At 46.5% G+C, this 72,089-nt stretch overlaps 1 protein-coding gene and 1 pseudogene across 1 annotated transcript; one reads left to right on the top strand and one right to left on the bottom strand.

Annotated features, from left to right (window-relative positions):
- Nucleotides 1–52,991: 52,991 nt before the first annotated feature.
- On the top strand, nucleotides 52,992–53,977 carry LOC139238068 (histone-lysine N-methyltransferase PRDM9-like; the record flags this gene model as incomplete). The annotated part of the gene is made up of 1 exon (XM_070867427.1): nucleotides 52,992–53,977. A coding segment is annotated over one exon (942 nt), but the record flags the coding sequence as incomplete, so codon positions are not given.
- A 9,875-nt stretch (nucleotides 53,978–63,852) lies between these two features.
- Nucleotides 63,853–67,083, bottom strand: LOC139238060 (zinc finger protein 211-like; annotated as a pseudogene).
- Between the last annotated feature and the right edge of the window lie 5,006 nt (nucleotides 67,084–72,089).

The raw sequence follows: 72,089 nt of genomic DNA, 5'->3' as shown, positions 1-72,089 counted from the left end.
TATAAACCCCAGGGAATGTACTGACCCGGGACATAATACTGGCAGTGGTCCAGGATATAAACATCAAGAATGTACTGAACCAGGAAATAATACAGGGGGTGGTCCGGGATATAAACTCCAGGGAATGTACTGAACATGGACATAATACAGGGGGTGGTCCGGGTTATAAACCCCAGGGAATGTACTGAACCGGGACATAATACAGGGGTTTGTCCGGGATATAAACCCCAGGGAATGTACTGAACCAGGACATAATACAGCGGAATGTCCAGGATTAATCCCCGGGGAATGTACTGAACCGGGACATAATACAGGTGTTGGTCCGGGATATAAACCCCAGGGAATGTACTGAACCAGGACATAATACATGGGATGGTCCGAGATGTAAACCCCAGGGAATGTACTGAACCAGGACATAATACAGGGGATGGTCCGGATATAATCCCCAGGGAATATACTGAAACGGGACATAATACAGACGATGGTCCGTGATATAAACCCCATGTAAAGTACTGAACCAGGATACAATACAGGGTGTGGTCCGGGATATAATCCCCAGGGAATGTACTGAACCGGGATTAATACAGTGGATGGTGCGGGGTATAAACCGCAGGGAATGTACTGAATGAAGACATAATACAGGTGTTGGTCTGGGATATAATCCTCAGGGAATATACTGAACCGAGACATTATACAGGGAGTGGTCCGAGAAATAAACCCCAGGGAATGTAATGAATGAAAACATAATACAGGGGGTGGTCCGCGATATAAACCCCAGGGAATGTACTGAAGTGGCACATAATACAGGGGTTGGTCCGTGATATAAACCCCAGGGAATGTACTGAACCGGGACATAATACAGGGGGTCGTCCGGGATATAAACCCCAGGGAATGTACTGAACCAGGACAGAATACAACGGATTGTCCGGTGTATGAACCCCAGAGAATGTTCTGAAACGGGACATAATACAGGGAATGGTCCGGGATATAAGCCCCAGGGAATGTTCTTAAACGGGATATAATAGAGGGAATGGTCCGGGATATAAACCCCAGGGAATGTACTGAACCGGGATATAATACAGGGATTGTCCGGGATATAAACACGAGGGAATGACTGAACTGGGACACAATACAGGAAATGGTCCGAGATATAAACCCCAGGGAATGTACTGAACCGGGACATAATACAGGAAGTGGTCCGGCATATAAACCCCAGGGAATGCACTGAACCTGGATATAATACAGGGATGGTCCGAGATATAAACCCCAGGTAATGTAATGAACCGGGATATAATACAGGGAATGGTCCGGGATATAAACACCAGGGAATGTACTGAACCGGGATATAATACAGGGAATGGTCCGGGATTTAAACCACATGGAAAGTACTGAACCGCGATATAATACAGGGAATGGTCCGGAATATAAACCCCAGGGAATGTGCTGAACCAGGACATAATACAGGGGGTGGTCCGGGATATAAACCCCAGGGAATGCACTGAACTGGGACATAATACAAGGAATGGTCCGTGATATAAACCCCAGGGAATGTACTGAACCTGGACATAATAGAGGGGGTGGCCCGGGATATAAACCCCAGAGTATTAACTGAACCAGGACATAATGCAGCGGAATGTCTGGGATTATTCCCCAGGGAATGTACTGAACCGGGGCATAATACAGGGGTTGGTCCGGGATATAAACCCCAGTGAATGTACTGAACCGGGATATAATACAGGGAATGGTCCGGGATATAAACCCCACGGCAAGTACTGTACCGGGATATAATACAGGAAAGGGTCCGGGATATAAACCCCAGGGAATGAACTGAACCAGGACATAATACAGGGGGTGCTCCGGGATAAAAACCCCAGTGAATGTACTGAACCCGGATATAATACAGGGAATGGTCCGGGATATAAACCCCAGGGAATGTACTGAACCTGGACATAATACAGGGGGTCGTCCGGGATATAAACCCTGGGAATGTACTGAACCAGGATATAATACACGCGGTCGTCCGGGATATAAACCCCAGGGAATGCACTGAACTGGGATATAATACAGGGGGTGTACCGGGATATAAACTCCAGGGAATGTACTGGACCAGGATATAATACAGGGGGTGGTCCGGGATATACACCCCAGGGAATGTACTGGACTAGGATATAATACAGGGGGTGGTCCGGGATATAAACCCCAGGGAATGTATTGAACCAGGACATAATACAGGTGGTGGTCCTGAATATAATCCCCAGGGAATGTACTGAACCACAACATAATACAGGGTGTGATCCTGGATATAGACCCCAGGGAATGTACTGAACCAGGACATAATACAGAGGGTGGTCCAGGATATAAACCCCAGGTAATGTACTGAACCAGGACATAATACAGGGGGATTTCCGGGATTTAAACCCCAGGGAATGTACTGAACTGGGATATAATACAGGGGATGATCCGGCATATAAACCCCAGGGAATGTACTGAACCGGGACATAATACAGGGGGTGTTCCGGGATATAAACATCAAGAATGTACTGAACCAGGAAATAATACAGGGGGTGGTCCGGGATATAAACTCCAGGGAATGTACTGAACATGGACATAATACAGGGGGTGGTCCGGGTTATAAACCCCAGGGAATGTACTGAACCGGGACATAATACAGGGGTTTGTCCGGGGTATAAACCCCAGGGAATGTACTGAACCAGGACATAATACAGCGGAATGTCCAGGATTAATCCCCGGGGAATGTACTGAACCGGGACATAATACAGGTGTTGGTCCGGGATATAAGCCCCAGGGAATGTACTGAACCAGGACATAATACATGGGATGGTCCGAGATGTAAACCCCAGGGAATGTACTGAACCAGGACATAATACAGGCGATGGTCCGGATATAATCCCCAGGGAATATACTGAAACGGGACATAATACAGACGATGGTCCGTGATATAAACCCCATGTAAAGTACTGAACCAGGATACAATACAGGGTGTGGTCCGGGATATAATCCCCAGGGAATGTACTGAACCGGGATTAATACAGTGGATGGTGCGGGGTATAAACCGCAGGGAATGTACTGAATGAAGACATAATACAGGTGTTGGTCTGGGATATAATCCTCAGGGAATATACTGAACCGAGACATTATACAGGGAGTGGTCCGAGAAATAAACCCCAGGGAATGTAATGAATGAAAACATAATACAGGGGGTGGTCCGCGATATAAACCCCAGGGAATATACTGAAGTGGCACATAATACAGGGGTTGGTCCGTGATATAAACCCCAGGGAATGTACTGAACCGGGACATAATACAGGGGGTCGTCCGGGATATAAACCCCAGGGAATGTACTGAACCAGGACAGAATACAACGGATTGTCCGGTGTATGAACCCCAGAGAATGTTCTGAAACGGGACATAATACAGGGAATGGTCCGGGATATAAGCCCCAGGGAATGTTCTTAAACGGGATATAATAGAGGGAATGGTCCGGGATATAAACCCCAGGGAATGTACTGAACCGGGATATAATACAGGGATTGTCCGGGATATAAACACGAGGGAATGACTGAACTGGGACACAATACAGGAAATGGTCCGAGATATAAACCCCAGGGAATGTACTGAACCGGGACATAATACAGGATGTGGTCCGGCATATAAACCCCAGGGAATGCACTGAACCTGGATATAATACAGGGATGGTCCGAGATATAAACCCCAGGTAATGTAATGAACCGGGATATAATACAGGGAATGGTCCGGGATATAAACACCAGGGAATGTACTGAACCGGGATATAATACAGGGAATGGTCCGGGATTTAAACCACATGGAAAGTACTGAACCGCGATATAATACAGGGAATGGTCCGGGATATTAACCCCAGGGAATGTACTGAACCGGACATAATACAGGGGCTGGTCCGGGATATAAACCCGAGGGAATGTACTGAACCAGGACAAAATACAGGGGGTGGTCCGGGATATAAACCCGAGGGAATGTACTGAACCAGGACATAATACTGGGGGTGGTCCGGGTAATAAACCCCAGGGAATGTACTGAACCAGGACATAATACAGGGGGTGGCCCGGGATATAATCCCCAGGGAATGTACTGAACCAGGATATAATCCAGGAGATGGTAGGGGATATAATCCCCAGGGAATGTATTGAACCAGGACATAATACAGGGGGTGGTCCGGGATATAAACCCCAGGGAATGTACTGAACCAGGATATAATGCGGGCGAAGGTCCGGGATACAATCACGAGGGAATGTACAGAACTTCTAAATAATACAGGGTTTGGTCCGGCTTATAAACCCCAGGGAATGTACTGAACCATGACATAATACAGGCGATGGTCCGGGATATAAACCATAGGGAATGTACTGAACCAGGATATAATACAGGTGATGGTCCGGGATATAAGACCCAGGGAATGTACTGAACCAGGACATAATACAAGCGGTGGTCCAGGATATAAACCCCAGGGAATGTACTGAAACAGGAAATAACACATGGGATGGTCCGAGATATAAACCCCAGGGAATGCAATGAACTGCTCCATAATAAAGGGGGTGGTCCGGGATATAATATCCAGGGAATGTACTGAACCGGGACATAATACAAGGGGTGGTCCGGGATATATTCCCCAGGGAATGAACTGAACTGGGACAAAATACAGGGAATGGTCCATGATATAAACCCCAGGGAATGTACTGACCCGGGACATAATACTGGCAGTGGTCCAGGATATAAACATCAAGAATGTACTGAACCAGGAAATAATACAGGGGGTGGTCCGGGATATAAACTCCAGGGAATGTACTGAACATGGACATAATACAGGGGGTGGTCCGGGTTATAAACCCCAGGGAATGTACTGAACCGGGACATAATACAGGGGTTTGTCCGGGATATAAACCCCAGGGAATGTACTGAACCAGGACATAATACAGCGGAATGTCCAGGATTAATCCCCGGGGAATGTACTGAACCGGGACATAATACAGGTGTTGGTCCGGGATATAAACCCCAGGGAATGTACTGAACCAGGACATAATACATGGGATGGTCCGAGATGTAAACCCCAGGGAATGTACTGAACCAGGACATAATACAGGGGATGGTCCGGATATAATCCCCAGGGAATATACTGAAACGGGACATAATACAGACGATGGTCCGTGATATAAACCCCATGTAAAGTACTGAACCAGGATACAATACAGGGTGTGGTCCGGGATATAATCCCCAGGGAATGTACTGAACCGGGATTAATACAGTGGATGGTGCGGGGTATAAACCGCAGGGAATGTACTGAATGAAGACATAATACAGGTGTTGGTCTGGGATATAATCCTCAGGGAATATACTGAACCGAGACATTATACAGGGAGTGGTCCGAGAAATAAACCCCAGGGAATGTAATGAATGAAAACATAATACAGGGGGTGGTCCGCGATATAAACCCCAGGGAATGTACTGAAGTGGCACATAATACAGGGGTTGGTCCGTGATATAAACCCCAGGGAATGTACTGAACCGGGACATAATACAGGGGGTCGTCCGGGATATAAACCCCAGGGAATGTACTGAACCAGGACAGAATACAACGGATTGTCCGGTGTATGAACCCCAGAGAATGTTCTGAAACGGGACATAATACAGGGAATGGTCCGGGATATAAGCCCCAGGGAATGTTCTTAAACGGGATATAATAGAGGGAATGGTCCGGGATATAAACCCCAGGGAATGTACTGAACCGGGATATAATACAGGGATTGTCCGGGATATAAACACGAGGGAATGACTGAACTGGGACACAATACAGGAAATGGTCCGAGATATAAACCCCAGGGAATGTACTGAACCGGGACATAATACAGGAAGTGGTCCGGCATATAAACCCCAGGGAATGCACTGAAGCTGGATATAATACAGGGATGGTCCGAGATATAAACCCCAGGTAATGTAATGAACCGGGATATAATACAGGGAATGGTCCGGGATATAAACACCAGGGAATGTACTGAACCGGGATATAATACAGGGAATGGTCCGGGATTTAAACCACATGGAAAGTACTGAACCGCGATATAATACAGGGAATGGTCCGGAATATAAACCCCAGGGAATGTGCTGAACCAGGACATAATACAGGGGGTGGTCCGGGATATAAACCCGAGGGAATGCACTGAACTGGGACATAATACAAGGAATGGTCCGTGATATAAACCCCAGGGAATGTACTGAACCTGGACATAATAGAGGGGGTGGCCCGGGATATAAACCCCAGAGTATTAACTGAACCAGGACATAATGCAGCGGAATGTCTGGGATTATTCCCCAGGGAATGTACTGAACCGGGGCATAATACAGGGGTTGGTCCGGGATATAAACCCCAGTGAATGTACTGAACCGGGATATAATACAGGGAATGGTCCGGGATATAAACCCCACGGCAAGTACTGTACCGGGATATAATACAGGAAAGGGTCCGGGATATAAACCCCAGGGAATGAACTGAACCAGGACATAATACAGGGGGTGCTCCGGGATAAAAACCCCAGTGAATGTACTGAACCCGGATATAATACAGGGAATGGTCCGGGATATAAACCCCAGGGAATGTACTGAACCTGGACATAATACAGGGGGTGGTCCGGGATATAAACCCTGGGAATGTACTGAACCAGGATATAATACACGCGGTCGTCCGGGATATAAACCCCAGGGAATGCACTGAACTGGGATATAATACAGGGGGTGTACCGGGATATAAACTCCAGGGAATGTACTGGACCAGGATATAATACAGGGGGTGGTCCGGGATATACACCCCAGGGAATGTACTGGACTAGGATATAATACAGGGGGTGGTCCGGGATATAAACCCCAGGGAATGTATTGAACCAGGACATAATACAGGTGGTGGTCCTGAATATAATCCCCAGGGAATGTACTGAACCACAACATAATACAGGGTGTGATCCTGGATATAGACCCCAGGGAATGTACTGAACCAGGACATAATACAGAGGGTGGTCCAGGATATAAACCCCAGGTAATGTACTGAACCAGGACATAATACAGGGGGATTTCCGGGATTTAAACCCCAGGGAATGTACTGAACTGGGATATAATACAGGGGATGATCCGGCATATAAACCCCAGGGAATGTACTGAACCGGGACATAATACAGGGGGTGTTCCGGGATATAAACATCAAGAATGTACTGAACCAGGAAATAATACAGGGGGTGGTCCGGGATATAAACTCCAGGGAATGTACTGAACATGGACATAATACAGGGGGTGGTCCGGGTTATAAACCCCAGGGAATGTACTGAACCGGGACATAATACAGGGGTTTGTCCGGGGTATAAACCCCAGGGAATGTACTGAACCAGGACATAATACAGCGGAATGTCCAGGATTAATCCCCGGGGAATGTACTGAACCGGGACATAATACAGGTGTTGGTCCGGGATATAAGCCCCAGGGAATGTACTGAACCAGGACATAATACATGGGATGGTCCGAGATGTAAACCCCAGGGAATGTACTGAACCAGGACATAATACAGGCGATGGTCCGGATATAATCCCCAGGGAATATACTGAAACGGGACATAATACAGACGATGGTCCGTGATATAAACCCCATGTAAAGTACTGAACCAGGATACAATACAGGGTGTGGTCCGGGATATAATCCCCAGGGAATGTACTGAACCGGGATTAATACAGTGGATGGTGCGGGGTATAAACCGCAGGGAATGTACTGAATGAAGACATAATACAGGTGTTGGTCTGGGATATAATCCTCAGGGAATATACTGAACCGAGACATTATACAGGGAGTGGTCCGAGAAATAAACCCCAGGGAATGTAATGAATGAAAACATAATACAGGGGGTGGTCCGCGATATAAACCCCAGGGAATGTACTGAAGTGGCACATAATACAGGGGTTGGTCCGTGATATAAACCCCAGGGAATGTACTGAACCGGGACATAATACAGGGGGTCGTCCGGGATATAAACCCCAGGGAATGTACTGAACCAGGACAGAATACAACGGATTGTCCGGTGTATGAACCCCAGAGAATGTTCTGAAACGGGACATAATACAGGGAATGGTCCGGGATATAAGCCCCAGGGAATGTTCTTAAACGGGATATAATAGAGGGAATGGTCCGGGATATAAACCCCAGGGAATGTACTGAACCGGGATATAATACAGGGATTGTCCGGGATATAAACACGAGGGAATGACTGAACTGGGACACAATACAGGAAATGGTCCGAGATATAAACCCCAGGGAATGTACTGAACCGGGACATAATACAGGATGTGGTCCGGCATATAAACCCCAGGGAATGCACTGAACCTGGATATAATACAGGGATGGTCCGAGATATAAACCCCAGGTAATGTAATGAACCGGGATATAATACAGGGAATGGTCCGGGATATAAACACCAGGGAATGTACTGAACCGGGATATAATACAGGGAATGGTCCGGGATTTAAACCACATGGAAAGTACTGAACCGCGATATAATACAGGGAATGGTCCGGAATATAAACCCCAGGGAATGTGCTGAACCAGGACATAATACAGGGGGTGGTCCGGGATATAAACCCCAGGGAATGCATTGAACTGGGACATAATACAAGGAATGGTCCGTGATATAAACCCCAGGGAATGTACTGAACCTGGACATAATAGAGGGGGTGGCCCGGGATATAAACCCCAGAATATTAACTGAACCAGGACATAATGCAGCGGAATGTCTGCTATTATTCCCCAGGGAATGTACTGAACCGGGGCATAATACAGGGGTTGGTCCGGGATATAAACCCCAGTGAATGTACTGAACCGGGATATAATACAGGGAATGGTCCGGGATATAAACCCCACGGAAAGTACTGTACCGGGATATAATACAGGAAAGGGTCCGGGATATAAACCCCAGGGAATGAACTGAACCAGGACATAATACAGGGGGTGCTCCGGGATAAAAACCCCAGTGAATGTACTGAACCCGGATATAATACAGGGAATGGTCCGGGATATAAACCCCAGGGAATGTACTGAACCTGGACATAATACAGGGGGTGGTCCGGGATATAAACCCTGGGAATGTACTGAACCAGGTTATAATACACGCGGTCGTCCGGGATATAAACCCCAGGGAATGCACTGAACTGGGATAAAATACAGGGGGTGTTCCGGGATATAAACTCCAGGGAATGTACTGGACCAGGATATAATACAGGGGGTGGTCCGGGATATACACCCCAGGGAATGTACTGGACTAGGATATAATACAGGGGGTGGTCCGGGATATAAACCCCAGGGAATGTATTGAACCAGGACATAATACAGGTGGTGGTCCTGGATATAATCCCCAGGGAATGTACTGAACCACAACATAATACAGGGTGTGATCCTGGATATAGACCCCAGGGAATGGACTGAACCAGGACATAATACAGAGGGTGGTCCAGGATATAAACCCCAGGTAATGTACTGAACCAGGACATAATACAGGGGGATTTCCGGGATATAAACCCCAGGGAATGTACTGAACTGGGATATAATACAGGGGATGATCCGGCATATAAACCCCAGGGAATTTACTGAACCGGGACATAATACAGGGGGTGTTCCGGGATATATACTCCAGGGAATGTACTGCACCGGGACATAATGTATGTAACAGAGCCTCCAAGGGAGCAAGCCATTTTGGATCTGGTCCTGTGTAACGAGACAGGAGAAATAAACGATCTCCTCGTACAATATCCTCTCAGAATGAGTGATCACAATATGGTTGAATTTTTAATACAGATTGAGGATGAGGAAGATGTATCAGAAACGAGCGTACTATGCTTAAACAAAGGGGACTACAGCGGGATGAGGGCAGAGTAGGCTAAAGCAGACTGGAAACAAGGACTAAACGCTAGCACAATTGAGGAACAGTGGAGGACTTTTCAGGAGCTCTTTCATAATGCACAACAAAAATATATTCCAGTGAAAAAGAAGGGCGGCAAGAGAAGAGATAACCATCCGTGGATAAACAAGGAAATAAAGGAAAGTATCAAATCACAGACCAATGCATATAAGGTGGCCAACGTTAGTGGGAAACTAGAGGATTGATACATTTTTAAGCAACAGCAAAGAATGACTGAAAAAGCAATAAAGAAATGGAAGATAGATTACGAAGGTAAACTTGTGCAAAACATAAAAACAGATAGTAAAAGCTTCCACACATATATAAAAAGGAAAAGATTGACTAAAGTAAATGTTGGTCCTTTAGAAGATGAAAAGGGGGATTTAATAATGGGAAATGTGGAAATGGCTGAGACCTTAAACAATTATTTTGCTTCCGTCTTCACAGTGGAAGACACAAAAACAATGCCAAAAATTGCTGGTCATTGGAATCTGGAAAGGGTGGACCTTGAGATGATCACTATCACTCGGGAGGGAGCGCTGGACAGAATAATGGGACTGAAGGTAGAAAAGTCCCCTGGTCCAGATGAAATGCATCCCAGGGTTGTAAAGAGATGGCGGAAGTTATCGCAGATGCATTTGTTATAATTAACCAAAATGCTCTTGACTCTGCGGAGGTACCAGCGGATTGGAGAGCAGCTAATGTAATGCCTCTGTTTAAAAAAGGGGTCAGGCAAAAGGCAGGTAACTATAAGCCGGTTAGTTTAACATCTGTCGTGAAGAAAATGCTTGAAACTATCATTAAGGAAGAAATAGCGGGACATCTGGATAGGAATAGTGCAATCAAGCAGACGCAGCATGGATTCATGAAAGGGAAATCATGTTTAACAAATTTCCTGGAATTCTTTGAGGATATAACGAGCATGGTGGATAGAGGTGTACCGATGGATGTGATGTATTATGATTTCCAAAAGGCATTCGATAAGGTGCCACACAAAAGGTTACTGCAGAAGATAAAGGTACGCAAAGTCAGAGGAAATGTATTAGCATGGACAGAGAATTGGCTGGCGAACAGAAAGCAGAAAGTCGTGATAAATGGCTCCTTTTCCGGTTGGAAATCAGTGGTTAGTGGTGTGCCACAGGGATCAGTACTGAGACCACAACTGTTTACAATATACATAGATGACCTAGAAGAGGGGACAGAGTGTAGTGCAACAACATTTGCAGATGACACTAAGATTAGTGGCACAGCGGGTTGCAGAGAAGCTGCAAGGAGGTTTGGATAGGTTAAGCGAATGGGCTATGGTTTGGCAAATGGAATACAATGTCGGAAAGTGTGAGGTCATCCACCTTGGGAAAAAAAAACAGTAAAAGGGAATATTATTTGAATGGGGAGAAATTACAACATGCTATGGTGCAGAGGGACCTGGGGGTCCTTGTGCATGAATCACAAAAGGTTAGTTTGCAGGTGCAGCAGCTAATCAGGAAGGCAAATGGAATGTTGGCCTTCATTGTGAAAGGGATGGAGTACAAAAGCAGGGAGATGTTGCTGCAACTGTATAAGGTATTGGAAATGCCGCACCTGGAGTCCTGCGTGCAGTTTTGGTCACCTTACTTAAGGAAGGATATACTAGCTTTGGAAGTGGTACAGAGACGTTTCACTAGGCTGATTCGAGAAATGAGGGGGTTACCTTATGATGATAGATTGAATCGACTGGGTCTTTACTCCTTCGAGTTCAGAAGGATGAGGGGTGATATTATAGAAACATTTAAAATCATGAAAGGGATAGACAAGATAGAGGCAGAGAGGTTGTTTCCACTGGTCGGGGAGACGAAAACTAGGGGGGCACAGCCTCAAAAAGCGGAGTAGCCAATTTAAAACCGAGTTGAGAAAGAATTTCTTCTCCCAGAGGGTTGTGAATCTGTGGAATTCTCTGCCCAAGGAAGCAGTTGAGGCTAGCTCATTGAATGTATTCCAGTCAAAGATAGATAGATTTTTAAGCAATAAGGGAATTAAGGGTTATGGGGAGCGGGCGGGTAAGTGGAGCTGAGTCCACGGCCAGATCAGCCATGATCTTATTGAATGGCGGAGCAGGATCGAGGGGCGAGATGGCCTACTCCTGTTCCTAATTCTTATGTTCTTATGTTCTTATGTTCTTATTTACCTCCTTCACCCCTACTCTCCAATTCCTCACTCCAACTCCGCTTTCACCTCTACGATTTCATTTATATCATCACTTACACTAATCATCCACAGTGGAGGTAAATATCAGGATCTTGTGTGTGATAGTGAGGTGATCACTGGACAATAAAGCTCAGAGACTGCTGGAGGGCTGCTCATTATCCTCGGTGTGATTTAATCCCGATTCCCACTGAATACTGCGGATAGACATGGTTATCAATAAATGGAAAAGGTATTAAACAGTCTGCAATGTAATTGCAAAGAAAATGGAAATAAAATGCTGGAAAATAATTGGTGAAGATAGTAATTTGTCTCTGTGGAATTGACTTAAATATTAAGAATGATGTGCTTTACACATACACACACATATATATAGAGCAAAGAGCTTGTGTGCTCTTTTCAGTTGTTCTGCGTAACCTGATGCGATACACATTCTATGTTCTTTAGCCGATCCGGCGGTGCTTGCTGGGTCAGAATATAAAGATACCGTGCGCTGTTCCTCCTCCCACTGCCTGGGGGAATGGGGCAGATATTTACAGGGACAGGGACTCCCCTTTCTCTGCCTCTTTATAGTTAAAGGGACAGTCCAGTTTATCTTGGGGCGTTGGAGGACTTCACCAACAGAGCTCCCATTAACAGTTGCTCCCTTCTGTACTGTGCAGTGAGTAGAAAGCTGTCTATTTCAGTGACTTGAGCCTTTGTAAAATGTCTCACTGTTTTTGATGATCCAGTTGTATAATTTGGAAAGATTTCAGAATTGTGCAGTGTGACGATCGTTTTGTTTAAAGGTGGAGTCAAATTTGTTTCAAAATATTCTGTTCTAACCCTCCCACAAATTTTGCAATACTGCAATACTGACTGGGAAGTTCCCAAGTTCGATCCGTGATGTGGGCTGTGAGCTGATCTCAGCCAAGGCAGCAGTTCAGGGATTATAATTGTCCTCAGTACCACTGGGCTAAATATGAGTAAAAATCAGCCAGTGCCCCTGCTCTTCATACCGATCCAGTGACCACAACTGGGAAGTGTCTGGATGTCATTTTTGGACAGGATTTAAAGCTGTGATGCCTACCACAGTGGAAATCCTGCTGGGTTGACTGACAGTGAGGCAGTAGAGGCTAACTAATGTCTGTGGAATTGCACCCAGCCAGATTCATCCCTTTCTGGAGATAATAAAGCTCGGACAATGACAGGAATGTTGAATTAAACAGTGAGGTTTGAGGGTGAGAGTCTAGAATAAGGAATGTACAGCTTAGGAGGGACAGGAGTGGACAGAATTTCTGTAGAATCTTTAATTGTCTGTTCTGAATTTCTATCCTGTACTTGAAGTAACAATGTTTGTAACCACCATTGTTTTGCAGGCTATTAGAAGGGGAGGATCTGCAGCTGGGAAACTCAATCCAAACATCGCCTCAAGATTTGCCAGATTCCCGGATTGATCAGGATCAGCTTCTCATCAGCCTTTTTAAAAACACCAATCACAGCAGGGAGAAACAGGACAAGTGTTGTGTGTGTGGATACACCTTCAACCAATCGTTCAGCCTGTGAGACTCGTGTAGCCACCTGACTCAACACTGTAAATGTGCGGACAGTGGGAATGGATGCTGTTGTTCATGGAAAGTGATTCAGTCGCTCATCTCACCAACGGACATTTGAGGAGTTAGATAATAGACTTTCTCCTGAGAATATGGTTTATTGAGCTGTGATGTGTTTACTTATTCATCTTGTTGTCTTTAAACCTTTGCCAATTATTTGATGTGATCGCTTTAAATTTACATATTTTTAAAAGTACGTTTGCAAAGTGGATTCAAATTAAAATTGAAGCCAGGTTTGCAGGCGTGATACTCCATTCACACATCGAAGCTGATGGAAATGGTGTGGGGTACACACTTAGCCCACTATCTGTAAGTGATTAACAGACTGAGTTTTGTGTTTAGTGATCCTGGGCGTGTTACCGATACCTTCCCTGGATACCACGCTCAGAGAGACATTCTGGAGGTATGGGGAACTGGGACTTGTCCGAGAGTAATTGAAGGTATGAGAACTGAGATAGTCGAGAGGTAGAAATGTGCAAAATGGTGCAGTTGGTAACAAGACATCAATTGGTCTCATTTTATTTTGGAGACATCAAATATCGACACGCGGTGTTATTTGAAATATCAACATATTAAATTCCAGCCCAGTTATAGGGGTTATTAACATCAGCGGAAACCATCCCCAACTGACAGAATGAACACGATTCAGTTAGGATGTGATTAACAGCAGCAATAAGAGCAGAATCCAACCCCTGCAGTCACTTGTAAACTCACTGGTGTCTCAGCAGGTCGGATGAATGAGTGAATCCCTTCCCACACTCAAAGCAGATGAACAGCCTAGCACCAGTGTGACTGTGACGATGCATTTCCAGTTTACAAAGTTGGGTTCAGTTCAACAACCGCTGTGTGCAGAATGAGAATAAACTCAATGAGCTGCTGATTTTCTCCACTGGGTCTTCTGTGCTGGCCCAATAGGTTGAGCCCAAGCTGGCCCAATAGGCTGATCCCGGGCTGGCCCAATAGGGTGAGCTGGGCCTGGAACCGGGGGGCAAACCCGGGGCCTGTGGGCCGTGATTCAGGGACTGGGGCCGAGCCCGGGTGTGCGTGAAGCGAATGGTGCGGAGTGTTGTCTCTCAGACCTGGGCTCGCACTCGGGCTGTGTGAAGCCCGCATCCCCCTGGGGTTTATTAAACCATGGAACTATTTGTTCTGCACTTTTCTGACCGACAGGCGACAAGTCCCACGCCCGCACCCCCTCCCGGCCCGAATCATTCCATGCAGGTGGTGCCGAGAAACAGGACTGGGGGAGTATGCACTGGGACTGGTGTAAAGCACGTCGCCTGGGGGAGGCATACACTGGGACTGGGGTAAGGCACTTCGGATGGGGGAGGCATGCACTGGGACTGAGGTAAGGCACTTCGGATGGGGGAGGCATACACTGGGACTGTGGTAAGGCACTTCAGCTGGGGGAGGCATGCACTGGGACTGGGGTAAGGCACTTCAGCTGGAGGTTTGAGGATGTAACGAGCACAGTGGATAAAGGAGAACCAGTTGATGTCATATATTTGGATTTCCAGAAAGCATTCTATAAAATGCCACACAAAAGGTTACTGCACAAGCTAAGAGCTCACGAAGTTGGGGGTAATATATCAGCATGAATAGGGGTTTGGCTAACTAACAGAAAACAGAGTCAGGATAAATGGGTCATTTTCAGGATGGCAAACTGTAACTAGTGGGGTGCTGCAGGGATCAGTGGTGGGGCCTCAACTATTTAAAATTTAAATGAATAATTGGATGAAGGGAGCGACAGTATTATCAGCAAATTTGGCTGCATTACAAAGATAGGTGGGAAAACAAGTTGTGAGGAGGATGCAAAGAATCTACAAAGGAATATGGATAGGCTCAATGTGTGGCCAAAAATCTGGCAGATGGACTACAATGTGGTAAAATGTCAGATAATCTCCTTTATAGGAAAAATAAAACAGCAAATTATTTAAATGAGGACAATTACAAAATGCTGTAGTACAGAGGGATCTGGAGGTTCTTGTGCATGAAACTCAAAAAGATAGCATGCAGGGACAGCAAGTAATCAGGAAGGCAAATGGAATGTTGGCCTTTATTGAAGGAAGATGGAGTATAAAAGTAGGGAAGTCCTGCTACAACTGTACAGGGTATTGGTAAGACTACACCTGGAGTACTGCGCACAGTTTTTCTCTGGACTTGTCTCCATTCCCGTGCCAAGGGGATTGCTACACCAGACTCGAGGGGCAACATTTGGGGACACTGATTCCTCACCAATTACCATTCCCCTTTTTTCTGGTGGATAATGGAGGGGCCACTGTGTGTAATGTGCAAGTCAGTAAGAATTGTCAGCAAGCTCTTTCTAATCGGAGATTTTATTCAGTGAAAACTTTTACACACTATTGTAGTTTTTGTATCAAAGATTAGTTTTGGATTGAAGAAAGTTCACAATTTCATTGCAAACTAAATTTCTGTTGTGAGTCGCTGAAATAATGGGAAACGTAACACACAGCAATTCTTAAATGGACACTCTGTTCTCGGAGCTGCAATCAGCAATATATCCAGAATATTAAAGTCCAGCGCAGTAATAGGGGTATTAAAATTAGCAGAAACAAACCCCAACTGTCAGAATGAACATGGTTCAGTCGGGATGTGATTAACAGCAACAACAACAGCAAATTCCAACCCCTGCAGTCACTTGTGAACTCGCTGGTGCGTCAGCAGGTGGCATGAGTGAGTGAATCGCTTCCCACACTCAGAGCAGGTGAATGGCCTCTACCCAGTGTGAACTTGCTGGTGTCTCAGGAGAGTGGATGACCGAGTGAATCCCTTCCCACACACAGTGCAGGTGAACGGTCTCTCCCCAGTGTGACTGCGTCGATGAATTTCCAGCTCAGATGGTGATCTGAATACCTTCCCACAGTCACCACATTTCCACGGTTTCTCCATGGTGCGGGTATCCTTGTGACTCTCCATGGTTGGCCGATCAGCTGAAGCCTCGCCCACGCACACATCACGTTCACAGTTTCTTTGCGCTGTGAATGGTGCGATGTTTTTTCAGGCTGTATAACTAGCTAAAGCTCCTTCCACAGGCAGTGCACTGGAACACTGTCACTCGGGTGTGTGTGTCTCGGTGCTTTTCCAGTCACACTGATGTTTGAAATCTTTTTCCACAGACAGAACAGACAAACATTTCTCCTTCCACTTTCAAAGGCCGATGATATTCAGGTCCTGATGAATCGATTGACTCCGTCAGATCTTGATGTGATGTTTGGTTTGTGTTTCCTGTCTGAAAATCTCCCCTTCTAATATTCTGCAAAAGGAGACAATAAAACTCATCACTGTCAGTACAAGACAGAAATTCAGAATGCACACATCTAGTTTCCATGGAAAATTATTTCCTTTCTTGTTCTTCCAAAGCTGTAAATCCCTATCCCACACATTGTCCCTCCTGTTGTGCTGAAATCCAAACTCATTGCACATTTGCAGACTGTTTCTCCTCCACTCCCAGTTTTCACCACCAATTCTGGCTGCCTTCAGATTACACTCACTGGTTCCCCTCCCTCTCCACCCCTGAAGGTGCTGACTCTGGCTGGGTTCAGTTCTACACTCACTGGTTCCCCTCCCTCTCCTCCCCTGAAGGTGCTAACTCTGGCTGGGTTCAGTTCTACACTGACTGGTTCCCCTCCCTCTCCACCCCTGAAGTTGCTGACTCTGGCTGGGTTCAGTTCTACACTCTCTGGTTCGCCTCCCTCTCCACCCCTGAAGGTGCTGAGTCTGGCTGGGCCCCGTTCCACATTTACTGGTTTCCCTCCCTCTGTTCCCCGAAAAGTGCTGACTCTGGTTTTGAGGAACAGGGTGAATGAAGGGGACCCAGTGGATGTGTTGTATTTGGACTTCCAGAAGGTATTTGACAAGGTGCCATATAAAAGTTTACTGCACAAGATAAAAGTTCATGAGGTTGGGGGTAATATATTAGCATGGATAGAGGATTGGCTAACAAACAGAAAACAGAGAGTCGGGATAAATTCTCGGTTTGGCAATCAGTAACTAGTTGGGTGCTGCAGGAATCAGTGTTGGGACCTCAACTATTTACAATCTATATCAACAACTTGGATGAAGGGACCGAGTGTAATGTAGCCAAGATGGGAGGAAAGGCAAAGTGCGAGGAGGACACAAAAAACCTGCAAAAAGATTGACATGCTAAGTGAGTGGGCGAAAATTTGGCAGATGGAGTATAATGTTGGAAAGTGTGAGGTTATGCAATTTGGCAGAAAGAAATTCAAAGAGCAAGTTATTATTTAAATGGAGAAAAATTTGCAGTTTAGCGGGACCTAGGAGGTCCTGCTGCATGAAACTCAAAAAGTATGTATGCAGGTACAGCAAGTGAACAGGAAGGACATTGGAATCTTGGCCTTTATTTCAAAAGGGATGGAATATAAAAGCAGGGATGTCTTGCTACAGTTATACGGGGTATTGGTGAGGCCACACCTGGAATACTGCGTGCAGTTTTGCTTTCCATATCTGAGAAAGGATATATTGCTTTGGAGGCAGTTCAGAGAAGGTTCACTCGGTTGATTCCGCAGATGAGGGGGTTGACTTTTGAGGAATGATTGAGAAGTTTGTGCCTCTATTCATTGGAATTCAGACGAATGAGAGGTGATTTTATCGAAACATATAAGATTAGGAGGGAACTTGACAAGGTGGATGCAGAGAGGATGTTTCCACTGATAGGGGAGACTAGAACTAGAGGGGATAATTTAGAATAAGGGGCCGTCCATTTAAAACTCTGCTCAGGATAAATGTCTTCTCTCAAAGGGTTTGTAAATCTGTGCAATTTTCTGCCTCAGAGAGCAGTGGAAGCTGGCTCAATGAAAAACTTTAAGACAGAGATAGACAGTTTCTTAACCGATAAGGGACTAAGGGGTTATGGGGAGCAGGCAGAGAAGTGGACCTGAGTCCATGATCGGATCAGCCATGATCATATTAAATGGTGGAGCAGACTTCAGGGGCCGTGTGGCCTACTCCTGCTCCTATTTCTTATGTTCTTATGCTGACTCTGTCTGTCTGGGTTCAGTTCTACACTCACTGGTTCCCCACCCTCTGCTCCCCTGAAGGTGCTGACTCTGGCTGGGTTCAGTTCTACAATCACTGGTTTCCTCTCCGTCTCCTCCTCTGAAGTGCTGGTTATCTTAGCTCTTGTCCTCTGTAATGATACAGGATTACTCAACAATCTCCGAGTAAAGGACCCACTTGGAATGAGTGATCAGAGCATGGTTGTATTTCAAATTCAGATGGAGGGTGAGAAAGTTGGATCTCAAACCAGCGTTCTAAGCTTAAATGATGGAGACTACAAAGGTATGAGGTCAGATTTGGCTAAAGTGGACTGGGAAAATAGATTAAAGTGCAGGACATAAGAACATAGGAACATAAGAATTAGGAACAGGAGTAGGCCAGATAGCCCCTCGAGCCTGCTCCACCATTCAACAAGATTATGGCTGATCTGGCCGTGGACTCAGCTCCACTTACCCACCTGCTCCCCATAATCCTTAATTCCCTTATTGGTTAAAAATCTATCGATCTGTGATTTGAATACATTCAATGAGCTAGCCTCAACTGCTTCCTTGGGCAGAGAATTCCACAGATTCACAACCCTCTGGGAGAAGAAATTCCCTCTCAACTCGGTTTTAAATTGGCTCCCACGTATATTGAGCCTGTGCCCCCTAGTTCTAGTGTCCCCGACCAGTGGAAACAACCTATCTGCCTCTATCTTGTCTATCCCTTTCATTATCTTAAATGTTTCTACAAGATCACCCCTCATCCTTCTGAACTCCAACGATTAAAGACCCAGTCTACTCAATCTATCTTCATAAGGTAACCCCCTCATCTCCGGAATCAGCCTCGTGAATCGTCCCTGTACCCCCTGCAAACTAGTATACCCTTCCTTATGTAAGGTGACCAAAACTGCACGCAGTACTCCAGGTGCGACCTCACCATTACCCTATACAGTTGCAGCAGGACCTCCCTGCTTTTGTACTCCATCCCTCTCGCAATGAAGGCCAACATTCCATTCGCCTTCCTGATTACCTGCTGCACCTGCAAACTAACTTTTTGGGATTCATGCACAAGGACCCCCAGGTCCCTCTGCACCTCAGCATGTTGTAATTTCTCCCCATTCAAATAATATTCCCTTTTACTGTTTTTTTTCCAAAGTGGATGACCTCACACTTTCCGACATTGTATTCCATCTGTCAAACCTTAGCCCATTCGCTTAACCTATCTAAATCTCTTTGCAGCCTCTCTGTGTCCTCTACACAACCCGCTTTTCCACTAATCTTTGCGTCATCTGCAAATTTTGTTACACTACACTCTGTTCCCTTTTCCAGGTCATCTATGTATATTGTAAACAGTTGTGGTACCAGCACCGATCCCTGTGGCACACCACTAACCAATGAATTTCCAACCCGAAAAGGAGCCATTTATCCCGACTCTCTGCTTTCTGTTATCCAGCCAATTTTCTATCCATGCTAATACATTTCCTCTGACTCCGCGTACCTTTATCTCCTGCAGTAACCTTTTGTGTGTCACCTTATCGAATGCCTTTTGGAAATCTAAATACACCACATCATTTGGTACACCTCTATCCACCATGCTCGTTATATCCTCAAATAATTCCAGTAAATTAGTTGAACATGATTTCCCCTTCATGAATCCATGCTGCTTCTGCTTGATTGCACTATTCCTATCTAGATGTCCCGCTATTTCTTCCGTTGATGAACAGTGGCATAAATTGAAGGAAATATTTCACAACTCTCAAGGAAAATATATTCCATTGAGGAGGAAAGGATGTAAACGAAAAGATAGCCATCCAGGTTTAACTAACAAAATAAAGGATGGTATCCAATTAAAAACAAGGGCATACAAAGTGGCCCAAACTGCTGGGAGGACAGAAGATTGGGCAGATTTTAAAAGACAGCAAAGAGTGACTAAAAAATGATTAAGAAAGGGAAGATAGACTATGCAAGTAAACTAGCACGAAATATAAAAACAAATCGCAAGAGTTTCTACAGGTATATAAAAAAGAAAAGAGTGGCTAAAGTAAATGTTGGTCCCTTAGAGGACGAAACCAGGGAATCAGTGATGGGGAACATGGTGGTGGCAGAAAATCAGAACATATATTTTGTATCAGTCTTTATGGTTGAGGACACTAAAAATATCCCAACAGTGGATAGCCAAAGGGCTATAGGCGTGGAAGGATCTTACCACAATCACAAAGGAGGTGGTTTTCAGTAAGATAATGGGACTAAAGGCTCCTGGACCTGATGCGTTCCATCCTAGGATCTTAAGAGAAGTGGCTGCAGAGATAGTGGATGCATTGGTTGTAATCTACCAAAGTTCCCAGGATTCTGGGGCGGTCCCAGCAGATTGGAATACTGCAAATGTAACGCTCCTGTTTAAAAAAGGAGGGAAGACAAAAAGCAGGAATCTATCGACCAGTTAGCCTAACATCTGTGGTTGGGAAAATGCTGGAGTCCATTATTAAGGAAGCAGTAGCGGATTTGGAAAAGCATGATTGGATCAAGCAGATTCAGCATGGTTTTATGGAAGGGAAATCTTGTTTGAGAAATTTGCTGGAGTTCTTTGAGGATGTAATGAGCAGGGTAGATAAGGGGGAACCAGTGAATGTGGTATATTTGGATTTCTAGAAGGCATCCCTTAAGGGGCGACTTAAGAGGTTACTGCACAAGCTAAAAGCTCACAGGGTTGGGGGTAATATATTAGCATGGATAGAAGTTTGGCTAACTAACAGAAAACAGAGTCGGGATAAATGGGTCATTTTCCGGTTGGCAAACAGTGACTAGTGGAATGTTGCAGGGATTGGTGCTGGATTCCCAACTATTTACAATCTATACTAATGACTTGGATGAAGGGACCGAGTGCAATGTAGCCAAGTTTGCTGACTACACAAAGATGGATGGGAAATGAAATTGTGAGGAGGATACAAAAAATCTGCAAAGGGATAGACAGGCTAAGTGAGTGGGCAAAAATTGGCACATGGAGTATAATGTGGGAAAATGTGAGGCTATTCACTTTGGCAGAAATAATAGAAAAGCAAATTATAATTTAAATGGAGAAAAATTGCAAATGCTGCAGTACAGAGGGACATGGGGGTCTGGTGCATGAAACACAAAAAGTTAATGTGCAGGTACAGCACGTAGTCAAGAAGGCAAATGGAATGTTGGCCTTTATTGCAAAAGGGGATACAGTATAAAAGCAGAGAATTCTTGCTACACCTGTAAGGGGTATTGGTGAGGCCACACCACGAGTACTGCGCACAGTTTTGGGCTCCGTATTTAAGGAAGGATATACTTGCATTGGAGGCTGTTCAGAGAAGGTTCACTAGGTTGATTCCGGAGATGAGGGAGTTGACTTATGAGGATAGGTTGGGCCTATACACATTGGAGTCCAGAAGAATGATGGGTGATCTTGTTGGACCAAATAAGATAATGAGGGTGTTCGACAAGGTGGATGTAGAGAGGATATTTCCACTCATCAGGGAAACTAAAACTCTTGACACAGTCTCAAATAAGGGGCCACCCATTTAAAACTGAGATGAGGTTGTAAATCCATAGAATTCTCTGCCCCAAAGAGCTGTGGAATCTGGGTGCCATTGAATATATTTAAGGTGGATTTAGACACATTTTTGAGTGATAAGGAAGTAAAGAGTTATGGGGAGCGGATAAGGAAGTTGAGCCTAGTCCATAGAAACATAGAGAATAGGTGCAGGAGTAGGTCATGCGACCCTTCGAGCCTTCACTGCCATTCAATAAGATCATGGCTGATCATTCCTTCAGTCCCCCTTTCCTGCTTTCTCTCCATAACCCTTGATCCCATTAACCGTAAGAGCCATATCTAACTCCCTCTTGAATATATCCAGTGAACTGGCATCAACAACTCTCTGAGTGAAGAAGTTTCTCTTCATCGCAGTCCTAAATGGCCAACCCCTTATCCTAAGACTATGTCCCCTGCTTCTGGACTTCCCCAACATCGGGAACATTCCACTCGCATCGAACCTGCCCAGTCCCGTCAGAATCTTATAATCTTATATGTTTCTATGAGATCCCCTCTCATCTTTCTAAACTCCAGTGAATAAAGGCCCAGTTGATCCAGTCTCTCCTCATATGAAAGCCCAGTCATCCCTGGAATAAGTCTAGTGAACCTTCGCTGCACTCCCTCAATGTCAAGAATGTCATTCCTCAGACGAGGAGACCAAAACTGAACACACTATTCCAGGTGAGGCCTCACAAAGGCCCTGTACAACTGCAGTAAGACCTCCCTGCTTCTATATTCAAATCGCCTAGCTATGAAGGCCAACACCCAATTTGTCTTCTTTATCGCCTGTGTAGCTGCGTGCCCACTTTCAGTGACTGATGAACCATGACACCCAGGTCTCGTTGCATCTCCCCTTTTCCTAGTCTGCCGCCATTCGGATAATATTCTGCCTTCGTGTTTTTGCCCCCAAAATGGATAACCTCACATTTATCCACATTATACTGCATCTGCCATGCATTTGCCCACTCATCTAATCTGTCCAAGTCACCCTGCAGCCTCTTAGCGTCCTCCTCACAGCGCACATCGCCACCCAGTTTAGTGTCATCTGCAAAATTGGAGATATTACACTCTATTCCTTCATCCAAATCGTTAATTTATATTGTAAAGAACTGGGCGCCCAGCACTGAGCCCTGCAGCACTCCACTAGTCACTGCCTGCCATTCTGAAAACGACCCGTTTATCCCGACTCTCTGCTTCCTGCCTGCCAACCAGTTCGCTCTCCACATCAATACATTATCCCAATACCATGTGCTTTAATTTTGCACACAATCTCTTGTGCGGGACCTTGTCAAAAGCCTTTTGAAAGTCCAAATACAGCACATCCACTGGTTCTCCCTTGTCCACTCTACTAGTTACATCTGAAAAAATTCGAGAAGATTTGTCAAGCATGATTTTCCTTTCATAAATCCATGCTGACGTGGACCGATCCTGTCACTGCTTTCCAAATGCGCTGCTATTTCATCTTCAATAATTGATTCCAACATTTTCCCCACTTTCGATGTCAGGCTATCCAGTCTATAATTCCCCGTTTTCTCTCCCTCTTTTTAAAAAAAATGGTGTCACATTAGCTACCCTCCGGTCCATAGGAACTGATTCAGAGTCGATAGACTGTTGAAAAATCACCAATGAATCCACTATTTCTCGGGCCACTTCTTTAAGTCCCTGGGATTTATCGGCCTTCAATCCCAGCAATTCCCTAACACAATTTCCTGACTAATAAGGAATTCCTTCAGTTCCTCCTTCTCGATAGACCCTCAGTGCCCTAGAATTTCCGGAAGGTTATTTGTGTCTTCCTTCGTGAAGACAGAACCAAAGACTTTGTTCAATTGGTCTGCCATTTCTTTCACCTGATTCTGACTGCAAGGGACCTACGTTTGTCTTCACTAATCTTCACATATCTATGGAAGCTTTTCCAGTCAGTTTTTTATGTTCCCAGCAAGCTTCCTCTCACACTCTATTACCCCCTCCTAATTAAACGCTTTGTCCTCCTCTGCTGAATTCTAAATTTCTCCCAGTCCTCAGGTTTGCTGCTTTTTCTGGCAAATTTATATGCCTCTTCCTTGGATTTAACACTGTCCCTAATTTCCTTTGTTAGCCACGGTTGAGCCACCTTCCCCGTTTTATTTTTTTTCCGACAAGGATGTACAATTTTTGAAGTTCATCCATGTGCTCTTTAAATGTCTGCCATTGCCTATCCACCATCAACTCTTTAAGTGTCATTTGCCAGTCTGTTCTTGCCAATTCACATCTCATACCATCGAATTAAGTGTGTCACTCTCCATTTCATGAAGAGTTCTACCATATTATGGTCACTCTTCCCCCAGGATTCTCGCACAAGATTGCTAATTAGTCCTTTCTCATTACACATCACCCAGTCTAGGATGGCCAGCCTCTAGTTGGTTCCTCGACATATTGGTCTCGAACATCATCCCTAATACACTCCAGGAAATCCTCCTCCACCGTATTGCTTCCAATTTGTTAACCCAATCTATGTGTAGATTAATGTCGCCCATGATAACTGCTGTACCTTTATTGCACGCATCCCTAATTTCTTGTTTGGTGCTGTCCCCACCCTCACTACTACTGTTTGGTGTTTGTACACACCTCCCACGAGCGTTTTCTGCCCTTTGGTATTACGTAGCTCTAACTGTACAGGTTCCAAATCATCCAAGCTAATGTCCTTCCTTACTATTGCGTTAATTTCCTCTTTAACCAGCAATGCTACTCCATCTCCTTTTCCTTTCTGTCTATCCTTCCTGAATGTTGAATATCCCTGGATGTTGAATTCCCAGCCTTGGTCACCCTGGAGCCATCTCTCCATAATCCCAATCATATCATATTCGTTAAAAGCTGTCTGCACAGTTAATTCGTCCACTTGATTATGTATACTCACATTGAGAAACAGAGCCTTTAGACTTATCTTTTTAACACACTTTGTTCCGTTAGAAATTTTCTGGAATGCGACCCTTTTTGATTTTTGCCTTGGGTTTCTCTGCCCTCCAGTTTTACTTTGCTTCCTCTATATTTTGCTTCTGCCCCCATTATATTTCCCTCTGTCTCCCTGCATAGGTTACCATCCCCCTGCCATATTAGTTTATCCCACCTCCCCCCCAACAGCAGTAGCAAACACTCCCCTTGGTCATTGGTTCCAGTCCTGCCAGGTGCAGACCATCCGGTTTGTACTGGTCCCACCTCCCCGAGTCCCAGACATTTGAATCCCTCCCTCCTGCACCACTCCTCAAGCCACATATTCATCTGAGCTATCCTGCTATTTCTACTCTGACTAGCACGTAGCACTGGTAGCAATCCTGAGATTACTATCTTTGAGGTCCTGCTTTTTAAATTAATTTCTGACTCCCTAAATTCAGCTTGTCGGACTTCGTCCCGTTTTTTTACCTTTATTGTTGGTACCTATATGCACCATGACAACTTGATGTTCACCCGCCCCTTCCAAAATGTGCCGCAGCTGCTCCGAGACATCCTTGACCCTTGCACCAGGGAAGGAATATGCCATCCTGAAGTCTCGATTGCGGTTGCATAAATAACTATCGATTCCCCTTACAATAGAATCCCCTACAACTTTTATACCTCTCCCCTCTTTTTCCTACCCTCCTGTACAGCAGATCCACCGTTGGTGCATGAACATGGCTGCTGCAACCCGCCCGCCCCCACTCCCCGCGATGAGTCATCTCCCCAACAGCACCCAAGGTGGTGTTTCTGTTTTGGAGGGGGATGACCGCAGGGTACCCCTGCACTACCTTCCTTCCGCTGCTCTGCCTGATGGTCATCCATTCCCTATCTGCCTGAATAACCTTTAGCTGCGGTGTGATCAACTCACTAAACGTGCTATTCATGACAGCTTCAGCATCGCGGATGCTCCAGAGCGAATCCATGCGCAGCTCCAGTGCGGCAATGCGATCCATTAGGAGCTGCAGCTGGATACACTTCCTGCACATGTAGTCATCAGGGTCATTGGAAGCGTCCCTGACTTCCCATCGAGCACTGGAGGAGCATGACATGGGTCTGGGCTATCCAGCCATCACTTAACCATTAGATTAATTTAATTTTGCATCAATGTCAAAGGTTACCTTCTGATAAAGAAATAAAAAGAAGAAAAAAAAGATTAAATACTCACCAATCCACCAGCCAATCACTTACCCACTTGGCTGTGACGTCACCCTTTGATTATTTTTCTACTTCTTTGTTTTACCTTCTGCCTCTGCACCAGCTGCTCCCTCGGACTCCTGCCACTCTCAGTCGCTGCCACCACGCTTCATCCTCCTGCGTGGCTCCTCTTGCGATGTTAGCCCCTCGGTCTGCCGCTGCTCTTAGTCGCTGCTGCCGCACTTCATGCTCCCACTCCGCTCCTCTCACGATGCTGGCCCCTCGGACTGTCGCCGCTCCGAATCGCTGCCGCCGCCCTTTATCCTCCCACGCCGCTCCTATTGCCTGCCTTTGGAATGTCTGGTGAGACAGTGTTGAGGAAGCTTTACTCTGTTTATCGAAGCAAGGCAAATACATCCTTCCTTAGTAAAGGAGACCAAAACTGTGCACGGTACTCCAGGTTTGTTAAGGGAGCAAAGGGTTCTGGGGAGCTGGCGGGGAAGTGGAGCTGATTCAATGATCAGACCACCCGTGATCTTATTGAATGGGGAGCAGACTCGGGGGTCCGGGTGGCCCACTCCTGCTCCGATTTCTCATGGTCTTATGTACCCAGTATGCACCGCGGGGGAGAATGTGCCACACCCTGACGACAGGAGTTCAGTGCACAGGCGTGGGCACTGGCTGGGTTTGGAGCATGCGCGCTGCGTGCAATGGCAGAGGAGACACATTTTGGACAGGCTCCTCGGAAGTGTCCTTTTCAGCGGGACGGAGCAGGGTAATGGACCAGCGGGGAGCCGGGGAGGCTTCATAATCAACCGGTGCTCGCCGGAAGCCCGGAATAATAACCGGAATATTGGCGGTTGTAGGTTCGGGGCTTTCTCCCGGTCACAGACCCAGGCTAACGGCGGCCATCTTTGTAGAGGAAGGCAGGGTCTACGCTCCGCCATCTTGATTCAGTGAGTTGCCATCTTGGTGCAGGAACCAAGCGAATGATATCAGTTTCTGGAACTGAACTCAGCCAGAGTCAGCACCTTCAGGGGAGGGGAACCAGTGAGTGTAGAATTGTACCCAGCCTGAGTCAGCATCTTAAGGGGAGGAAAAAGATGGAGGGGAGGGGAATCGGTATTGTAGAACTGATCCCAAATAGAGTCAGCATCTTTAGGGGAGGGGAACCAGTGAGTGTAGAAGTGAACCCAGACAGAATCGGCACTTTCAGGGGAGAAGAGAGAGGGGAACAAGTGAATGCAGAACAGAACCCAGCCAGAGACAGCATCTTTAGGGGAGAAGAGGGCAGCCAGTGAGTTTGGAACTGAACCCATTCAGTCAGCACCTTCACGAGAGGAGAGAGAGGGGAACAAGTGAGTGCGGAATTGAGCACAGTCAAACTCAGCAACTTCAGAGGAGAAGAGAGCTGCGAGCGAAGGGAACCAGCGAGTCTATATCTGAACCCAGGCAGAGTCAGCATCTTCAGGGAAGGAGATGGAGGGGAACCAGTGAGTCTAGAACTGAATACAGCCTGAGTCAGCAGCTATAGGGGATGAGATAATTGTGAGGGAGGGGAACCAGTGAGTATAGAATTGAAACCAGACAGAGTCAGCACCTTTAGCGGAGGAGAGGGGAGCCAGTGAGCATGGATGTGAAACCAGCCACAGTCTGCACCTTAAGGGGAGAAGAGGGAGAGGAAGCAGTGATTGTAGAACTGATCCCAGACAGAGTCAGCAGCTTAAGGGGTGAAGAGGGAGGGGAAACAGTGATTGTAGAACTAAACCCAGCCAGAGTCAGCACATTCAGGGAGGGGAACCAGTGACTGTGGAACTGAACCCAGCCAGAGTCAGCATCTTCAGGGGAGGGGGATCGAATGGAACCAGTGAGTGCGAAACCGATTCCAGACAGAGTCAGCAGCTTCAATGGAGGAGAGGGGAGCCAGTGCGTCTATAACTGAACCCAGCCAGAATCAGTACCGACAGGGAAGGAGCAGCAGGGGAACCAGTGAGTGTGGAACTGAACCCAGCCAGATTCAGCATCTTGAGGTGAGCGAGTAAGTGTAGAACTGAACCCAGCCAGCGTCAGCATCTTCATGAGAGGAGAGACAGGGGAACCAGTGAATGAAGAACTGAATCCAGACAGAGACAACATCTCCAGGGGAGGGATAGGGTGGGGAACCAGTGAGTCTGCACCTAGGCAGGACCGGAACCAATGTCCTAGGGGGAGTGTTTGCTAGTGCTGTTGGGGAGGAGTTAAACTTATATGGCAGGGGAATGGTAACCAAAAGGGAGACAAAAGCAAAAGTAGAAAGGAGATGAGTAAAAGAGGAGGGCAGAGAAACCCAAGGCAAAAAATCAAAAAGGGCCACTGAATATAAAAGGGCTGCAGGAGGGGTCAAAACTGAAATCATTATTTAAAAACTAGTATTAAAACACTCTACCTGAACTCACGCAGCATTCAAAATAAAGTAAATGAGTTGACGACACAAATCATTACAAATGGGTATGATTTGGTGGCCATTACAGAAACATGGTTGCAGGGTGGCCAAGACTGGGAATTAAACATACAGGGGTATCTGATGATTCGGAAAGATAGACAAGAAGGGAAAGGAGGTGGGGTAGCTCTGTTAATAAAGGATGATATCAGGGCAGTTGTGAGAGACGATATTGGCTCTAATGAACAAAATGTTGAATCATTGTGGGCGGAGATTAGAGATAGTAAGGGGAAAAAGGTCACTTGTGGGTGTAGTTTATAGGCCCCCAAATAATAATTTCACGGTGGGGCGGGGAATAATGGAGGCATGAGAAAAAAGAACGGCAGTAATCATGGGGGGTTTTAACCTAAATATCGATTGGTCAAATCAAATCACACGGGGTTGCCTGGAGGAGGAATTCATAGAATGCATACGGGATTGTTTCTAAGAACAGTATGTTACAGAACCTAGAAGGGAGCAAGCTATCTTAGATCTGGTCCTGTGTAATGAGACAGGAATAATAAACGATCTCCTAGTAAAAGATCCTCTCGGAAGGAGTGATCACAGCATGGTTGAATTTGTAAAACAGATTGAGCGTGAGGAAGTAGTGTCTCAAACGAGCGTACTATGCTTAAACAAAGTGGACTACAGTGGGATGAAGGCAGAGTTGGCTAATGTAGACTGGAAACACAGACTGAACGGTGGCACAATTGAGGAACAGTGGCGGAGTTTTCAGGAGCTCTTTCATAGTGCTCAACAAAAATATATTCCAATGAAAAAGAAGGGTGTTGAGAGAAGGGATAACCAGCCGTGGATAACCAAGGAAATAAAGGAGAGTATCAAATTAAAAACCAATGCGTATAAGGTGGCCAAGGTTAGTGGAAAACTAGAAGATTGGGAAAATTTTAAACGACAGCAAAGAATGACTAAGAAAGCAATAAAGAAAGGAAAGATAGATTACGAAGGTATACTTGCGCAACACAGAAAAACGGATAGCAAAAGCTTTTACAGATATATAAAACGGAAAAGAGTGACTAAAGTAAATGTTGGTCCCTTAGAAGATGAGAAGGGGGATTTAATAATGGAAAATATGGAAATGGCTGAGACCTTAAACAATTATTTTGCTTCGGTCTTCACAGTGGAAGACAAACAAACCATGCAAAAAATTGCTGGTCATAGGAATGTGGGAAGGGAGGACCTTGAGACAATCACCATCACGAGTCGGGTAGTGCTGGACAGGCTGATGGGACTCAAGGTAGACAAGTCCCCTGGTACTGATGAAATGCATCTCAGGATATTAAAAGAAATAGTGGAAGTTATAGCAGATGCACTCATATTAATCTACCAAAATTCTTTGGAGGTACCATCTGATTGGAAAGCAGCTTATGTAACTCCTCTGTTTAAAAAAGGGGGCAGACAAAAGGCAGGTAACTATAGGCCGGTTAGTTTAACATCTGTAGTGGGGAAAATGCTTGAAACTATCATTAAGGAAGAAATAGCGGGACATCTAGATAGGAATAGTGCAATAAAGCAGACGCAGCAGTCATTCATGAAGGGGAAATCATGTTTACCTAATCGACTGGAATTCTTTGAGGATATAACGAGCATGGTGGATGGAGGTATACCGATGGATGTGGTGTATTTAGATTTTCAAAAGGCATTCGATAAGGTGCCACACAAAAGGTTACTCCAGAAGATAAATGTACGCGGAGTCAGTGGAAATGTATTAGCATGGATAGAGAATTGGCTGGCTAACAGAAAGCAAAGAGTCGCGTTAAATGGGTCATTTTCTGATTGGAAATCGGTGGTTAGTGTTGTGCCACAGGGATCGGTGCTGGGACCACAACTGTTTACAATATACATAGACGACCTGGAATAGGGGACAGAGAGTAGTGTAACAAAATTTGCAGATGACACAAAGATTAGTGGGAAAGCGGGTTGTGTCGAGGAAACAGAGGCTGCAAAGAGATTTAGATAGGTTAAGCGAATGGGCTAAGGGTTGGCAGATGGAATACAATGTCGGAAAGTGTGAGATCATCCACCTTGGGAAAAAATAAATAAAAGTGAATATAATTTGAATGGGGAGAAATTACAATGTGTTGCGGTGCAGAGGGACCTGGGGGTCATTGTGCATGAATCACAAAAAGTTAGTTTGCAGCTGCAGCTGGTAATCAGGAAGGCGAAAGGGATGTTGGCCTTCATTGCAAGAAGGATGGAGTACAAAAGCCGGGAAGTCCTTCTGCCACTGTACAGGGTATTGGTGAGGCCACACCTGGAGTACTGCGTGCAGTTTTGGTCACCTGACTTAAGGAAGGATATACTAGCTTTGGAGGTGGTACAGAGAAGATTCACTCGGCTGATTCCGGAGATGAGGTGGGGTTACCTTATCATGATAGATTGATGAGACTGGGTCTTTACTCGTTGGAGTTCAGAAGGATGAGGGGTGATCATTTAGAAACATTTAAAATCATGAAAGGGATAGACAAGATAGAGGCAGAGAGGTTGTTTCCACTGGTCAGGGAGACGAGAACTAGGGGGCAGAGCCTTAAAATACGGGGGAGCCAATTTAAAACCGAGTTGAGAAGGAATTTCTTCTCCCAGAGGGCTGTGAATCTGTGGAATTCTCTGCCCAAGGAAGCAGTTGAGGCTAGATCATTGAATGTATTCAAGTCACAGATAGATATATTTTTAACCAATAAGGGCATTAATGGTTTTGGGGAGCGGGTGGGTAAGTGGAGCTGAGTCCACGGCCAGATCAGCCATGATCTTGTTGAATGGCGGAGCAGGCTCGAGGGGCTAGATTGCCTGGTCCTGTTATAATTCTTATGTTCTTCTGAGTGCAGATCTGTACACGGCCAGAGTCAGCTCCTTTCAGAGAGCAGAACCAGTGAGTGCAGAACTGAACCCAGCCATAGTCTGTACCTTCAGGGCAGGAGAGGGAGAGGCACCAGTGAGTGTAGAACTGATCCCAGCCCGAATTGGTGGTGAAAACTAGGAGTGGAGGAGAAACAGTCGAGAAATGTGCGATGGGTTTGGATTTCAGCACAGCAGGAGGGACAATGTGTGGGACAGGCATTTACAGCTTTGGAAGAATGAGAGGAAAGAATGTTTCATGGAAACTAGATGTGTCTATTCTGAATTTCTGTCTTGTCCTGACAGTGATGAGTTTTGTTATCTCCTTTTACAGCGTTTTAGAAGGTTAGATTTTCAGAAAGGAAACACAAATCAAACATTGCGTCACGAGCTAACGGAGTCAATCTATTCATCAGGTCCTGAATATCATCGGCCTTTGAAAGTGGAAGGAGGAATGTTTGTCTGTTCTGCCTGTCGGTAAAGATTTCAAATATCAGTGTGACTGGAAAAGCACTGTGACACACACATCTGAGTGAGTGTTCCAGTGCACTGCCTGTGGAAAGAGCTTTAGCCAGTTGCACAGCCTAAATGAACATTGCACCATTCAAATTGCAGAGAAACTGTAAACGTATTGTGTGCGTGAGTAAGGCTTCAACTGATCGTCCAAACATGGAGAGTTACAAGGATACCCGCACCACGGAGAAACCGTGGAAATGTGGTGACTGTGGGAAGGGACTCAGATCACCATCGACGCAGTCACGCTGGGGAGAGGCCGTTCACCTGCTGTGAGTGTGGGAAGGGATTCACTCGATTATCCCATCTAAAGTCACACCAGCGAGTTCACACTGGAGAGAGGCCGTTCACCTGCTCTGAGTCTGGGAAGAGATTCACTCAGTCATCCACTCTGCGGAAACACCAACGAATTCACACTTGGGAGAGGCCATTCATCTGCTCTGAGTGTGGGAAGGGATTCACTCAGTCATCCATCCTGCTGACACACCAGCGAGTTCACAATGAGGAGAGGCCATTCATCTGCTCTGAGTGTGGGAAGCGTTTCCCTCAGTCATCCACCCTGCTGAGACACCAGCGAGTTCACACTGGGGAGAAGCCGTTCACCTGCTCTGAGTGTGGGAAGGGAGTCACTTGGTCATCGACCATGCTGACACACCAGCGAGTTCACAAGTGACTGCAGGGGTTGGAATCTGCTGTTATTTCTGCTCTAAATAGGATACTGATTGAACCATGTTCATTCTGACAATTGGGGTTTGTTTCTGCTGATGTTAATAGCCCTATAATTGGGCTGGACTTTAATATTCTGGATATATTGCTGATTGTGTTCTCGGGGCTGCAGTGTCCATTTAAGAAACGCTGTGTGTTATCTTTCACCTTAATTCAGTGACTCTCAACAGAAATTCAGTTTGGAATAAAATTATGAACTTTTACATTAATTTTAAATTGATATTTGGTAAAAAATCTACAATAGTGTGTCAAAGTTGCCATTGAATAAAATCTCCAATTAGAAAGAGCTTGCTGACAGTTCTTACTGACTTGCACATTGCACACAGTTGTCCCTCCATTATCCACCAGAAAGAAGGGGAATGGTAATTGGTGGGGAATCCGTGTCCCCAAATGTTGCCCCTCTCTTCTGGTGTAGCAATCCCCTAGGCATGGGAATAGAGACAAGTCCAGACATAAACTGTGCGCAGTACTCCAGGTGTGGTCTTACCAATGGCCTGTACAGTTGTAGCAGGACTTCCCTACTTTTATACCATCCCCCAGCATTCCATTTGCCGATTGCTGTACCTGCATAGTAACTTTTTGAGTTTCATGTACAAGAACCCCCAGATCCTTCTGTACTACAGCATTTTGTAATTGTCACATTTGAATGATAATTTACGTTTTTATTTTTCCTACCAAAGGGATAACCTGACATTTTACCACATTATAGTCCATCTGCCAGATTTTTGATAGCTCATTGGGCCTATCTATATCCCTTTGTAGATTATTTGTGTCCTCCTTGCAACTTGCTTTCCCACCCATCTTTCTATCATCAGCAAGTTTGGCTACGTTACACTCGGTCCCTTCATCCAAGTAACTAATATAAATTGTAAATAGTTGAGGCTCCAGCACTGATCCCTGCAGCACCCCACTAGTTACTGATGGTCAACCAGACAATGAACCAGTTATCCCACCTCTCTGTTGTCTGTTAGTTAGCCAATCCTCGATCCATGCTGATATGTTACCCCCGTCCCCATGAAATTTTACCTTGTGCAGTAACTTTTTATATGGCACCTTGTCAAACACCTTGTGGAAGTCCAAATGCACTGGTTCCCCTTTATCCACCCTGTTCGTTACATCCTCAAAGATTTCCAGCAAATTTGTCAAACATGACTTCCCCTTCATAAATCGATGCTGACTCTGCTTGATCGAACTTTGTTTTTCCAAATGTCCTGCTACTGCTTCATTAATAATGGGCTCCAACCCTTTCCCAACCACAGATGTTCGGCTAAGTAGTTTCCCGCTTTTAGTCTGCCTCCTTTTTTAAATAGGGGCGTTAAATTTGCAGTTTTCCAATCTGCTGGGACCTACCCAGAATCCAAGGAATTTTGGTAAATTACAACCAGTGCATCCACTATCCCTGCCGCTACTTCTCTTCAGACATGAGGATGCAAGCCGTTCCTCTTGCCTCATAACCCTGAAAATCTTTTCAACTGAAATATTTATCTCTTTTGAAAGTAACATGTGAATCTGCTTCCATCACCCTTACAGGCAGTGCGTTCCAGGCCATAACATCTGGCTGCTCAATTTTTCCCCCTCGTGTAGCATCTGGTTCATTTGCCAATCACATTAAATCGGTGACCTCTGGTTACCGAGCATTCTGACACTGAAAATTCTTTCTCCTTATTAAGAGAGTTGATGGGCTGGAGGAGATTACAGAGATAGTGAGCGGCGAGGCCTTGGTGGGATTTGGACAAGAGGAGTATTTCAAAGATTGAGGACACCAGTTCTCTCTCCGAGTGCAGAATTTGACTCACTGCGAACAGGAAAGGTTTTTGTTTAATGACTAAAGATGCATAATGAGGGTAAATCAATCTCTGTACATTTTAACTAACAGCACCACAGACCCCCGACACTTTAAATTGTTTCTCATTATAGAAGCATAGAAATTTACACGGAAGGAGGCCATTTAGTCCCATCGTGTCTGCGCAGGCTGACAGAGAGCTATCCAGCCGAATTCCACCAGACCAGTACCAGACCCCCCACCACTCTCTAGGTGAAGAAATTTCCCTCTAAACCTCCTACCAATTACTTTAAATCCATGCCCCCTGGTTGTTGACCCCCCTCTGCGATCGGAAATAGGTCCGTCCTATGCACTCGATTGAACCCCTCAAAATTTTATACAGCTCAATAACGTCTCCCTTCAGCCTCCTCTGTTCCAAAGGAAAAAAAAACTGTTAAGATGATTGCTGGGCTGGAGGAGGCTACAGAGACAGGCAAGGGTGATACTTTGGAGGAATTTCAACAAGTGGAGGAGTATTTTAATGGCTGAAACCACCAGCCATCTCCTCCAGCACAGAATGTGACTCACTACCAATCGGAAGACTGTTACTTTAACTACTACAAATGCATAATGAGGGGAAATCAATCTCTGTTCCTGTAACTAACAGTGACATGCTAAGAAGGAAATGAATGATCTTTTCAATTTTTATTCGACTTCGCACTGAAGTGCCTGGAACGCATAATAGGAACTCCAGGGAAGCAAAATACTGATAAATGTTCACCTGTTACGTTGCCAAAACAAACCTCGATTTAACTGTGAAAAGATAAATTCTTTAAGAGGGGTTCGCACTGACTCACCTGACAGTCCGATTCAGGATCCAACCCTCAATCAGCGCGATTGGTCGCAGAACACGCTGCTGCCTTGGCCCACCTGTCATGTATTATAGGTTGCCTGGGGTTGCCTGGGGTTGCATTCTACCAGCAGGCGGCTTACCTGTTGGAGTCCAAAGGGATCCCAGCATCCCTTAGGAGTACTGTATATAAACATGTCTCCCACACTGTACCAACACTCTGGAGTCTGAATAAAGGAGCTGAGGTCACAGTTAATCATTGTCATATAAATTAGCCAGAAAAAGCAGCAAACTGGTGGACTGGGAGAAATTTAGCATTCAGTAGAGGAGGATAAAGGGTTTAATTAAGAGGGGGAAGCTTGCTTGAAACGTAAAAACTGACTGCAAATGCGTCCATAGATATGTGAAGAGAAAAACATTAGTGAAGACAAACGTAGGTCCCTTGCAGTCGGATTCGGGTGAATTTATAATAGGGAACAAAGAAATGGCTGACCAATTGAACAAATACTTTGGTTCTGTCTTCACAAAGGAAGACACAAATAACCTTCCGGATGTACCATGGGACCGAGGGGCGAGAGAAGGAGGAACTGAAGGATATCCTTATTAGGCGGGAAATAGTGTTTGGGAAATTGACGGGATTGAAGGCCGATAAATCCCCAAAGCCTGATAGTCTACATCCCAGAGTAATTAAGGAAGTGTCCCTAGAAATAGCGGATGCATTGGTAATTTTCCAACAATCTATCGACTCTGTATCAGTTCCTATGGACTGGAGGGTTGCTAATGTAACACCACATTTTTTTAAAAAGGAGGCAGAGAGCAAACGGGTAATAATAGACCGGTTAGCCTGACATCAGAACTGGACAAAATGTTGGAATCAATCATTAAGGATCAAATAGCAGCGCCTTTGGAATGCAGTGATAGATTGGTCCAAGTCAGCATGGATTTATGAAAGGGAAATCATGCTTGACAAATCTTCTGGAATTTTTTGAGGGTGTATCTAGTAGAGTGAACAAGGGAGAACCAGTGGATCTGGTGTGTTTGGACTTTCAAAAGGCTTTGACAAGGTCCCACACAAGAGATTGGTGTGCAAAATTAAACCGCATGGTATTGTGGGTAATGTACTGATGAGGATAGAGAACTGATTGGCAGACAGGAAGCAGAGAGTCGGGATAAATGGGTCCTTTTCAGAATAGCAGACAGTGATTAGTAAAGTGCCGCAGGGCTCAGTGCTGGAACCCCAGCTCTTTACAATATATATTAATGATTTAAATGATGGAATTGAGTGCAAAATCTCCAAGTTTGCAGATGACACTAAACTGGGTGGCGGTGTGAGCTGCGAGGAGGACGCTAAGAGGCGGCAGGGTGACTTGGACAGGTTAGGCGAGTGGGCAAATACATGGTAGATGCAGTATAATGTGGATAACTGTGAGGTTATCCATTTTGGAGGCAAAAACACGAAGGCAGCATATTATCTGAATGGCGGCAGATTAGGTAAAGGGGTGATGCAGTGAGACCTGGGTGTCATGGTTCATCAGTCAGTGGAAGTTGTCACGCAGGTACAGCAGGTGGTGAAGAAGGCAAATTGTATGTTGGCCGTCATAGCAAGGGGATTTTAGTATAGGAGCAGGGAAGTCTTACTGCAGTTGTACAGGGCCTTGGTGAGGCTCCACCTGGAATATTGTGTTCAGTTTTGGTCTCCTAATCTGAGGAAGGACGTTCTTGCTATTGAGGCAGTGCAGCGAAGGTTCACCAGACTGGTTCCAGGGATGGTTGGACTGATATATGAGGAGAGACTGGGTCAACTGAGCCTTTATACACTGGAGTTTAGAAGAATGAGGGTATCTCATAGAAACATGTAAGATTCTGATGGGACTGGACAGCTTAGATGCGGGAAGAATGTTCCCAATGTTGGGGAAGTCCAGAACCAGGGGATACAGATTTAGGATAAGGGGCAGGCCATTTAGGACTGATATGAGGAGAAACTTCTTCACCCAAAGAGTTGTTAAACTGTGGAATTCCCTACCGCAGAGAATTTTAATGCCAGTTCACTGGATATAATTAAGAGGGAGTTAGATATGGCCCTTACGGCTAAAGGGAACAAGGGTTATGGAGAGAAAGCAGGAAAGGGGTACTGAAGGAATTATCAGCCATGATCTTATTGAATGGTTGTGCAGACTCGAAGGGCCGAATGGCCTACTCCTGCACCTATTTTCTATGTTTCTATAACTACAGTACTCAGTTGCATTACTTTATTATGAGCTTAACAATTGGCAACGAGATAATGAACAACCACGCGAAGAACTACGGAACAATGTTGGTCTCGTGGAGAAATTCTCAGAAGGGGATGATTGAGAGGCCTTCATGGAGTGACTCGACAAATACTCTGCAGTCAATGAGCTAGAAGCAGATGAGAACACTGCCAAACGAGGGGTGATCCTCCTCACCGTCTGCGGGGCAACAACCTCTGGCCTCATGAAGAATCTTCTCGCTCCGGTGAAACCAACAACCAAATCCTATGAAGAACTGTGTACGCTGGTCCGAACGCACCTAAATCCGAAGGAAAGCGTTCTGATGGCAAGGTATCAATTCTACACGTGTCACTGGTCTGAAGGTCAGGAAGTGGCAAGCTACATCGCCGAACTAAGGAAAAATGCAGGACATTGGAATTCGATGGATTCCTTGAGCAAATGCTAAGAGACTTTTTTGTGCTTGGCATTGGCCATAAGGTTATCCTTCACAAACTGTTGACAGTTGACACACCGAATCTGAGCAAAGCCATAACGATAGCCCAGGCATTTATGGCCACCAACGATAACACTAAACCAATTTCGCAGCATAAAGAGGTTTTGGCAAGCACTGCACACAAAGTAATGTCCTTTTCAGGCAGAAATGGATATGGCAGAATGTATACGCCTGCAGCTGCACGTCCGCAGATGACCCAGAGTCGACCATCAATCATTAATGCAAGGCAGTTAACCCCTTATTGGCGCTGTGGAGGTGATCATCGAGCCCATCAATGCCGCTTCAAACACGACGTGTGCAAAGGCTGTGGAACAATGGGACACCTCCAGCCAATGTGCAGATGAGCTGCAAACCATGCAAACCACCATGTTGCGGAGGAGAACAGATCCATGGCCGATCAGGCTGAACTACAGACTAGAACTGAGGTGGCAGAAGTGTACTGGGTACACACCTTCACCAGGAAATGGCCACCGATCATGCTAAAAGTCAAACTGGATGGAATTCCACTATCCATGGAACTGGACACGGGTGCGAGTCAGTCTATCATGAGCAAAAAGGCCTTTGACAGGCTGTGGTGCAACAAGGCACACAGGCCCCAGATTAGCTCCAGTCATACCAAGGTAAGAACTTACACTAAAGAGCTGATCCCTGTAATTGGCAGCGCAGCAGTAAAAGTCTCCTATGATGGAGCAGTGCACGAACTCCCACTATGGATTGTAGCAGGAGATAGCCCCGCACTGTTCGGCAGAAGCTGGCTGGGAAAAATCCGCTGGACCTGGGACAGCATCCGAACGCTCTCGTCCGTTGATGACGCCTCATGTGCCCAGGTTCTGAGCAAGTTCCGTCATTGTTTGAGCCAGGCATCGGAAGTTTCTCGGGGTCAAAGGGACAGATCCACTTGGTTCCCGGTACACAACCCATCCACCAAAAGGCACGGGCGGTACCATATATGATGCGCGAGAAAGTGGAAATTGAGCTGGACAGGCTGCAGTGAGAAGGCATCATCACGCCAGTAGAGTTCAATGAGTGGGCCAGCCCTATTTTTCTGGTTCTCAAAGGCGACGGCACGGTCAGAATTTGTGGGGACTAGAAAGTAACGATTAACTGTTTTTTACTACAGTACCAGAACCCGCTACCCAAGGCAGATGACCTATTTGTGACTCTGGCTGGAGGAAAGAAATTCACCAGGTTGGACCTGATCTCGGCCTAAATGACGCAGGAGCTGGCGGAATCTTCGAAAGGCCACACCTACATCAACACGCACAAAGACCTGTTCATCTAGAATAGGTGCCCGTTTGAGATTCGATCGGCTGTAGCAATTTTCCAAAGGAACATGGAAAGTGTGCTACAGTTGGTTCCACGCATCGTGCTTTTCCAGGAGGATGTACTGGTCACAGTCGAGACACCATCGAATAGTTGCAGAACATGGAAGAGGTTCTAATTCGGTTAGGTCACGTGGGACTCAGGTTGAAATGCGCAAAGTGTATTTACCTGGCACCAGAGGTCGAGTTCTTTGGGAGAAGAATTACGGCAGATGATATCAGACCCACCGACACCAAGACGGAGGCCATCCAGAATGCGACGAGACCACAGAACATGACAGAGCTGCCATCGTTCAGAGGACTACTCAACTATTTTGGTAATTTCATATCTGGGTTAAGCACCTTGCTAGAACCTCTACATGTACTACGCAAGGGAGATGACTGGGTATGTGGTAAATCACAAGAGGCTGCTTTCGAGAAAGCCAGAAATCTGTTATGTTCCAACGAACTGGTTGTCTTGTATAACCCATGTAAACGCTTAGTACTAGCTTGCAATGCGTCTTCATACGGCATCGGGTGTGTGTCACAACAAGCTAACAAATCGGGAACATTGCAAATGGTCCCCTATGCATCCAAGAGTTTGTCCAAGGCCGAAAGGGTCTATCGCCTGACTGAAAAAGAAGCTCTGGCATGCATTTACGGGGTGACAAAGATGCACCAGTATCTGTTTGGTCTCATGTTTGAGCTGGAAACTGACCATAAGCCGCTCATATCGCTATTCTCAGAGAGCAATGAGATTAATGCCAATGCCTCTGCCCGCATCCAAACATGGGCACTCATGCTGCCTGCATACAACTATGTAATCTGCCACAGACGAGACAGAGAAATGCGCTGATGCTCTCAGTCAGCTACTATTGCCCACCACCGGGGTGGAAATGGCAAAGCCTGCAACTTGCTCTTGGTGATGGATGCATTCGAAAATGAAAAGTCACCCGTTACCGCCCACAAGATCAGGACCTGGACCAGCCAGGATCTTTTACTGTCCTTTGTAAAAAACGGTTTCCTCTATGGGAGCTGGTCCAGCATCCCAGCGGAGATGCATGAAGAGATCAAGCCGTTCCAGTGGTGCAACAACGAAATTCCATACAGGCGGACTGTCTTTTGTGGGGTAATCTCGTGGTTTTGCCGAAGAAAGGCAGGGAAATGGTCATACACGACCTACACCGTACCCACCCAGGCATAGTAAAGATGAAAGCTATAATCAGATCCCATGCGTGGTGGCCCGGCATCGTCGCAGACTTAGAGTCATGCATGCGCCAATGCAACATTTGCTATCAACTGAGCAAAACACCCAGAGAGGCACCGCTAAGTTTGTGGTCATGGCCCTCCAAATCATGGTCGAGGATCCACAATGACTTTGCAGGCCCGTTCCTAGGCAAAATGTTTTTGGTTGTTGTGGATGCTTAAAAATGGATTGAATGTGTAATATTGCCTGTAAGCACATCCACTGCCACCATCGAAAACCTTCAAGCCATGTTTGACACACATGGTCTGCCCGATTTCCTTGTCAGCGACAATGGGTCGTACATCACCAGTGCTGAATTCAAGGAATTCATGACCCGCAATGCGGTCAAGCACATCACATCCGCCCCGTTCAAGCCCACATCCAACGGTCAGGCAGAACGGGCAGTCCAGACCATCAATCAAAGCTTGAAATGCTTATAGGAAGGCTCCCTGCAGACCCGCCTGTCCCAAGTCCTGCTCAGCTACCGCACCAGACCCCCCTCACTCACGGGGGTACCGCCAGCCAAACTGCTCATGAAAAGGGCGCTCAAAACAAGGCTCTCTCTTGTCCACCCTGATCTCCATGATCACGTCGAGGACAGGTGGCATCAATGAAGCATGTACCATGATCATGCAGACTTATCACGTGATATTGAAGTCAATACCCTGTATTAGTACGCAATTTTGGACATGATCCCAAATGGTTTGCTGGCACTGTCATAGCCAAAGCAGGGAGTCAGATGTTTCAGGTCAAACTTGCCAATGGACTAATGTGCAGAAATCATTTGGACCAAACCAAACTGCGATTCACAAACAGCCACGAGCAACCTGATGAGGACAACACCAACTTCGACCCTCCAATATATACACAAGCGACAACCGAAATCACGGTTGACCACGAAACTGAACTCACCATCCCTAGCAGCCCGGCAAGGGCAGCTGTCCAACAGCACAGCGAAGAACCAACCAACTCACCCACAACTGCATTTGTACCGAGACGATCGACAAGGGAGTGAAAAGCCCCAAATTGTCTCACCCTGTAAATAAGAGTACTATTGACTTTAGGAGGGAGTGATGTCATGTATGCAACCCCAGGCAACCTGTATAATACTGCCACCTGAGGGCTTACCAGTTGGATCCCAGCATCCCTTGGGATCACTGCATATAAGCAGGCCTCCCACACTGTACCAACATTTTGCAGTCTGAATAAAGGAGCTAAGTTCACACATACTCATTGTCTACAGTACTCAGTTGCATTACTTTATTATGAGCATAACACCACCGATCTCGAAGCTCTCTTCCTGTTGATTCCCAGGGCAATCAATCACCACTCGCCAACATTATGGTGCCAGATTACGTTGAGGGTCTCAGAGAAGGTAATAAATTGAAGCCGTGAATCTGAGTTAGAAATAAAATTAGAGAAGCATGAATAAACGAACGAGAAGAGGCAACATAAATTAAGGGGTATAATCCTAAAGTGGGTGCATGAACAGTGAGCAGGTTTACGCACACAAATCGCTGAATGTGGCAGGACAGGTTGAGAAAGCAGTTAAAAAATTTACAGGATCCTGTGCATCACAGTGGCATGGCATACAAAAGCAAGGAGGTTATGATGAATGTTTGTAAAACATTAGTTCAGCCTCAACTGGAGCAGTTTGTCCAATTCTGCGCACCGCACATTAAGATGTGACGGTCTGAGAGAGGGTGCAGAAAAGATTGACAAAAATGATTCATGAGATGAGGGACTTCAGTTACGTGGAGAGACTGGAGAACCTAGCGTTGTTCTTCTTTGAGCAGAGACGGTTGAGAGCAGAGTTGATGGAGGTGTTCCAAATCATGAGTGGTCCAGACAGATTAGATAGAGAGATACTGTTCCCGCTGGCAGAAGGGTTGAGAACCAGAGGAGACAGATTTATGGTGATTGGCAGAAGATCATCATCATCATCGGCAGTCCCTCGAATCGAGCATGACTTGCTTCCAAGTTAAAAAGTTCACACGTGTTTCAATGAAGGACCTAAAATTCCTGGTCCAAACTAAATCTTGAAGGGTGGAAGATGCCTGTGCGTGGAATTTTTAATGTGTGGTGACCGTTGCATGCCAGCCACCACACGGCCTTGACAGAGCCAAGTCTTGGTCCAGTGGCAAGGATTAATCAAGACGAATGGAGACCAGCTCTGCTGCACGAACCTAGTGCGCACACAAATCGCAGTGTGGGCTGGTCCATGCTGCACCTGGGTCCTCGCCTCTTCTAGGCCCTGAACTCGCGCTTCACCTGGGCCCCGATCACGTCGCTCTACAATCTCTCGCCGCTCCTTCACCCAGACCTCGCCGCTCCTGCTGTACCTGCCCACGCTCCAATCACTGACCTGGACCTTGGTGACGGCCCTTTTCACGGCCATTGCTGACCTGCTGCAGCACATTCTGTTCCCTGGAGTCGTACGCCCCCACGCTGCTCCTTCCGCTCCCCGGCCTGCTGCAATGTTGGTCGCAGGCCGGGGCCCGCTCAGACTGCTGGTCTAGGCCACCACGCTGCTGCGTCCGCTCGCTGGCCTGTTCCGATGGTGCTCGCAGGCCGGGGGCCGCTCAGTCTGCTGGGCTAGGCTGCCATGCTTCTCTTTCTGCTCCCCGGCCTGCTCCAATGGTGGTCGCAGGCTAGTGTCCGCTCAGACTACTGGGCCAGGCCGACATGCTGCTCCTTCTGCTCCCCGGCCTGCTCCGATGGTGCACTCTTTGGTAGACTGCGGGTAAGGCACACAAAGAAACTACACACAGGACAGTTGAAAAGCTTCTCCCCAGTGTGAATTCGCTCGTGTACCTGTAGGTGGGATGAACGAGACACACACACACACGAGTGAGAGTGTCCCAGTGCACTGCCTGTGAAAATAGCTTTAACCAGTTACACAGCCTGAAGAAACATCGCACCATTCACAGCGGGGAGAAACCGTACACATGTTCTGTGTGTGGATCAGGCTTCAACTGATCGTCCAACCTGGAGAGACACAAGGACACCCGCACCACGGAGATACCGTGGTAATGTGGGGATTGTGGGAAGGGAGTCAATTGCCCCTCTGCACTGGAAAATCATCGACGCCGTGACAATGGAGAGAGGCCGTTCAACTGCCCTGTGTATGTGAAGGGATTCACGCGTTCATCCAACCTGCTGGTACATGAGCGAATTGGCAGAAGAACCAAAGGTGATGTAGAAAAACCTTATTTATGCAGCAAGTGGTTCCGATTTGGAATGCACTGCCTGAAAAATGTGGTGGAGGCAGACTCAATCACTGCTTTCAAAAGGGTGTTGTATAATTATCTGAAAGAAAACATTTGCAGGGCCAGAGGAAAGGGCGGGGCAGTGGGACTAGCTGGGTACCAGCAAGGGCTGGATGGGCTGAATCGACTTCCGTGCTGTAACCATTCTCCGATTGTGTGAGCAGAACACATAAGTCTGTCCCTGACTCAATCTAAAGCGTTCCTGATTGTGAGCACCTCATTTAAACCTGCCCTGCACCTTCACTGCTCCAAGGAGAAACACCAAAGATGCTGCAGCCATCATCTTATTGAATGGCGGCAGGCTCGCGGGACCAAAAGCCGACTCATCTCCGATATCGGATGTTCTCATGTATTCATGTCACTGGTCCCCATCCTGCACCTGATGGCCGCCCTGCAGTAAGATGGCCGCCACGCATGCTCCCTGCCCTGCAGCGGATCAATGGCAAGCATTGTGACGTCGAGGAAGCCCCGCTGCTGTCGCTCCCTGCGGCGGGCAGTTCTGCGCTGCCCAAAGATGGCGGCCGAACTCCCCGCAACTCCCGACAGTAAACCAGGCCCGTCCACACGCGAAAGTGCCCCGCAGCCGCCACCCGCCGTCTCGGCGGCCAAATCTCGCTGCACGCGCGTGTCCGTGAGTCCACAGGGAGGCCGGGTGCGCTGCTCGGGCCGCTCCTCCATCCTCCACGGCAGTGGCGAAACGTCCGTCCATCCACGGCCAATAGGCTGGCCAGCGCCTGCGCACAACGCCGCCCCGCCTCACACGGGCCCCCGAGTTGAAAGGCCGCGAGCGGAGCCCGCCAACAAACCGCCAACCGCCCGCCCACGTGCAGCACTCAGCCCGCAGCCAATGGCGAGGCGGCGCGGGGCACCAGCCCACCCAGCGCGCGCTGTTCCGCGCCAATCAGCGGCGGGGGGGGGCGGGGCCGCGGCATCAATCAATCAATCGGCGAACAATCCAGGGCGCGCGGTGCTGAAGGGAAAGTGTCTCTTGCGACACAAACAGAAGATGCCGGAAGTGTCCGCGGCTCAGGCAGCATCTGTGGGCAGCGTCAGAGGGGGGCGGGGCCGCGGCCCGCCGTCACAACTGGAGAGTGCTGGGAAAGAACAGATCCTGAAGGAGCACTGGGAGGGAGAGAAAGGACAACAGGGAAGGTCTCTGATAGGGGGGAAGGCAGGATAGATTAGAGAGACAACAGGGAGGATGGGCCGAATTCAAATGGTACTGGCAGGAGTTAGAACAACATTAGTCAGGATAGGGTGTGAATGGTGGGATAATGATCAGTGTCCATTAGAAACAAGGAAAAAAAACAGGCTCCGCGGGGGGGTGGTGACCATGAGAAATAGGAGCGGGACTGGGCCACCCGGACCCCGAGCCTGCTCCCCATTCAATAAAATCATGGCTTGTTTGATCCGAGTCAGTTCCACTTTCCTGCCCGCTCGCCAGAACCCTTTACTCACTTATCACTCAAAAATCTGTCTATCACGGCCTTAAATATATTCAATCACCCAGCCTCCACAGCTCTTTGGGGTAGGAAATTCACAGATTTACAACCATCTGAGGAAATAAATTCCTCCTCATCTCATTTTTAAATTGGCGGCCCCTTTTTCTGAGACTCTGTCCACTAGATACAGAGAAAAATTTGCTCTACACTATCCATTCAAAATCTGCCAGGGCACGTTTAGCACAGGTTGGACAGGAAGGTTTAAGCTGGGCATTCCAGAACTTGGGGCCTGGGCAACAGAAGGTACAGCAAAAAAAAACACCAATGTTTGAACAATTAGAATTAGGGATGCTCAGGAAGACAGATATCTCATGGGCGGGATGTGGGTGGAGCAGATGTGGGCAGGAGGAGTTTACAGAGCTAGGGAGGGGCGAGGCCATGGAGGGAGTTGAAAATAAGTATTCGAATTTTGAAATCAAGGCGTTGCTTCACCAGAAGCCAATGTCGGTCAGCGAGCACAGGGGTGATGGGTGAGCTGGACTTGTTAGGACATGGGTAGCCGAGTTTTCGATCAACTCCAGTTTATGTAGGGTAGAATGTGGGAGAAGTGCATTGGAATAGTCAAGACCAGAAGTAACAAAGGCATGGATCAGGGCTTCACAGTGGATGAGTTGAGGCAGGGGCGAGAACGGGCGATGTTACAGAAGTGGAAATAGGCAATCTTAGTTATGTTGTGGATATGTGGTCAAAAAGTTATTTCAGGGTTAAGTATGACACCAAGGCTGTGAACAGTCTGGTTCAGCCTCAGAAAGAAGTTGGGGCGAGGGATGGAGTCAGTGGCTTGGGAAAGGAGTTTTTGGAAAAGACAATTACAAATATTAGAATATTTCACAGGCTATCACATGTAAAATGTGTGGATGAGTTTTTTAAATTCAATCGGTTCCAAAACTGGGTTAATTGACACAGAAAGTAACGGATTTCAAATCTTATGCAAGACAGTTCAATAACGGGGTGATTCAAAGGATTTCAGCTGTGTTTAAAGTGAGACACTGCAGTTAAGTCTACTACAACCACAACTCATGTACTCAAACGGAACAAGTTTGGGGTTTGTTATGATAGAAGGTGAACTAGGTGAGAAGTGATAAAAGTTAGTTTCAGAAAAAGCCCTAAAATGGAACACCGATTGGTTTCCTCTCATCATGGAGGAATCAAATATTCCACACGCTGTGTTTGAAACAAAGATAATTTATTCAACTTTTATACAGGGTATTAATTTCCAGCTCAGGTATAGGGGTTATTAAGATTATCAGAAACAAAAAAATGCTCCCAGAATGAATATGGTTCAGTGCCCAATGCAATCACAGTAAATCCTGTTCTATTTACAAATGCAGCCTTTCTCCTCATCCCATTTAAAACTGAGCTGAGGAGGAATTTCTTCTCTCAGAGAGTTGGAAATCCATGGAATTCTCTGCCACAAAGAGCTGTGGAAGCTGGGTCATTGAATATATTTAACGCGGAGATAGACAGATTTTTGAGCGATAAGGGAGTAAAGGACTCTGGGAAGCAGGCAGGAAAGTGGAGCTGAGTCAATGATCAGATCAGCCATGATCTTATTGAATGGGGAGTAGCCTCGGGGAGCTGCTCCAATGTCTCATGGTCCAATGTCTCATGGTCTTATCTACCCAGCATGCCCCGCGGGGGAGAATGTGTCGCAGCCAGACTACAGGAGCTCAATGCGCAGGCGCGGGCCCTGCCTGGCTTTGGAGGAGGAGACACGTTTTGGACAGGCTCTATAGAAGTGTCTTTTTCAGCGGTAAGGAGCGGAGTAATTGTCCAGCGGGGAGCAGGGGAGGCTTCATAAACAACCGGTGCCTGCCGCAAGCCCGGAATGTTTACCGGAATATCGGTGGTCGCAGCTTCTGGGATTTCTACCGGTGAGAGGCCCAGGCTAACGGCGGCCATCTTGGTGTAGGAAGGCAGATTCAGTGCTCCGCTATCTTGATTCCGTGAGTAGCACAGCGCATGCGTGGCCATCTTTGTGCAGGGAAGAAGTGAATAAAGAGAACTGAGAGTCAACACCTTCAGGGGAGGGGATACCAGTGACTGTGGAACTGAACCCAGACAGAGTCAGCGTCTTCAGGCGAGGAGAGGGGAACCAGCGAGTGTGGAACTGATCCGAGCCACAGTCAGCATATTGATGGGAGAGAGGAGAAACAGTGAGTTTAGAACTGATCCCAGCCAATGTCAGCACATTCAGGGTAGGAGAGGGAGGGGAACCAGTAAGTATCGAACTGAACGCAGCCAGAATCGGTGGTGAAAACTGGGAGTGGAGGGGAAACAGGTTAGACCATAAAAAATAGGAGCAGCATTAGGCCATTTGGCCCCTCGAGCCTGCTCCCCCTTCAATAAGGTCATGGCTGATCCGATCATGGACTCGGCTCCACTTCCCTGTCCGCACCCCATAACCCTTTACTCCCTTATCGCTCAAAAATGTGTCTATCTTCACGTTAAATATATTCAATGACCCAACTTCCACAGCTCTTTGGGGCAGAGAGTTCCATGGATTTCCAACCCTCAGAGAATAAATTTCTCCTCATCTCAGTTTTAAATGGGTGGCCCCTTATTCTGAGACTATGTCCCCTAGTTTTAGGTTCCCTGATGAGTGGAAATGTCCTCTCTACATCCACCTTGTCGAGCCACCTCATAATCTTATAAGTTTCAATAAGATCACCCCTCATTCTTCTGAACGCTAATGTGTAAAGGCCCAACCAACTCAACCTATCCTCATAAGTCAACCCCCTCATCTCCGGAATCAACCCAGTGACCTTCTCTGACCCGCCTCTAATGCAAGTATATCCTTTCTTAAATGCAGAGACCAAAACTGTACGCAGTACTCCAGGTGTGGCAACACCAAATACCTGTTCATTTGTAGCAGGACTTATCTGCTTTTATACTGTGAGGTTATCCACACTGGTGGTAAAAACAGAGAGGTAGACTATTATCTGAATGGTGACAGATTAGGAAAAGGGGAGGTGCAACGAGAACTGGGTGTCATGGTACATCAGTCATTGAAGGTTGACATGCAGGTCCATCAGGCAGTTAAGAAAGCAAATGGCATGTTGGCCTTCATAGTGAGTGGATTTGAGTACAGGGGCAGGGAGATGTTGCTGCAGTTGTACTGCGCCTTGCTGAGGCCACAGCTGAAGTATTGTGTACAGTGTTGGTTTCCTAACTTGAGGAAGGACATTCTTGCTATTGACGGAGTGCAGCGAAGGTTCACCAGACTGATACCAGGGATGGCGGGACTGACATATCAGGAAAGACTGGATCAACTGGGCTTGTATTCATTGGATTTCAGAAGAATGAGAGGGGATCTCATAGAAACGTTTAAAATTCTGATGGGTTTAGACAGGTTAGATGCAGGAAGAATGTTCCCAATGTTGGGGAAGTCCAGAACCAGGGGTGACAGTCTAAGGATAAGGGTTAGCAATTTAGGACTGAGATGAGGAGAAACTTCTTCACCCAGAGATTGGTGAACCTGTGGAATTCTCTTCCACAGAAAGTTGTTGAGACCATTTCACTAAATATATTCAAAAAGGAGTTAGATGTAGTCCTTACTACTAGGGGGATCAAGTGGTATGGTGAGAAAGCAGGACTGGGCTACTGAACTTGCATGTTCAGCCATGAACTCATTGAATGGCGGTGCAGGCTCGAAGGGCCGAATGGCCTAATCCTGCACCTATTTTCTATGTTTCTACTCTATCCCCTTTGCAATAAAGGCCAACATTCCATTTGCTTTCCTGATTACTTGCTGTACCTGCACACTAACTTTTTGTGTTTCATGCAAAAGGACCGCCAGGTCCCTCTGTACTGCAGGCACTTTACAATATTTCTCGATTTAAATTATAATTTGCTTTTCTATTATTTCTGCCAAATTGAGTAACCTCACATTTCCCCACATTATACTGCATCTGCCAGGTTTTGCCCACTCACTTAGCCTGTCTATATCCCTTTGCAGATTTGCTTTGCCACCCATATTTGTGTAGTCAGCAAACTTGGCTACATAACACTCGGTCCCTTCATCCAAGTCATTAATATAGAATGTAAATAGTTGGGTACCCAGCACCGATCCCGGCGGCATCCCACTATTCAGTTTGCCAACCGGAAAATGATCCATTTATCCCGACTCTGTTTTCTGTTAGTTAGCCAATCTTCTATCCATGCTAATATATTACCCTCAACCCTGTGAGCTTTTATCTTGTGCACTAACCTCTCATGTGGCGCCTTATCGAATGCCTTTTAGAAATCCAAATACACCACATTCACTGGTTGCCCCTTATCGACCCTGCTTGTTATATCTTCAAAGAACTCCAGCAAATTTGTCAAACATGATTTCCCTTTCATAAAACCATGCTGACTCTGCTTGATCGAACCATGCTTTTCCAAATGATCCGCTACTGCTTCCTTAATATTGGACTCAAGGATTTTCCCAACCACAGATGTTAGACGAATGGTCTATAGTTTCCTGCTTTTTGTCTGCCTCCTTTTTTAAATAGGGGCATTACATTTGCAGTTTTCCAATCAGCTGGGAGCGCCGCAGAATCCAGGGAACGTTGGTAGATTACAAACAGTGCATCTACTATCTCTGCAGCCACTTCTCTTAAGATTCTAGGATGTAAGGCATCAGGTCCAGGGGACTTGTCCGCCTTTATTCCGAATACCACCTCCTTTGTGATTGTGGTAAGTTCCTTCCTCCGCTATAGCCCATTGACTATCCACTGTTGGGATATTTTCGGTGTCCTCAACCATAAAGACTGATACAAAATATATTTTCAGATTTTCTGCCATCTGCATGTTCCCCATCACTGATTCCCTGGTTTCGTCCTCTAAGGGACCAACATTTACTTTAGCCACTCTTTTACTTTTTATATACCTGTAGAAACTCTTGCTATTTGTTTTTATATTTCGTGCTAGTTTACTTTCATAGTCTATCTTCCCTTTCTTAATCATTTTTTTAGTCATTCTTTGCTGGCTTTTAAAAGCTTCCCAATCTTCTGTCCTCCCAACAGTCTTGGCCACTTTGTATGCCCTTTATTTCTTTAGTTAGCCACGGATGGATATCTTTTCTTTTACACATTTTCCTCCTCACTGCAATATATTTTTCTTGAGAGTTGCGAAATATTTCCTTAAATGGACGCCACTGTTCATCAACTGTCCTACATTTTGATGTATTTTCCCAGTCCACTTTAGCCAAATCTTCCCTCATATCTTTGTAATCTCCATCGTTTAAGCATAGAACGCTGGTTTGAGATCCAATTTTCTCGCCCTCCATTTGAATTTGAAATTCAACCATGCTATGATCATTCCAAGGGGGTCCTTTATTCGGAGATTGATTATTAATCCAACTCATTACACAGGACCAGATCGAAGATAGCCAGCACTTCAGAGGAGATGAGGCGGAGGAAACCAGTGATTGTAGAATTAAACCCAGCCAGAGTCAGCACCATCAGGGAGGGAGGGGAACCAGTGAGTGGAGAACTGAACTCAGCCAGAGTCAGCACTGTCAGGGGAGGAGAGGGAAGGGAACCAGTGAGTGTACAACTGTACCAGTCAGAGTCAGCACCTTCAGTGGAGGAGAGGGAGGGGAACCAGTGAGTGTCGATATGAACCCAGCCAGAGTCAGCACCATCAGGGGAGGAGAGCGAGGGGAACCAGTGAGTGTAGAACTGTACCCAGTCAGAGTCAGCACCTTCAGTGGAGGAGAGGGAGGGGAACCAGTGAGTGTAGAACTGAACCCAGCCAGAGTCAGCACCTTCAGGGGAGAAGAGGGAGGGGAACCAGTGAGTGTAGAACTGAACCCAGCCAGAGTCAGCACCATCAGGAGAGGAGAGGGAGGCAGCTTCCACAGCTCTCTGAGGCAGCAAATGGCACAGATTTACCACCCTTTGAGGGAAGACATTCCTCCTTATCTCAGTTTTAAATGTGCGGCCCCTTATTCTAATATTATGCCCCTTGTTCTAGTTTCCCCTATCAGTGGAAACATCCTCTCTGCATCCACCTTGTCAAGCTCTCTCATAATCTTACACGTTTCGATAAGATCACCTCACATTCGTCTGAATTCCAATGAGCAGAAGCCCAAACCACTCAACCTTTCCTCATAGGTCAACCCCCTCATCTCTGGAATCAACCTCGTGAACCTTCTCTGAATTGCCTCCAAAGCAAGTATATCCTTTCTTAGATATGGAAACCAAAACTGTACGTAGTATTCTTGGTGTGGCCTCACCAATACCCTGTATAACTGTAGTAAGACTTCCCTGCTTTTATACTCCATCCCCTTTGCACTAAAGGCCAAGATACCATTGGCCTTCCTGTTCACTTGCTGTACCTGCATACGAACCTTTTGTGTTTCATGCAGCAGGACCCCCCAGGTCCCGTTGTACAGCAAATTTTTCTCCATTTAAATAATAACTTGCTCTTCACATTTTTTCTGCCGAAGTTCCAACATTATACTCCATCTGTCAAATTTTTGCCCACTCACTGAGCCTATCTATGTCGTTTTGCAGGTTTTTTGTGTCCTCCTCACACATTGCTTTTCCTCCCACCTTAGCTACATTACACTCGGTCCCTTCATCCAAGTCGTTAATATAAATTGTGAATAGTTGGGGTCCCAACACTGATTCCTGCGGCACACCACTAGTTACTGATTGCCAACCCGAGAATTTATCCTGACTCTCTGTTTTCTGTTAGTTAGCCAATTCTCTATCCATGCGAAAATATTACCCCCAACCCCATGAACTTTTATCTTGTGCAGTCAAATACCTTCTGGAAGTCCAAATACACCACATCCACTGGTCCCCTTCATCCACCCTGTTCCTCAAAGCCAGAGTCAGCACTTTTAGGGGAAGAGAGGAAGGGAAACTAGAGAATGTGGAACCTAGTGCAGCCACACTCAGCACCTTCAGGGGTGGGGAGGGAGGGGAACCAGAGAGTGTAGACATGAACCCAGCCAGAATTGGTGGTGAAAACTGGGAATGGAGGAGAAACAGTGTAGAAATGTGCGATTGTTTGGATTTCAGCACAGCAGAAGGGACAATGTGTGGGACAGGGATTTACAGCTTTGGAAGAACAAGAAAGGAAATAATGTTCCATGGGAACTAGATGTGTCTATCCTGAATCTCTGTCTTACACTGACAGCGATGAGTTTTATTATTTCCTTTTACAGAATATTAGAAGGGGAGATTTTAAGACAGGAAACGCAAACCAAACATCATGTCAAGATCTGACGGAGTCAGTCGATTCATCAGGACCTGAATATCATCGGTCTTTGAAAGTTGAAGGAGAAATGTTTGTCTGTTCTGTTTGTGGGAAAAGATTTCAAACATCAGTGTGACTGGAAAAACACCGAGACACACACACTGGGGAGAGGCCATTCACCTGCTCCGAGTGTGGGAAGGGATTCACTCAGTCATCTGACCTGATGACACACCAGCGAGTTCACACTGGGGAGAGGCCGTTCACCTGCTCCGAGTGTGGGAAAGGATTCACTACTTCATCCAGCCTGCTGATACACCAGCGAGTTCACACTGGGGAGAGGCCATTCACCTGCCTTGAATGTGGGAAGGGATTCACTTGTTCATCCAACCTGCTGAAACACCAGCGAGTTCACACTGGGGAGAGGCCATTCATCTGCACTGAGTGTGGAAACGGATTCACTCAGTCATCTGACCTGCTGAAACACCAGCGAGTTCACACTGGGGAGATGCCATTCACGTGCTCAGCGTGTGGGAAGGGATTTACTCAGTCATCCACTCTGCTGAAATACCAGCGAGTTCACACTGGGGGGCGGCCATTCACCTGCTCCGTGTGTGGGAAGGGATTCAATGTGTCACACGACCTTGTAAATCACCAGCGAGTTCACACTGGGGAGAGGCCGTTCACCTGCTCTGAGTGTGGGAAGGGTTTCACTTCTTCATCCAACCTGCTGAAACACCAGCGAGTTCACACTGGGGAGAGGCCATTCATCTGCACTGAGTGTGGAAACGGATTCACTCAGTCATCTGACCTGCTGAAACACCAGAGAGTTCACACTGGGGAGAGGCCATTCACGTGCTCTCAGTGTGGGAAGGGATTTACTCAGTCATCCGACCTGCTGACACACCAGCGAGTTCACACTGGGGAGAGGCCATTCACCTGCCCTGAGTGTGGGAAAGGATTCAATGTGTCACATGACCTTGTAAATCACCAGCGAGTTCACACTGGGGAGAGGCCATTCACCTGCTCTGAGTGTGGGAAGGGATTTACTCAGTCATCCACCCTGCTGACACACCAACGAGTTCACAAGTGACTGCAGGGGTTGGAATCTGCTGTTATTACTGCTGTTAATCACATCCCGACTGAACCATGTTCATTCTGACAGTTGGGGTTTTATTCTGCTGATGTTAATAACCCTATAACTGGGCTGGACTTTAATATTGTGGATATATTGCTGATTGTGTTCTCGGGGCTGCAGTGTCCATTTAAGCAACGCTGTGTTTTATCTTTCCCAGTTAATTCAGCAACTCTCAATAGAAAGTTAGTTTGCAATAAAATTATGAACTTTTACTTTAATCCTAAATTGATCTTTCGTACAAAATCTGCAATAGTGTGTGAAAGATTCTGCTGAATATAATGTCCAATTAGAAAGAGTTGGCTGAAAATTCTTACTGACTTGCACATTACACACAGTGGCCCATCCATTATCCACCAGACAGAAGGGGAATTGGAATTAGTGGGGAAATCGTGTTCCCAAATGTTGCCCCTCCCATCTGGTGCAGCAATTCCCTCGGCATGGGAATAGAGACAAGTCCAGACCAAAACTGTATGCAGTACTCCAGGTGTGGTCTTACCAACGCCCTGCACAGTTGCAGCAGGACTTCCCTACTTTTATACTCCACCCCCCTTGCAATAAAGGCCAGTATTCCATTTGCCTTCCTGATTATTTGCTGTACTTGCATGCTAACTTGTTGAGTTTCATTTACAAGAACCCCCAGATCCTTCTGCACATAGAAACATAGAAAACAGGTGCAGGAGTAGGCCATTCGGCCCTTCGAGCCTGCACCACCATAAGATCATGGCTGATCATTCACCTCAATACCCCTTTCCTGCTTTCTCTCCATACCCCTTCATGCATTTCGCTATAAGGGCCGTCTCTAACTCCCCCTTGAATATATCCAATGAACTGGCATCAACAACTCTCTGCGGTCGGGAATTCCACAGGTTAACAACTCTGAATGAAAAAGTTTCTCCTCATCTCAATCCTAAATGGCTTACCCCTTATCCTTAGATTGTGTCTTCTGGTTCTGGACTTCCCCAACATCGGGAACATTCTTCCTGCATCTAACCTGTCCAGTCCCGTCAGAATCTTAGACGTTTCTATGAGATCCCCTTTCATCCTTCCAAACTTCAGTGTATAAAGGTCCAGTTGATCCAGTCTCTCCTTATGTGTCAATCCTGCCATCCCGGGAATCAATCTGGTGAACCTTCGCTGCACTCCCTCAATAGCAAGAACGTCCTTCCTCAGGTTAAGAGACCAAAACTGAACACAATATTCTAGATGAGGCCAGACCAAGGCCCTGTACAACTGCAGTAAGAGCTCCCTGCTCCTATCCTCAAAAGCCCGAGCTATGAAGGCCAACATACCATTTTAATTCTTCACCGCCTGCTGTACCTGCATGCCAACTTTCAATGAGTGATGTACCATGACACCCAGGTCTCGTTGCACCTCCCTTTTTCCTAATCTGCCGCCATTCAGATAATATTCTGCCTTCGTGTTTTTACCCCAAAGTGGATAACCTCACATTTATCCACATTATACTGCATCTGCCAAGCATTTGCCCACTCAGCTAATTTATCCAAGTAACCCTTCAGCTTCTTAGCATCCTCCTCACAACTCAAACCGCCATCCAGTTTAATGTCATCTGAAAACTTGGAAATATTATACTCATTTGAGATAATCACTAGCACTGGTGGGGTAGTGCTGGACAGGATAATGGGACTCAAGGTAGACAAGTCCCCTGTTCCTGATGAAATGCATCCCAGGGTATTAAAAGAGATGGCGGAAGTTATAGCAGATGCATTCGTTATAATCTACAAAAATGCTCTGCACTCTGGGGAGGGACCAGAGAATTGGAAAGCAGCTAATGTAACACCTCTGCTTAAAAAAGGGGGCAGACAAAAGGCGGGTAACAATAGGCCGGTTAGTTTAACATCTGGAGTGGAGAAAATGCTTGAAGCTATCATTAAGGAAGAAATAGCGGGACATCTAGATACGAATAGTGCAATCAAGCAGAAGCAGCATGGATTCATGAAGGGGAAATCATGTTTAACTAATTTACTGGAAATCTTTGAGGATATCACGAGCATGGTGGATAGAGGCGTACTGAAGGATGTGGTATATTTAGATTTCCAAAAGGCATTTGATAAGGTACCACACAAAAGGTTACTGCAGAAGATAAAGGTACGCGGAGTCAGAGGAAATGTATTAGCATGGATAGAAAATTGGCTGGCTAACAGAAAGCAGAGTCGGGATAAATGGGTCCTTTTCGGGTTGGAAATCAGTGGTTAGTGGTGTGCCACAGGGAACGGTACTGGGACCACAACTGTTTACAATATACATAGATGACCTGGAAGAGGGGACAGAGTGTAGTGTAACAAAATTTGCAGATGACACTAAGATTAGTGGGAAAGCGCGTTGTGTAGAGGAAACAGAAAGGCTGCAAAGAGATTTAGATAGGTTAAGCGAATGGGCTAAGGTTTGGCAGATGGAATACAATGTCGGAAAATGTGAGGTCATCCACCTTGGAAAAAAAAACAGTAAAAGGGAATATTATTTGTATGTGGAGAAATTACAACGTGCTGCGGTGCATGGGTGCTGGGGGTCCTTGTGCTTGAAACCCAAAAAGTTAATTTGCTGGTGCCTCAGGTAATCAGGAAGGCGAATGGAATGTTGGCCTTCATTGCGAGAGGGATGGAGTACAAAAGCAGGGAGGTCCTGCGGCAACTGCACAGGCTATTGGTGAGGCCGCACCTGGAGTACAGCATGCAGTTTTGGTCACCTTACTAAAGGAAGGATATACTAACTTTGGAGTGGGTACAGAGACGATTCATTCGGCTGATTCCGGAGATGAGGGGGTTACCTTATGATGATAGATTGAGTAGACTCATTGATGTTCAGAAGGATGAGGGGTGATCTCAAGGAATCATTTAAAATAATGAAAGGGATAGACAAGATAGAGGCAGAGAGGTTGTTTCTGCTCGTCGGGGAGACTAGAACTAGGGGGCACAGCCTCAAAATACGGGAGAGCCAATTTAAAACCGAGTTGAGAAGGAATTTCTTCTCCCAGAGGGTTGTGAATCTGTGGTAATTCTCTGCCCAGGGAAGCAGTTGAGGCTAGCTCATTGAATGTATTCACGTCACAGATAGATAGATTTTTAACCAATAAGGGAATTAAGGGTTATGGGGAGCAGGCGGGTAAGTGGAGCTGAGTCCACGGCCAGATCAGCCATGATCTTGTTGAATGGCGGAGCAGGCTCTAGGGTCTAGATGGTCTACTCCAGTTCCATGTTCTTATGTTCTTATGTTCTTATTCCTTCATCCAAATTATTAATGTATATTGTAAATAGCTGGGATCCCAGCACTGAGCCCTGCGGCACACCACTAGTCACTGCCTGGCATTCTGAAAAGGACCCGTTTATCCCGACTCTCGGCTTCCTGTATGCCAACCAGTTCTCTATCCACGTCAGTGCATAACCACCAATACCATGTGCTTTAATTTTGCACACCAATCTCTTGTGTGGGACCTTGTCAAAAGCCTTTTGAAAGTCCAAATACACCATATCCACTGGTTCTCCCTTGTCCACTCTACTCGTTACATCCTCAATAAATTCTAAAAGATTTGTCAAGCATGATTTCTCTTTCATAAATCCATGTTGATTTGGACCGCTCCTGTCACTGCTTTCCAAATGCACTGTTATTTCATCTTTAATAATTGATTCCAACATTTTCCTCACTACTGATGTCAGCATAACTGGTCTATAATTACCCGTTTTCTCTCTCCCTCCATTTTATAAAAGTGGTTTTACATTCGCTACCCTCCAGCACATAGGAAATGATCCAGAGTCGATAGACTGTTGGAAAATGATACCCAATGCATCCACTATTTCTATGGCCACTTCCTTAAGTCCTCTGGGATGCAGACTATCAGGCCCCGGGGATTTACCGGCCTTCAATCCCATCAACTTCCCGAACGCAATTTCCCGCCTAATAAGGATATCCTTCAGTGCCTCCTCACTAGACCCTCGGTCCCATTGTACTTCCGGAAGGTTATTTGTGTCTTCCTTCGTGAAGACAGAACCAAAGTATTTGTTCAACTGGTCTTCCATTTCTTTGTTCCCCGTTATACATTCACCTGAATGTGACTGCAAGGGACCTACGTTTGTCTTCACTAATCCTTTCCTTTTCACATATGTATAGAAGCTTTTGCAGTCAGTTTTTATGTTCCCGGCCAGCTTCCTCTCATTTTCCCCCACCTAATTAAACCTTTTGTCCTCTGCTGAATTCTAAATTTCTCCCAGTGCTCAGAATTGCTGCATTTTCTGGCCAATTTATATGCCTCTTCCTTGGATTTAACACTATCCCTAATTTACCTTGTTAGCCACGGTTGAGCCACCTTCCCCGTTTTATTTTTACTCCAGACAGGGATGTACAATTGTTGAAGTTCAGCCATGTGATCATTAAATGTTTGCCATTGCCTATCAACCGTCAACCCTTTTAGTATCATCTGCCAGTCTAAATTCCTTAAATTCAGGACCCTCGTCTCTGAATTAATTGTATCTCTCTCCATCTTAATGAAGAATTCTACCATATTATGGTCACTCTTCCCCAAGGGGCCTTGCACAACAAGATTGCTAATTAGCCTTTCTCATTACACATCATCCAGTCTAGGATGGCCTGCCCTCTACTTGGTTCCTCGACATATTGGTCTAGAAAACCATCCCTAATACATTCCAGGAAATCCTCCTCCACCGTATTGCTACTAGTTTCGTTAGCCCAATCGATATGTAGATAAAAGTCACCTGATAACTGCTGTATGTTTATTGCATGCATCCATAATCTCTTGTTTGATGCTGTCCCCAACCTCACTGCTACTATTTGGTGGTCTGTACACAACTCCCATTAATGTTTTCTGCCCTTTGGTATTCCGCGGCTCGCCCCATACAGATTCCACATCATCCAAGCTAATGTCCTTCCTTATATTGCGTTAATTTCCTCTTTAACCAGCAATGCTACCACACCTTCTTTTCCTTTCTCTCTATCATTCTTGAATGTTGAAGACCCTTGGATGTTGAGTTCCCAGCCTTGGTCACCCTCGAGCCATGTCTCTGTGATGCCAATGATATCATATTCATTAATTGCTGCCTGTGCAGTTAATTCGTCCCTTATTCCGAATACTCCTCGCATTGAGGCACAGAGCCTTCAGGCTTGTCTTTTTAAGACACTTTGCCCCTTTAGAATTTTGTTGTAATATGGCCCTTTTTTATTTTTGCCTTGGGTTTCTCTGCCCGCCACTTTTACGTTTCTTATTTCTATCTTTTGATTCTGCCCCCATTCTACTTCCCTCTGTCTCCCTGCATAGGTTCTCATCCCCCTGCCATATTAGTTTAACATCTCCCAACAGCACTCGCAAACACTCCCCCTAGGACGTTGGTTCCAATCCTGCCGTGGTGCAGACCGTTCTGTTTGTACTGGTCCCACCTCCCCCAGAACCGGTTCCAATGTCCCAGGAATTTGAATCCCTCCATTCTGCACCATTCTTCAAGCCACGTATTCATCTGAGCTATCCTGCTCTGACGAACACGTGGCACTGACAGCCATCCTGAAATTACTACCTTTGAGGTCCTACTTTTTAAATTCAACTCCTTGCTCCATAAATTCAGCTTGCAGGACCTCATCCCATTTTTTTCCTATATCGTTGGTACCTATATGCACCATGACAACTGGCTGTTCACTCCCCATCCCCCTCCAAAATATCCTGCAGCCGCTCTGAGACATCTTTGACCTTTGCACCAGGGAGGCAACGTACCATCCTGGAGTCTCGATTGCGGCCGCAGAAACATCTAACTATTCCCCTTACAATAGAATCCCCTACCACTATAGCTCTACCATTCTCAAGAGTAACAAGTGTTTCATTCTCTTCAAATGAGGGAACTATTCAGGCAGATAATTACAGGTTTATTAACCTCATGCCAGGTATAGGTAGCTTTATTTTTACCATCACTTACACCAATCATCACACACTCCAGGTGTATATCAGGAGACTGTGTGTGATGGTGAGGCGATCAGTGCAGAGACCAGTGTGTGGCTGCTCATTATACTCACTGTGATTGAATCCCCTTTCCCACTGAATACTGTGGCCAGACATGGTCACCTTGGTAACGGAATGGTCAGTGTGACATCACTTTCTAAGCAAGACAATGGGTTATCAATAAATGGTAATGATATTAAACTATCTGCAATTACGTTCTGAATTAAAGGATATAAAATGGTGAAAAATAACTGGTGAAGATAATCATTTATTTTTGCAGAATGCACTTGCAAACATTAAAAATGATGTACTTTGTACACCCACACACCCCACATATATAGAGTGAGGTGTGTGATTTTTTTTTCCCGTTGTTCCTCTCAACCAGATGAGAGTTACTGAACCCGGCGGACATTAGGACCCTGCGGCTTCCCATCCGGCGGTGCTGTGAGGTCCCGGTTCCAGGCTCTGTCTGACCCAATCAGTGGGCCAGGCAAAGCTCAATGGAAAACACTGCAGGAAAAACAATCCTTAGCTTTAAAATCTGTGAGCATTTGTCACAGGACACAGTGTGAATTAGTAACCTTTAACACACAGAGTGCCACTAAGTAGTGCAAATTGAATTGCTCCCCTTCACTCCTGTCCCTCAATCCCAGTCCACCTCTGGGAGATTGTTACAACATTCACCCCATCCTCTCAACACAAATATTAACCTCAAAATACCAGATCAATAGGAGATTGCCAACAGCTGCTGATAGCTATTAACAAGAATTAACCTGCTTCAAAGTAAAAAAAACAAAATGATTGCATCCTCTCACACATGCAAATACATATCTTTACGATTATCAATATTTATCTATTCCTCTATCTATCATCTGTCTCTCTGTGTTACAGACGCAAGGTCTGGTTCAATTTTAGCTGAGACTGGTTCTATTGTAATATAAAATGAGAAATGCAATCGTGTCAATTAAATGGGTTAGGGGCTCGTGTCATATAAACAGAGCCAGGGTCTAGTGCAGTAATAACTGATACAGGGCGCAGAGTGATGTAAACAGATACAGGATCTAGTGTAATACATAGACAGAGTGGGGTGCAATATTAACCGAGACAGGGTCTCGTGTAATAAAATAGAGACAGGGTCTCGTGTAATATAAACAGAGACAGGGTCTTGTGTAATATAAACAGAGGCAGGGTCTAGTGTAATATAAAAAGGGACAGGGTCTTGTGTAATATAAACAGAGACAGGGCCTAGTGTAATATATACAGAGGCAGGGTCTAGTGTAATATAAACAGAGACAGGGTCTAGTGTATGATAAAGAGAGACAGGGTCGAGTGTAATTAAAACAGAGACAGAGCCTAGTGTAATATAAACAGAGACAGGGTCTAGTCTAATATAAACAGAGACAGGGACTAGTGTAATATAAACAGAGACAGAGCCTAGTGTAATATAAACAGTGACAGGGTCTAGTGTAATATAAACAGACAGGGCCTAGTTTAATATAAACAGAGACAGGGCCCAATGTAATATAAACAGACACAGGGTCTCGTGTGATGTAAACACAGACAGGGCCTAGTGTAATATAAACAGACTCAGGGTCTAGTGTAATATAAACAGACAGGGCCTAATTTAATATAAACAGAGACAGGGCCCAGTGTAATATAAACACAGACAGGGTCCAGTGTAATATAAACAGACACAGGGTGTAGTGTAATATGAACAGAGACATGATGTAGTTACTGAATCACAGAGTCGAAGAATGATACATTTCAGATCGTGTACATCCAGCCCACTGGTGCCAGTGCCAGCACTCATGTGAAAGATCTATCCAATTATCCCACTTCACCTGCTCCTTCCCAATATCCCAATCAGTCCCACTCCACCTGCTCCTTCCCAATATCCTAATCAATCCTATTCCCCCGGCTCCTTTCCAATATCCCAATTAGTCCCATTCCCTCTACTCTTTCGCAATATCCCTGCATTTTTTACAATTCAAGTATTTACTCAATTCCCTTTAGAACCTTATTACTGAATCGCTCCTGGCACCCTTTCAGGCCGTGTATTCCAGATCATAACAGCTCACTGCGTACTTTCTTTCCTCATTTCGCCTCTGATTCTTTCGCTAGTTAAAACTTTGTCCTCGGGTTACACACCCTTCATCTCTGGAAACTAGTAAAGAACATAAAAGCATAAGAATTGGAAGCAGGGGTAAACCATACAGCACTTGGAGCCTGCTCTGTCACTCCATAAGATCATGGCTTATCATCGACCTGAATTCTATTTTCAGGCCTGTTCCCCATAGTCCCGTGATTCCCCTGGAGTCCATAAATCTATCTAGCTTAACTTTAGTTACACTCAATGACTCAGCATCCACAGTCCTTTTAGGTAGACAATTCCCAAGATTCACAACCCTCTGAGTGAAGACATTCCTCCTCAACTTTGTCTGAAAAGGCATACCCCTTATCCTGACACTATGCCCCCTATTTCTGGATTCTCCAGCCAGGGGAAGCAACCTCTCAGCATCTACCCTGTCAATCCCCCTCAGAATCTTATATTTTTCTATGAGATACCCTCTCATTCTTCTAAACTCCAGAGAGTATAATCTACTCAATCTCTCCTCATAGAACAACCCTCTCATCCCAGGGATCAATCTCGTGAACCTTCATTGGACCGCCTCTGTGGTCTCACCAAAGCCCTGTACAATTGTAGTAAGACGTTCTCACTGTTGTCATCCAAACCTCTTGCAATAAAGGCAAACATGCCATTCACCTTCCTAATTGCTTGCTGTACCTGCATGCCAACTGTGTGTTTCCTGTACGAGGATACCCAAGCCTCTCGGAACACCCAACATTTAACATTTTCTCACAACTTAAAACATTCTGTTTTTCTGTCCTTCCGACTAAAGTGAATAACCTCACAGTTCCCCACGTGATGCTCCATCTGCCATCTTATTGCCCACTTTCTTAACCTGACCATATCCCTTTGCAGATGCTTTGTATTCTCCTCACAGCTTACTGTCCCACCCATCCCCGATACTGCCCCCGATACCCAGCACCTCTCGATACTGCTCCAGATACCTGTCTTCTCTTGAACCACTGCATCAAGATTGGGAACAAATTACTGGGCTGAGGCCTGTCTTAGATTAAAAACATGAGGACCACTGTGTCACCATCTGCAACAGCAAGTCAACAATGCTTCTGCGACTGCATCTTCTAAACCCACAATCTCCACCGTGTAGAAGGACAAGGACAGCAAGTTCATGGAAAGACCAGCACATCCAAGTTCCCCTCCAAGTCACACACCATCCTGACCTCAACACATAGACTGCAGCATGGTTCAATAAGGCAGCGGCTCACCACCACCTTCTAAAGGGGCAATTAAGGATGGGCAATAAATGCCGACCTGGCTCGCCCACATTCCGAGGATGAATGAAGAAATAAAGAATTAACTCACAGTGAGAAAGGAGCTGCAGAACTGCCGACACCGTCAGCTTAATGAGGCCTTTCCCTTTGGAGATCGTATTGCCCATTGAGTTGAACTGATGTTAAAGTAACAATGCTGCTTTGCCCCGTGACAATAACAGATTATCAGAATATTTCCCATAATTTGAAATTGAATGTCAGAATTGGACATTTTGTAGATTCAGCTTTTAAATAGTTGTGGTAACTCTGTACTAAATGGATTCCACCCAGTTCTATGTTCTATGTTCTATGTTCTAGTTCGTAACAAGTCCTCAATCAGCTTGGTTCGTCATTGAGATATCAAGGACGAGGCACACGGTGTTTAAAATAAAGCTGATTGATTTATTTCACATTTATACAGAGTATCAAACTATAGCCCAGTTATAGGCAGAAACAAATCCCAACTTTCAGAATTAACATAGTTCTGCCTTGGGTGTAATTAACAGCAGAATCCAACCCCTGCAGTCAGTTGTGAACTTGTTGGTGTTTCAGGAGGTCGGATGAAACAGTGAATGCCTTCCAACAAATGGAGCAAGGGAACGGTCTCTCCTTCATGTGAACTCGTTTGTTGTGTACCAGCAGGTGGGATGACTGAGTGAATCTCTTCCCACATTTGGTGCAAGTGAACGGCCTCTACCCAGTGTGAACTCGCTGGTGTGTCTGGAGGTTGGATAACTGAGTGAATCTCTTCCCACAGACAGAGCAGCTGAACGGCCTCTCTCCAGTGTGAACTCGCTGGTGTTTCAGAAGGGTGGATGACAAAACTAATCACTTCCCACATTCAGAGCAAGGGAACGACCTCTCCTCACTGTGAACTCGTTTGTGTGTCAGCAGGTTGGATAACCGAGTGAATCCCTTCTCACACACAGAGCAAGTGAACGGCGTCTCCTCAATGTGATCTCGCTTGTTGTGTGCGAACAGGCCAGATGACTGAGTGAATCCCTCCCACAGACAGAGCAGGTGAACGGCCTCTCCCCAGTATGAACTCGCTGGTGATTCAGCAGGGAAGCTGACTGAGCAGATCCCTTCCCACATATGGAGCAGGTGAATGGCCTCTCCCCAGTGTGAACTCGCTGGTAATTCAGCAGGGAAGCTGCCTGAGTGAATCCCTTCCCACAAACGGAGCAGGTGAACGGCCTCTCCCCAGTGTGAACTAGTTTTTGTGTCAGCAGGTTGGATAACTGAGCAAATCCCTTCTCACACACAGAGCAGCTGAATGGCCACTCTCCGCAATGTGAAATCGTCGATGAGTTTCCAGCTGGGACGGGTAATTGAATCGCTTACCACAGTCCTCACATTTCCACGGTTTCTCCATGGTGTGGGTGTCCATGTGTTTGTCCAGGTTGGATGATCAGTTGAAGCCTCATCCACACCAGAACACATGTATGGTATCTCTCCGCTGTGCAATGTTTTTTCAGGCTGTGTAACTGGTTAAAGCTCTTTCCACAGTCAGTGCACTGGAACACTCTTACTCGGGTGTGTGTGTCTCGGTGCTTTTCCAGTCACACTGATGTTTGAAATCGTTTCCCACAGACAGAACAAACAAACATTTCTCCTTCCACTTTCCAGATCCGATGATATTCAGATCCTGATGACTCGAGTGACTCTGTCAGATCTTGATGTGATGTTTGGTTTGAGTTTCCCGTCTGCAAATCCTCCCCTTCTAATACCCTGCAAACGGAGTTTACATAAGTCATCACTGTAAGTACAGGATAAAAATTCACAACAGACAATTCTCGTTTGTTCACACGCCCGGGATCATTTAACCCACTCTGTTAATTGCTTTCAGCGACTGAACTTAACGTGTGCCCCACAGGATCTCTCTCACCTTCAATGTGCGAATAGAGCATCACGCCTGCAAATCTGGTTTTCAATTTACTCAGCAAATGTATTGAACAGAAGATGAACAAGTAAACAGATCATGGCCTAATGTTCCAGCTCTAAATTTAAAGGAGAAAGTCTGTTATCTAACTCCTCGAGTGGACAAAATAAAGATCCAAAATGCAAGAGTCCCTCGAATCCTTTGTTAAAACATTTCAAATCATGCCCGGTTCCTTCCTTATTACAGAATTATTCCTCCCTGTGGGAGTCGATATTGGTCAAAAACTACCAATTGTAAATTTGTAACTTTCAGTTTCAAGCTGACCAGATCCTTCTCTCAGAGAATTTCCAAAGAGATTATTTGATTTAAACACAGCTCTCCTCTCCTTCAAATCCAGGATTAGAGTTACCGGGAATTTGAATACTTGACCACATAAATTTAAAAGGGCATGTCAGTGAATTATTCATCTCTCCAGCCTTTAACCGATGAAACTTGTAACACCGAGCCTGAAATTCCACTTACGTGCACTGGATTCCAAACCTGGGACTGTACATGGGGATTCTAATCCTGGGACTGTACATGGGGATTCTATCCCTGGGACTGTACATGGGGATTCTAACTCTGGGACTATACATGGGGATTCTATCCCTGGGACTGTACATGGGTATTCCAACCCTGGGACTGTAAATGGGGTTTCTATCCCTGGGACTATACATGGGGATTCTAAACCTGGGACTGTACATGGTAATCTATCCCTGGGACTGTACATGGGGATTATATCCCCGAGACTGTACACGGGGATTCTAACACTGGGACTGTATATGGGGATTCTATCCCTGGGACTGTACATGGGGATTCTATCCCTGGGACTGTACATGGGGAATCTATCCCTGGGACTGTACATGGGGATTCTAACCCTGGGACTGTACATGGGGATTCTAACCCTGGGAATATACGTGCAGATTTTAACCCTAGGACTGTTGAACGGGGCCCAGCTCTGCGGCTGGCTCTTCTGTTAGAATTGTGTGGGATGTAAACCGTAAGCTGTGCACTTACCAACACCTTCAGGAGAGAAGGTGAGAAATACGATGGGTGGAGAGTGGGGATAAAACAAATGAGGCGATGATTTCACTCCCGGACACTGGGACCCGGTTGGGAACAGACTGTAGCCCCGCCCACTCTGTACCAAGATGGCTGCGCATGCGCTGTTATGCCACGAAGCGAACAGGCCGCAATTTGAACGTTCCCACCTTCCTGCACAAAGATGGCGGTTAATCTGGGCCTGTTACCGGGAGAAAAAGCCCGTCGCTGCAAACGCGGGAGTTTCGGGTAATTACTCGGGGCTTGCGGCCTACACCAAATGCTTATGAAGCCTCCCCGCCCAGTTACCGATCGATGGCTTATCTGTGCCCCGCTGATTCTCACCCGGTGCAGAATCCGGCTCCGGCCTGAGCTCGGCTCAGCATGCATGTGTCTCCAGTGCTCACTCTGCGCATGCTCAGCTCACAATGCCGGGGAGATTGACGGCAGCTCCGGACCAATAGGAAGACCTGGGGGGGGCGGGACTGGAGGACGGTTGGTCCTCCAATAAATCGGAGTGTGAGAGGGGCGGGGCTTGCGGTCCCCCAGTGGGCGGGGCTGAGCCCGGATCTCCCTCACTGAGCATGCGTGGCCAAAGCAGCCGGATGTTGGTGGAACAGACGCTTCGGGTAGGCGCTAGGAGATGGTGGCCGCGGGGGAGGAGATGGACCCACGGGTGGGCCGGCGAGCATCATAAACACCCGGTGTTGGTCTCAGGCGCAGAATAAGAGCCCGCAGACCCCGTGGTTGCTCCGCGGTGACACACCCGGTTCAGCGGGGTCTCTAGCCGCCATCTTCGGCAGGGCGGGGTCACGGCGCATGCGCGTCCGCCTTGGCCAGGTACAATGAATGGGCGGGACATCAGGGTCCCAGTGCCCGCGAGACACAGTAACCTGGGCAACAGGCGGATCATCACCTCACAGCAGTAACCTCGACAATAGGTGCAGGAATAGGCCATTCGGCCCTTCGAGCCTGCACCGCCATTCAATAAGATCATGGCTGATCATTCACCTCAGTATCCCTTTCCTGCTTTCCCTCCATACCCCTTGAACCCTTTAGCCGCAAGGGCCATATCTAACTCCCCCTTGAATATATACAATGAACTGGCCTCAACAACACTCTGCGGCAGGAAATTCCACAGGTTAACACCTATGAGTGAAGAAGTTTCTCCTCATCTCAGTCCTAAATGGCCTACCCCTTATCCTTAGACTGTGTCCCCTGGTTCTGGACTTCCCCCAAAATCGGGCACATTCTTCGTGCATATAACCTGTCCAATCCCGTCAGAATTTTATATGTTTCTATGAGATCCCCTCATCCTTCTAAACTCCAGTGTATAAAGGCCCAATCGATCCAGTCTCTCCTCATTTGTCAGTCCTGCCATCCCGGGAATCAGTCTGGTGAACCTTCGCTGCACTCCCTCAATAGCAATCACGTCCTTCCTCAGATTAGGAGACCAAAACTGCACACAATATTTCAGGTGAGGCCTCACCAAGGTCCTGCACAACTGCATTAAGACCTCACTGCTCCTATACTGAAATCCCTTCGCTATGAAGGCCAACTTGCCATTTGCTTTCTTCACTGCATGCTGTACCTGCATGCCAAACTTCAATGACTGATGTACCATGACACCCAGGTCTCGTTGCACCTCCCCTTTTCTAAATCTGTCAGATAATCTGCCTTCCTGTTTTTACCACCAAAGGGGATAACCTCACATTTATCGACATTATACTGCATCTGCCAGGCATTTTCCCACTCACCTAACCTGTCCAACTCACCCTGCAGCCTCATAGCATCCGCTTCATAGCTCACACTGCCACCCAGCGTATTGTCATCTACAAACTTGGAAATATTACATTGAATTCCTTTGTTTAAATCATTAATGTATATTGTAAATAGCTGGGGTCCCAGCGCTGAACCTTGCGGTACCCCACCAGTCACTGCCTGCCATTCTGAAAAGGACCCGTTTATTCCTACTCTTTGCTTCCTGTTTGGCAACAAGTTCTCTATCCACGTCAGTACATTACCCCGAATACCATGTGCTTTAATTTTGCACATTAATCTCTCAAGTGGCACCTTCTCAAAATCCCTTTGAAAGTCCAAATACACCACATCCACTGACTCCTCCTTGTCCACTCCACTAGTTACATCCTCAAAAAATTCTAAAAGATTTGTCAGGGGTGGGTGGAGGGATAGAGGGGAAGAGGTTACAGTAAGATAATAGAGGGGGAGTGGTTACAGGGGGAGGGGAGGGGTTACAGGGTAAGGGGGATAGAGGGGGAATAATTACAGGGGGAGGGATTGCAGTGGGAGGGTGATAGAGGAGGCGGGGTTACAGCGGAAGCAGTAACAGAGTTTGAGGGCTTACAGGCGGAGGGGATAGAGGGGGAGCGGTTACAGGGGAAGGGGGATAGAGGGGAAAGGGTTAGGGGGAGGGGGATAGAGGGGAAGGGTTTACAGGGGAGGGGGATAGAGCGGACGGGTTTACGGGGAGGGGGATAGAGGGGAAGGGGTTAGGGGGAGGGGGATAGAGGGGAAGGGTTTACGGGGGGAGGGGATAGAGGGGAAGGGGTTACAGTGGGAGGGGATAGAGGGGAAGGGATTACAGGGGGAGGGGGTAGAGGGGAAGAGGTTACGGGGAGGGGGATAGAGGGGAAGGGTTCATGGGGAGAGGGATGTCCGGGGATAGAGGGGAAGGGGTTAAATGGGAGGGTGATAGAGGGGACGGGTTTATGGGGAGAGGGATAGAGGAGAAGTGCTGACAGCGGGAGCGAGATAGAGGGCCACGGTTACACGGGGCGGGGATAGAAGGGGAGGGGTTACAGTGGGAGTGATTACAGGGGAGGATAGACGAGGCGAGGTTACAGGGAGAGGGGGTGGGGTTGCAGCGGGAGTGATATAGAGGAGGAGGGAGATAGAGTGGGAGGGGTTAGAGAGGCAGTTCCCCCCCTCTCCAGCCCGTATTGCATGGAGCTGACCGACCTGGGGAGGCCTCACAGATTCATCCCTGGTCTGTTCTTGGTTAAGGGGAGAAGGCTGCAATTAGCAGAGACCGGTTGAGCCGAATGGCCTGTTTCTGTGAAATGTTACAGGAGGGCGAGTAAATGGAGCTGAGTACGCGCTCTGATTGCGGGATCTTTCTATGCTAGCATTTCAGAACATTAAAAAGTGCGACAGATCGAGGCCGTAGGCTACAGGAATGACCGAGGTCCCGTCCCACGCCTGCCTCCGCCCGGTAGGAATGTCACCACCCCAAACTCCTTGTCAAACGGTTTGCCCGTTCGGGTCACCCTGACCCCAACCCACCCGCCCCCAGCCCAACAAGTGGAGGGGGAGGAGGAGATACACGTGGGACCTGTCCACACAGCGCTCGCAGGGAAGGCCCAGTCTCCATCCCTGGCCCCATCTGAGTTAACCTGATCTCGGCCGGTGTGCAGGAATAGGGACATGATTGGAGCTTGATGTCCCGGGGGTGGGATGTGCAAATCAGCCGAGTACGCTGCTCCTACTCGCTATCCAACGGCTCAAGAATTCAACAGCAGGGAGGTTATGCTTAAATGTATAAAACACTTGCTGGGCCACAGCTAGAATACTGCGATCAGTTCTGGTCACCACATTACAGGGAAGATGTGCTTGCACTAGAGAGGGTACAGAGGAGATTTATGAGGATGTTGCCCTGGATTGCAGAATTATAGCTATGAAGAAAGACTGGATAGGCTGGTTTTGTTTTCTTTGGAACAGAGGAGGCTGAGGGGAGACTTTTGTGAGATGTATAAAATTAAGAGGGGCTTAGATAGAGTGCATAGGACGGACCTATTTCCCTCAGGAGAGGGTCAATAACATTCGGCATAGATTTAAAGTAATTGGTAAGGGGATATGAGGGGTAATTTGAGAGTTGTGGGGGTCTGCAACTCACTGCCTAAAAGGGTGGTAGAGGCAGAAATCCTCACCACATTTAAAAAGTGTTTGGATGTGCACCTGAAGTTCTGTAACCTACGGGGCTACGGACCAAGGGCTGAAACATGTGATTTAGCTGGATAGCGCTTTGTCTGCTGGCGTGGACACGATGGGCCGAAATGAATTCCTTCTGTGTTGTAAATTTCCACGATTCTGTGACCCTTGTGAAGCGGGTAAGCATGTATGGAGTGTGTGCCTAGAGCCTGTGCATGGGAGAGGCAATGTTTAGGGTTGGTAGTGAAGCCCTTCACAGGCGAATAGCTTGTAAGCAAAATCTTACATCATAGTGTGGGTGTCATTGCCTCGAAAAGGAGGAGATCTTGGGACATTATTGGAGAACACCGAGGGTTAGTTAAAAGAAGACATTTATTGCTGACTCCTCAGTGACACCAGTCTCTATCCGATCTTTTATAGATGTCAGGCGAGATGTCACTCCCGTGTCATTGGGCCCAGCCCGGGCTCACAGCCAGCAGAGGGGTCCACCAACATCTGGGGCGAGTTCACCTCAGTCACCAAGTAAGTAAATACCGACACACTCCTCGGGGACTCCATGTAAATACTGACACACTCCACGGGAATTCCCTGGAAATACTGACACACTCCTGGGGACTCCCTGTGCTACTTGCCCACTCCCCGGAACACCCTGTAAAAACTGACACACTCCCAGGGACCCCATGTAAATATCGATACTGTTTCAGGGACCCTTGTAAATACTGCCACACTCTCCGGGACCCCTTTTAAACACCGACAAACCCCCAGGGACCCCCTGTAAACACTGACACACTATTGGGGACCCCTGTAAATACAGACGCACCATCAGGGGTCCTTGTAAATACGGACACACATCTGGGGACCCCCTGTAAACACTGACACACACCCGAGGACCCCCTATATGTATAGACACACTCCTGGGGATCACCTGTAAATACTGACACAAATCTGGCGGCTACTTGTAAATACTGACACACTATCGGGGGACCTTGTAAATACAGGCACACTCCTGTCGACACCCTGTTATTACTGACACACTCCTGGATACCCGTTGTAAACACTGACACACACCCGGGAATCCACTGTAAGTACTGACACACTCCCGAGGAGCCCCTGTAAACACTGACAGACTCCCGGAAACTCCCAGTAAAAACCGACACAATCCCGAGGACCCGCTGTAAATACTGACACACTCCCTGGGAAACCTCCTGTAGACACTGACACATTCCTTGTGGATCCCCTGTAAATACAGACACACTCCTGGGGGCAGCTTCTGTACATACAGACATAATCCCCGGGGATCCTCTATAAATACTGGAACACTCCCGGGGACTCCCGTAAATGCTGATACAGTCACTAGGACCCCTTGTGAATACTGAGACACTCCCGGGAACCCCTGTAAATACAGATAAACTCCCGGTAAATACTGAAACACCCCTGGTGACTCCCTGTCAGGACTGAGAAACTCCTGGGGAACCCCTGCTAAGTACTGACTCACTCACTGCAACATTCTATGAATATCAACACTCTCCCGGGCCCCGCTGTAAACACCGACACACCTTTGGAGACCCCCTGTAAATATAGACAAACTCCTGGGGATCCCTTGTAAATACTGACACACTCCTGGCAACACCCCTTGTACACACTGATATATTCCCCGGCGATCCAACATAGTGCCACACTTCCGGGGACCCAGGTAAATACTGACACACTCACAGGGACCACTTGTAAATACTGACACACTCCTGAGAAACCCCGATAAACACTGACACACACCCGTGGAACCCCTGTAAACACTGACATACTCCCGGGAACTAACAGTAAAAACCGACATACTCCCGGGGACCCCCTGTAA

The sequence above is a fragment of the Pristiophorus japonicus genome, chromosome 25, assembly GCF_044704955.1.
Source record: "Pristiophorus japonicus isolate sPriJap1 chromosome 25, sPriJap1.hap1, whole genome shotgun sequence".
NCBI lineage: Eukaryota > Metazoa > Chordata > Chondrichthyes > Pristiophoridae > Pristiophorus > Pristiophorus japonicus.
Note: the sequence above shows the minus strand (reverse complement) of the source record. Positions and strands in the feature narration are given on the sequence as shown.